Here is a 71,745-nt window from a genome sequence, read left to right as displayed (position 1 = left end):
ATTAAGATTAAGTGTGTTTTTTCTTTTAAATCCGTTATTAAATCTTGAAAAAATAAATAAATTTGATGTGTACACATTTGTTTGGTTTCCGCGCCGCAGGACAGGTGCTCTTACCGGCCAGGTGAAGTTGAGCGGCAGACGCAGCCTGGCGTCCTGCTGGATGCTGAAGGAGTCGGTGCCCAGGACAGGTGTGGTAACGCTACCAAATATACAGTCTCCAGGAGACACAACCGTCTGGAAGTTCTTTAAACAAACCCTGAAATAAGTCCTGCAGCCAGTCATGCTGCAACTAAGTCCATTTGCCAGCAAACCTTTAGTATTCTGAAAGTGATGGAGATCTATCTCGAACACACCCGATCCCAGAACCTAAAAGGATACAAAAAGTAAGCACAACAACATAATGCAACATTTGTTTCTTGAAAAATTATTTCCTAATTTTCAATGATAAAAAAACAAGCTACCTGAGTAAATAATGTTACAACTATTGCGAGGATAGAAGTGAACCCAACGGCCATTCTTTAGAGTTTGATGTGCGTATCCTTAAAAAATGAGTTTGTCCTCCAACAAAAAACGCTCCTATTCCAAGTGGTGATGGCGAAAACGGAGTGATGACAAATAAAGTGATCAGAATAAATATAATCCTTCTTCCAAAGCCTGTAGGACAAGATCCAGCTCCACAACCGTATCCAGAAGAAGAAGTTGGAAAAGACCGAGTTATCCAGTGCTAGAGGTTAGACACATATCAGTAACGTCAATATCCACAAGTGACTCTGTCTGCGGTCTTTACGTTGCCCATCCATCGTGCCGGTCAGATGTTGTTTGAGTTTGCTGTGCTGATGCGAGGCTTGTGTTGCCAACAGTGATGCGAGCATGTGGCGGAGCATCAGCGCACAGTGACTCCCAGTAAAGGATATTTGACGTTCCTCCCGGTTTATATACCGCAGTGTGGTGCAATTACAGACACACTGTCGGTCACTAAACACCGCCCACTCTGCTCTCCACCTTCTTTTTGCTAGTCATCATTCATTATAATTTTGGAGGAGATTGTCTTTGCCTCACCTGGTCCGGAATGAAATGCATTTTTTTTGTGCGCTTTGAAGGCAGCTTGTTCATCAATTAAAACCAAGATTGCAAAAAAAACAAACTAAGGTAAAATAATTTAATATAACATTTACAGCAGGTCAGCCAGATTAGTACATTCGCCGTTGGCTACCAAAGACACAAGCTCCTTCGGTGAACTATGTAGTCTTCAGGGATCACTGATTGTTTGTGCGTCTTTACATGCTCGGATGCCCTGAGTGCCTTTTACGCTTGTGACCTCGCAGTCTTCTCTCTTGTTTCTTGTGTTTATTTTAGATAGAAAGTACTGAGCGGGAGATAACTCCACAGCTGTATGATAATGCATTGTTATTGCAAACACATAACCTCACTCATAAATCATCTGAGGAACCAGTGTTTTACAAAAATCTGGATAATAAATGAGTAAAGATGGGTCCTCTGAAACTTACTTACTGTAGGCTTACATGTTTAACAATTATGCCATTGTTTCTTGGGAATTATTTATTTTATTATCCGTCTCAGATGCACTAAATATACTTTGTTTTCTTTTTATTTATTTTTTAATAATCATTTGGAAAGCTTATTTGAGAATAGACACACATAAACACATGGCGTGCACACTCACATGCAAGCATGCATGCTGTGTTGATTACAGAATGAGAGGAAGAGACGCCATATATTTTACTTTGTTTATTGTGCTTGATAAAAAAAGACCATAAGAAGTGTAAGCACCCAGCTGTTCAGGCACTTTATTTAGCGTCATAACTAATATTGCCCTCAATTGAAAGCAAATTTGTACAAATTAAAGTTGAGATTGTATCCTTCATGAAGCCTAACAATGATTGTTGAAATAACATCCACTAGAGGCAGTTGAAAAAAACATCGTCTTTCATGTGAAAGTACAATTGTTCAGTGAGGGGAAAGAAAAATGTTTAACAGTATATAGAGGTTGCTAAACAAATAAATTCAAACGTATGTTTTTTTTATCACATGCTGGGCTCAAGAATTGTTACTTTTATCACCCCCGCAACAGGCCAACTTGTCTGGGAGGATTTACAGTGGGGGAACAGGATTTAGGAACTGTTCCCTGGCCGTGAAGGTGTCCGGCTGAACAGCTCTCATACTGAGCTGACTTCATCTCCAACCTTTGACTGATAGGTTTGAGGTTCCACTGTTGGGCAGGGACAATAGACTATTGAGTGTAGAGCAGTGTGAGTAAGAGGCAGAGACATCTCCCAGCTCTGCTGCATTGAAATATTAGGCGTTCCCACCATTGACTGAATCACACAGCTCCTGTAAAGGACCCATGTTGGTCAGTGGTACAGTGGTTTCATCCAGTATCCAGTCTAAATCCAGTCTAAATCTAGTACTTAATGCACCTACTGTATGAGGGATCTCTCTAGTTTATGGCTGCTATGGACTCTAGAGCCCCATTAATCTTTTTTGCAAAGACAAGTGTACAGCACACATGAGCCCCTGCCCTCCCTTCGTACACGTCAAAACATTCATACACTTTAATAATAGATGGACTATGGTTACCGTTTCCAAACTGTAGCTTAGGGTACAATTCCTTGTAAAGCTTTGGACTGTGCGAAACAAGCAGTGATGGTCAGTTTGGATCTTCTTAGTGCAGCATGAAGGAAAACATTGGCTTGGATCACATATGGAGAAGCGCCTTTCTAATGATATATATACTAGACTTTCTTAATATTTACATTTTAATCTCCTGGTTTGTATCTATCTTTTACTGTCTATAAATAGACAGAAAACCTGGCCTGAAATAATAAGACATTTTAGCAGTATAGGTTATTTACTCTCAGCCAGTGCAAACAATAATGTAACAGGCTCTTTTCTGCTGTGTTGCTCTAGAATAAACACAGCCTTGGAAACAGACATCGGCCCACCACAGTCACATCTCAGCCTTGTATAGAACATCATTTTTCTTTGTGACAGTGTTTTGTAAAGCTGACTTCTGATTGTTCTATGGCTTTTCAGCTGGCATCAAAACCCTAAAAATAACATTTTGATTGGGAAACAAAGAGGTATGAAAGTGGCTTTGGACTTATTAGGCAGTTGTTATTTTATGAGAAAGTGCCTGATGCAATTGTTTTGTTCTTTGGCAGACTTATGTTTGTTCCCAGGAAAGCTTGCCTTCTTGACAGTATTCATAAATTATACATTTGTACAAGATTACAAGTACAAGTTTGAAATCTCATTACTCAAAATACTAATAATTTAATCCAATCAGGGATGTTCTATTTCTGCTCTCATCAATCTTGGACTTTGTTCAAATATAAGCGACTAACTTAAAACACATCAATCACACTGTTGATACACCGTTATCTCAAATCAGTTAACTTTACTAGACCTTTGCGTGGAAACCTGTTGCCTTAAATGGTTTAAGTTTTTACACAAGGTGAAACTTAACAGGTCAAGTTGTGTTAACACAAAGCGGTATAATGATACAGTAGACAATTCATTACTAAAAGTCATTTGTAAATTCAAGTTTCATGCTGAAATATTAAACATATGGACTAGGCTGTATAGAACTAAACAAGGTTCTTTCTGAATATTTTGTTTCCTTTCTGACAGCCTGATTTTAAAGGAATCTGCCGACTTCTTGGTCACCAAGTCGATACATATACATAGCCTAATAAAGATTCTGCAGGTAACTAGTTCCAACTAGCCACTGCCCCTGAATAGGTGACAAAATAAGCAACATGTTCCTATTTACATGTTGTAACTTGTATAGTCACAGGGTGTACAAATCACAAGGTTACATGAGACATAGGTGGAGTGGGCGGAGTGATTTGCTTGCAGCACCTGAGCAGAGAGTTTTGAGGAGTTTGCTCAGAGTTGGAGTAATAGAGTCAACAACTACCAGATACTAAAAGCGTAGTTTACCATCATGGCTGTTCACTGTATTGTGACAATAAACAGGGGAGACCAGGTAATACCAGGTGATCCCCTGCGGCTACGGTAACTGTTCCATTAGGTTTTTAGTGGACTAACTACTGTTACAGTGGTAACGTTAGTGTGTGTGTCACATGTGACCTTGTTATTTGTACACCCTGTAACTATACAAATCACAACATGTAAATAGGAATATGTTGCCGTTATGTTGTCACTTGTTCGGAGCAGTAGCCAGTTGGAACCAGTTACCCGCAGGACCTTTGCTCGGTTAAGCTAATGCTGGGGATGTCAGACAGAGTTACAGCATGCACAGAGGTGAGAAGGGGATGTATCAACTTGTCTAACTCTGTGGAATACAGTGAATAAGATAAAGTCCCAAAAAGTTGGCATGTTCCTAAGAATAATGTACTTAATACTTTAATTCCAGATAGGGTAACAATGCATTGATTGTAATACCCAATTTACCTAATGACACTATTCACACACTGCTATTAGCCAGGCATCCTTGGCCATAGTGGAATTTGTAATTTTTTGCCCTTCCCATAAAGAAATTTAAGATCTTTAGTTATTTCTGCTTATATGATCTATGTACTGCATACTCAAGCTTATTATTACAAACAACTATTGTAAATTAGTAATGAATTTGGTTTTCAACAAAATCTAAAAGTGTAGTGTAGCGTAGTGACCACTAAAAAGTTGAATTAGAACTAAATCTGGGTTTACAGTGGATTTATTTCCAAAATACATGGAGTTTATATATCGTCCCCCATCAATACAGGAATCAAAGACCTTTTTAATTAAACTGCCCTCTGCTTATGCCAATTTGTATATGCTGCCAATGTTTATTTATTTGTCACATGTGAAAACATTGTGCTTTAAGATTATGTGTTGCTTTACTGTTGATATTGGCATTCATTTTTTCTTCTTCTATTGTGCGCATATTTAGATTCACTCAGACTGGGCTGACCACGTTCTCCTCTTAATCTACCCTGCAGGTTCATTAAGTCGTATGGCCTGATTTGGACCGTCTCTGGCCACTGTTCCAACAGTATCAACAATATGGGCCAGTGTAATAGGAAATTAGCTACAGTGCAAACAGATGGCCCCTTTTACTCCAGAAATCAGCCCTGTTTAATGCAGAGCAGTTTAACACTTCTTTCCAGCACATTTGATCTCTAAGCCCCAATCTGTCCAGCCAATCAATGGGGCTTTTGATGGGCGCTGCCAATGGATCTGAGGCATCCGAGTATATTGCCTTCAGAACAGAAATCACCTGCTGCTGTTGCAATTAGAAAGGCAAGGGGTGGCTTCCTTTTCTCACAGCACCGTTCCACACTGTGTTAATGTACTGTAATACTACCTTCAGATACACAAACACTGTTTCTACATATTTTTGGGAGGTGTTCGTTTTATGCAAACTGTTTGAAATACGTGTGGAGGTTCAAGGTGTAAAGAGAATATCAAGAACAACTTTATGTGCTTCAGCCGAAGATTAAATGTTGACTTTAAGGCGAACACATGACAGTATGTCTGCTGCAGTTATTAGCTTTGACATATAACATATTTTGACAATATGAGGCATGACGTAAATGACTATTATCAAATGTGGACCTTAAAGTTATTTCCGATTTGCATCCTCATCTGCCATAATTAACCATAAAAAACTGTTATGGATGTCAGTTTTCACTCAGTTCAAACCTTCAATTCTTCAGCTGACATTAGGTTGAAGTCAGACAACCTGACATTATGGTTGCTAAGGTCTAAGAAGAGCAGCCACCCTTCTACTATACTGTTGACAAAACATTGCCCGATTAGAAATCTTCTACCCTTACTACACAACCAGCAACACATTTTGGTCACTGACGTCATGTAGTGATGTTGGTGCCACTACCTGAGTACTAGGACTGAAAACATGTAAATGGTAGTATCATGACATCATTTATGCCTGTGTTATCATTTATGGCTCAACAGCACGCGTTTTTACAGTAAAAGCCTTCTGCTCAGGTTAAAGGCATTACAATAAAGTGTGTAAATCGGGTTGGGGGATGATCTGAGACCATGTGTTTAACAGCTGTCTTTGTGCCAGTTTGCCAAGAGTCAGCAGCACGTACCTCCTTCCCACCAAGTACCCTTTCAATACTTGATATTGATCCACAGAGACCAGCTCCACCTTTGACACATGAATTGTTACCAGGGGCGATAGGCACAACCACATCTGTCACTCCAACCGAATAATGACAAATTCCAACGTAAAGAGGTTGGCACTGTCGTAGATGACAGAACACATACATCATATGTCTTACTTGATATCTCCAAATTAATACAATCTAGACACTTACTTTTGTTGTTGTTTAGAAGTAGAGAAAAGCACTGTTTCATCAAGGTCCTCTGACAATTGTAGCCCATCCAAAAGCTTTTTTAATCCATCATGGAATTACAGTGTGATTATATTGTTTTTGTAAATAAATGATTATTTATCAAGATAGTTCCTGAGACCTCTTCTGTATGTTCATAACCCTTCCAGAATCTTTTAAATCTGTCTAGGAAGATGGGGAGTTTTCGTAGAATGTGTGTAGACTATGCATATGGTTCCAGAGCGATGAATCAGAACAACAGATAACAGAATAAAGTCTGAATTCTGAGAATAAAGTAAGAACTCAAATAAACTTTCACCAGTGGTCCTTATCCTCTTCAGTAGATTTCAATACATTTCTGTAAGATTTAATTTCTGTTTAGTCTTATGTTTTGTCTTCATAGTCCCTTAACAATTTATACATTCATGTGACATTGCTGCAGCATCCTGATAGCCCAGGTTCTCAAACTGATGTCTATGACTTGATTCTGCATAACAGGGTTGAGGTTACACAAGCATAATTACACAAGGAGACCAGGTGGATAAAAGACTGGGAAAATGGCAGAGGGTTAAGCAAATGCATTTCCATTTTACAGTGTTTTTCTGTCACTGTCCCCCTGTTGCTGCTGTTTGTGTTTCAGTTAGAAAAAAAATATGTTGAGGACACTCCCAGGTACAAAACATGAAATCCCAAACATGTTTTTGTGTCTTAGCAAGCTCTTGAGTGATTACTAGGCTAATTGTGTGTGTGTGTTTGTGTGAGTGTGTGTGTGTAGCTACTGTAGCCTTGAGGAAATCCTCCCCTGCCAGAGTCAAATCAACATTGCTTTACGCAAGTCAAAACCTCATAGCAGGAAAAGGAAAGAGATAAATTAAGGAGAAGGAAGAGCTGCTGGTGTGAAAGGGGTTGAATAAAAACCGCACCATTTAGAATATTAAGAAGATCAGCCTGAGAGACTATGAACACTCAGGCATCACTAACCCACAATTCATACACTGATCTACCTGTGAGTATAAGGTGTGTACATGTGCATTCCCTTTATGTGCTGCACAGTGGGGTCTCTGTGTTCTCAAGTGGTTTTCGCAGCACAGCTGTTCCCCAGGCAGAGTTTGAAATAGCTTTTATTATTTGTCTTTTATTGAAGTTGCTTGGATGTGTGAATTAGGGGACATTTTCATCAAAGTAATAGCCAATAACAATCTTCAAAGTTGCAAGGATTTTGGCCTTAATGTCACCATAGGGGGAATTTAACATAATCACTGAACACGATCAGCGTGATTAGCATCTGGTGATTTCAACTTGGCATGCCACGCTGTTAGATGCTGTGATTTGGTGTGATAAGAGCCTGTGATTCTGGTTTAATTATCCAAAGACTTAATTATCTGTTATCTGCGTTTTCTTCCTCAACTTCCCGGCCGGGGGCACATGACCTCTACAGTACAGTACACTATAGTATTGTTTATTTATATAGACGGATCAAGATGTATTTTTAGGGGCTTTGTTGTTATTTCCTTCGACGATTTGAAATTCCTATTTGTCCTTTTCCCATTTGCCCTGTGCACAAGCGGTTTCCTAACTTCCGATTTTACAAACAGAGATTCTTGGGACTTTGCTCTGCTGGCGGTGTGTGTGGGAGTGTTGTGTTTTAGAGTAACACATGAGGATGTGTGAAGGTAAGAGTATGTGAGGGCTCTAATGAACTCCATTTGTGTTGTTTTCTGTGCCTGTGCGAGACCTTTTCTTTGCCCTACCAAAAGTCATCAGAATGAAATGTGACCTTTTGTTTGGATTCCATTTAGCTTGCTGAACTGTAGTTGACCTCATAACTGCTCACTGTGTACATACACACAAACCCATCTCCACTCTGCAGGACAAACAACAGATGCAAACCCGTTTGTGTAGAGTGATTGTTCTCCAAGTTAACCTAAAGCCTTCTCATGATATAACCAGCAGTGAACCGCACATATGGAAGATGTATACGTTTCCACGGCCAGTCTGTGTTCCTGTGGCCAATGAGCGAGTGGGCTTCATGCCATGTTTGACATCACTTAGGCCTCTGTCCATGCTTACCCAGCCTCATACTGAGACAACAGGGGCTGACTGGATGTGCTTTGATTAATTCTATCATGGGGAGCCTGGTGGTGGTGAGGAGTCTGGGTGCAGTCTGTTTGTCTAGTAAAAGGCTCATTGAGGATGGATCTTCACTGATGAGATTGTGTCGAAGGGCTTAATGTTTCTAATGATGAATGTGTTCTCACAGAGTCTAACCAGCAGACTGCAGCAGTGATGCATATTTCGGATTTCACACAGGAGGAGCTCTCTCGCTGCCAGACCTAATGGACGTGGAGTGTTGTTCCAAGTTGACCCTGTGAGTCCCAAGTTGCTCCAGTTTGTACCCCTCTGACTTGGCTCTCATAGCCAATTTGCATGCCTCTGTCCAATATCTGACATCTCTCAAGAACTCTGTGCTCTAGATCATACTTCTACCCTGGATGTCATACTTTTAATATTCCCTCATTTCAAAAATGCATTTCACTACGCAAGGCTCACATTTTAAACAACTGATTTCTTCCTTATGAGGAAAAAAGTGTGAAAAATAAATGTTCATGAGGAGTGACTTCTCATCTGTGTCCAATGGCACAGTCACATAATGATGCTAGTCATGCCGCTCCTAGATGCACAAATATGGATTTTTGTTTTTGTTTTCTTCTAAAGCTGGAGTACTTCTAATGGCTTTAGATTAATACTTAACTTTACTATGCATATTAATCTTTCTGTCTTCAGAGTTAATGTTTTCATACACTCCATTATGATTTATTAGTCAGGGTGATGAATAACACTGATAGTATAGGTGCAGACCCAGCACATTTTGTCAATTTGTTTAGATTGCAGCCCTATGCTGTGGGACCAGACCAAAAAACAGCCGAGTGCAATACTGTGATAACAACCATATTACATTACGTTTTAAGTCTATGCATGGAAGGTCCAAATACCATCAAGTCAAAGTAATGTTTTGCAACAAAGGAAATGAAAATGTATCTCAGCAGTGGCTTCCAAGTTGATGCCACTCTGTAGACGCTAGGAATAGTATGCACAGTCTGACAGCCTAAGAGGCTAACAAGCACTCTGCTACATTCAGCTGACATTTCACACAATACTACTCACTGAGCCTTTCATCTGGGTAGTCAGACTCTGCCTTGATACTACAAGGTCAGGTCTGCTAAAGCTTTGGAGGAAAATTTAACATTGAAGTGATCAAGATTTTATTGTGTAGGGTTCCATTTGAAAAGCTTAAGCTAGAAATTGATACTGCTGAGTGCATAATGGACCATGAAGAGTTTATCATGTCATGACTGCTACTTTCAAGGTACTTTTAAATTTTGCTTTTGTTGACTCGTCATTACTTTCCCTGGTTGTGGTAGTGACCAGTGTGCAATTTGTGTCACCCGCTCCGCTAACAGCCGTTACCCTCCGCCCTCCACCTCCCGCCCTCTCACCCTCGCCCCATCCTCGGCCTTACCCCGAGCCTGGGAGCGGAATTCTGGGAACATTTTTCCATGTGAAATGCCGAGGTCCAGTCGAGGGGTGTGACGCCAGTGCATTGTTCCAGCGGCAAAAAAAGGAACCGCTTGTGATGAGGCCAATTCCTGTTGGTCCCAAAAAAACAGGCACTTTCTCACACCGACTTCCTTCCTCATTGGACAGCACAAAACAATCCCAGACCAACCAGCAAAGTAAAAAAGAAAGAAAGAGAATGAAAAAGAACAGTAAGAGAGGTGAGTTTGGATTTGAAAATATATATAAATATATGTATATATTCTCAGTCGGTGCAGGTTGTGTATCTTTAGCTAGAAACACATTGTCTCTGCAATCTCCAGTTTCCACCTGAGCTGCCCCTTTCAAGGTGTAGGTCCTTTATCTGCAGCCACAGACCCCTGCAAAACATGCTTAACCCAATGCATTGCATGCTATCCTAGTGACAGCCAGCTGCTCGTATCTTTACTGCCTGTATGATCACCATCATTTGAGTAAATCTCAAATCACTCTGCTTTTTTTCTCTGCAATTTTTGCATTTGGCTCCAGTGTAAAAACTTGCTACCAAAGTAGAAATTGTACTTTTAGGAAAACATTATGTGGCAGATTAAGAAAACAGAAAAAGAATAAGGAAAGCAAGTGAGGCTTGAGAGATTGATTGAGAGAGCAGGACTCAGGAAGCACCTGCCTGTGCGGAGGGCTGAGCATTCATCTGACCCCGCTCACATCAGGTGGTTTCCTTGTTTACGTTATCTCCCTGCAGCTCCCTGTGGCCTAGCCACTATTGGCTGCCCTGGGCCACTCCTTTTTCCAACTCATTCATTGATCTTAAGAGGGCTTACCAATTCCCTGTTTCTCCTTTCCCACTAGAACGACTGTTAAGAGGAGAAACCTACCTGGAGCTCACTGTCAAACTGAGGGATCGGTTTAATAAACCGTAAATAAATCAAAGCTCTGCTTGACCTCTTACCTCTGTCCTGACAGCACAAACATGGCAGCCTTGAAGACTGCTTTCCTTTTTCTCCTAATGCCTATACTTGAGCTCAGTGAAAACAAATAGGCTCACTCAATTAGACTGACTGATAACCTTGATCCTGCTGTCCGTCCATGTCACCTGTATTGCTCAACCCTTACCCAGCTGGCAAGATTTAAACACTGATCTGCCAGTGGGGGGCTGATGCACCGCTTTCTCGTTGTCCATTATTCCAGAAATCATGTTGAGGCAGCAGCATTTTTTATAGTAAAGATATTGAGTTGTACTGCTGCTGAATGTTTCCTTTTTCCCTGTTGATATAATTACGGTTAAATTGCTGCTTGGCATTCATGGTAATGACTGCAGGTGGGCCAGGCACAGGTGCTGTCTGTAATTATAGTGCACATGATCAAGAAATGATTATCTGGGCTAAATACATGTAATAGACCTCTGCAGATGCGCATCCAAACTGTTTCATCAAACTGTTTTTTTGCACCAAGAAGCACAGCTGAGCATTTTTTGTGTGCAATATAGACAGATTGAGTATAAAATGCACCCGTTTGGGTCCCTGTTTGGTTGCGGGGGTTAATCCCCACTGCCCCATCATGTTGGTGGAGATCTGCTTGTCCTGGTGAGGCTTTAGCTGGTCTGACGTCACAGAGTCCGATGGTCAGCCAGCCAGATGATTGGCTATAGCATCCTTTTTACAGTTCAGTTCGAGGATGTGTACAATATTTCTGTGTGATGCTCAGTTTTGGTAGTGAGCCTAAAGAGAACCCCTCTAGATGGACATTTTTCTCCATAATCAGTTGGCCATCCTTCTCTCTGCATGGCCTTTCAGTGGCCTTGCTTTCCTTACTATCTTGTTATCTCAGCAAGTGTTTCCTGCGAGCTCCTCGCTTTTCTCTGGGACATGTGGTAGAGCTTGCGGCGCGTTACGTCCACGGGGTATTGTTCTCCTGTAATCCGACCATCGTAAATTAGCTGGAAACGATTTGTCAGACATGAGAAAGGGGGAGAGCCAGGAAAGGGAATAAAAACAACAACAAAATCAGGGCCCTGATGTGGCCCCAGCACTGAACATATATGTTAATGGTCTCTGTAATTGCTGCAATTCAGGCTTTTTAAAAAAAAATATATATATATCCAGAACGCTTACCTATCGGCTAAATGGAAGACATTTTCAAATGTTACGCTTTCCTCAGAATGCTTGACGCTATGTCAATTTCATGGCATTGCCTTATTCATCACTTTATGTGACAAGCTGATGTACAGTGAGAGGTTGTATGGACTAAAGTATATGGACTAAATTGTACATTTACTATCTACAAAATGTATCCTGCAATGCAAAGGGAACTACACAAATTTTAGGCCCACTTCAAAGGACATGGTGCTATTTATTCCGCAGACTGATTCCTATGACCATCAACATGACCCTCTTTAATGAGGGAATTCCTGAACATCAGAGGATGTCTCACACACATCCTGGCTCTTAATCAGCCCTCATGCTCTCACCTATATCATCAAGGTTCCACAGCAGTGGTCTATTCTAGGGAGAGTTGACACATCCTTCTACTCCCTAGGTCTCCCGGAAGGAGCATGTGGCCTGTCCATACAGTTAACCACGGGCAGGACGAGTGTTGAATCCTTACAAAATGATCCACGTGACCTCAAACCGCCTCAGTTTGACTCCAGCAGAGACATTTTAAACTACAAAACTGTGCCTTTCTGGCCTCTCTGTGATTGTCTGTCAAGATCTACCCTTAACCATTCCCTCCGGCAATCCTACCGTCAAAACCAATGTTCCCATGGATGGGAATGACCCCCGGGGATGCAGAGATTGACGGTGAGCAGAGAGGGACCAGGAATTAAAGGTCTCTGAAGAGTCAAGACGCTTGTCAGAGGAGGACAAAATAAAAACATGGTGTATAGGTCTACATCATCAGCATGCCCTTAGCTGTGACATGGGAACCCCCCACCCCCACCCCAAACTATGCCTGTAGCCATTCCCCCCTGGACAGTGAGGCCCTGTTTGCAGCTGGGTCGCTGGCAGTTACCTCATGCCAGGCTGAACTATGCTGGGAACCAACTAGCATACAACCTTGCGATCAGACCAATACACACAGAACCTCACACGGCTTTGGATATAAAGCCAAATAAGTAACCGTTTTACAAAATTGCTTTGATAAGGAAATGTTGCAAAGCGAGGGAAAAAGGGAGTCTGGCAGCCATCAGGAGTGTGAAAAATGACTGTGATTCCTTAGGAAAACAACTTCCCCCCACTGTTAAATAACAGTATTCCTGCAAGTGTAGGGGAAATCAGAAGGAAGTTCCTCCCTTATAAGAGAATGGATTGTTCTCCAGTTTTGATTGTTTATGCAAAGCTAAGCATGTTTGCTTTTAATTATGTCACAATGTATGGCAGGAGTGCTTCCAGTTTTGAACAGGAACAAATATTTCATGCCTCATTTGGAATGAGTGTGCATTTGTTTAGCACTGCATCTCTTGATTTCCTTATCAGCAAAAATGAACCCACTGGGATTTGAAAATCACTACAAATAGAAGCTCATCATCAGAACAATTAACATACTGTATTTTGGATTCAGTATTTTTTGGCTCTTCTCTAATTTACTTTTGCTTTCACTGTTACATCTTTTAATTCTGAGAAAATCTTAGTAAGGGTTTGGCTAGCGGTCTACAACACACAATTTAACTTCAATGTCTTCAGTTTGAGTCCCTCTTACATCATGCCTGTCATTCTCTACTGTCAAGTAAAAGCAAAAATGCCATAAAATAACCTTACAATTATGATATTGGTGTGGAATTTGGCCAAGTCCCCATATGTTTCAGCCCAGACAAACCCATCACTTACTAGCAAAGCTGGAATCTCTCCTGCCAGGATTATTTTGTCCCTTCATCAATCTCCTTAAAAATGGTTACCATTGACACCCAGTATTTTACAGGGGGAAATGACAGGATGACAAGCTGGTGATGTTTTGTGTGATGCTGGGTGTGTTTGTTGTAGAAACAATACTCAAAAGGAGCATCACTACTGGTTTGGCTCGGAATTCTTTGGATTCTCAAGTGTGTGAGATGGATGTTTTGTAAGCCTTGGATGTGGTCAAATATGAGAAGCACTGCAGGTGCAAAATCTAGATAGAGAACATCGATGCAAGGATGTTAATTAATATAATCAACAAAGGATTTGGACTTTGTGGGCATCGTGCAATTGAGACAGAGGGATGGTCACAGCCAATGATCTGTGCGTACAACTCTCTGCAAGAAATATTTACCTCAAACAAATTTTCTTGCTCTACAGGCTCTGAGTTAAACAGTCTAATTCAAAGGTCAGGTCAAAATAGCATTAGTGGCATTTCATTTCCAAAGCACAGACAGTTAGTCATGAGAGAATCAGATAAGCATCGGGGCCACTTTCAGGCTGGTTCCTGTTTGTCCTATGGAGCGAGTGACTTCTTATTCTATGCTGCTGCTGGTAAACCTATCAGGGCACAAAGGAGAATAGGACCCTCTGTAGACAACATGTCTCCTCCTCAGACAATAAGGCAGGGGACAATGTGGGAATCCTGCCGGAGGACCCACATAGCCTGCAGAGTATGCTGAATCGAAGGTTACACAAGACTTTAATTCACAGCTTTTAGAAGTTTTAAATTCATTTATACGCTTAGACATACATTTATCGTTATTGTTCATCATAAAAACACCAAAAAGTAAAAGACCGGAGAAAAGGAAACCGCAAAGTCATGTCGCTATTAAATCCCACCTACTAAAAACTCTGGACCCCTGCTGTCGTTTTGCCTGTTGAACAATGACATTTCAACATTGTCTCATTTCCCTTTCTAATCTACACCCATTTCCCCCCATATGGGTGTCATCCCCCGGCGTAACTCATAGAATTGCTGGGGTTGGCTGCTGTCTGACATCACAATACTCATTGTTCTAATGGCTGCTCTGGTTGACAACCTGAGAGTAACGTATGAAAGACTGAGGTATCACTTATAATCTTAGTCGTGAAATATTAGTTAGTTAGTCCCAAAGACAATACATTTGGAGTGCATGTGCACGCTGTGTGGCACTGTGCAGGGCAAAGCAGGGAGGAGCTCTTTTTATGTACCACGTCCTGTCACTGTGGCACACGACTACTGTGTCATGCTTTCCTACAGTCCAGCGTCTCTTTACAGTTGACAGAGCTACCTGTGGCCGAGCCCCCCACCTCTCCTCTCCTCCTTCCTTCTTCAGATTAAAGTAAAACCTGGAAACCATTTTGCTCCTCTTTTTTCTCTGAAGTCCTCATAATGACAGGAAAATGTTCTGGCCCTGTCGCCACAGAGTGCATGTGCTCGATGGGAAACTGTAAGCCTCTGCAAAAATGTATCCTTTTAGGGCTCTGTGAGCTCTGTTACACCCACACTCTGCAACCATAAATTACAAAAGATGAAATAGCATGTGGCTGTTATCTTTATTTACACAATATAAAGCTTTTTTTTCTAAGCAAGGGAGAATAAAAAAAGTAACCTCTGGAGGCTAGAAAGCCCTAACATCTCATGGATGAAGTCAACTTGAACTAGTTCTATAGTTTCATTTTTTTTTTTTAAGAGTTTCGCCATCTTGCTAAATGTTGCTCCATGTGCATTCATGTCAAAGATGGCTCTTTCTCCACAGTGAAAAATAAAATTTCTATGGAGAGATGCCAGTATTATCAGGTTCCTCATGTGCAGACACGCTAAGATTATTTGAAGAGTCATTAATGTTTGTAAAATAAATGAGATTTAAATGTAAGAATATCATGCTGTCAAATTTTTATTTGGCTTTGTTGTCATACAAAGTTGTTGACTCCCATGACTGTACACTTGGCTCTTGTTGAATATGAATAAGCTGTTTATGTGTTGCACCAACTCTGCAAGGGCAATCACTGCCATCCACTTTGAATGTGGCTTGGCATTGGTACAGCAATCAGTGCATGCTTGTTGTTGATGATTAGAGTTTCTACTGCTTATTCAAGGATATGACTCACTCTGTAATCAACCAATAGTCAATCAGGTTCTGGAGGCAAAAAATCCAGCTCCTTATCAGAGAAGGTTACAGAGCAAGTGCAGTGGAATGATGACATGCCTCACAGAAAGAAAATATAATGATCAATGAATTCTAGAGATCAGCAGTAAAATGGTAGTTCATTCAAAAATATGGTTGTTAATTTAGTGTAATAACAATTACCAATGTGTTTTTAAGACACTTCAGATAGGGATCTAGCTGTGGGCGAGTAAAGGACAAAAGGGAGAATTGGAAAGGAACACCCACACCCTATTTCCTCCATAAATTACCAATACATCCATCAGGCAAACATGGTTGCAGCGAAGATCCTCACTAGTAAGAGTAAAGCTTTTGCGGCCAATAGGTTTTACATCTTGTGTTACTGGTATTGTGTCAGCCTAACTGGTTCTCAGGGTCAGCAAGAGGCAGGACAGCAGATAAGGGCTGTAGCACACCTGCCTGAGCAAATTAGCTATTCACCCCATCACATTATGGTTTTACTATCCTGTAAATGATTAGCATACAGTAGACAACTCACTGTAGTAAAAATTGACACTCTTTTCTGTTTCAGTTTGCTTCACAAGCACATCTTCCCTCTCACACCTCCTACATGTGGTTCTGTATGATAGAACAACACTGAACAACAATAACATGTATTGTATTATGAGTGAAATAAAATATAGGCTCGTCTGGCTCTGATGCCATCCGATGGTTGCAATAATTAGCTGCATCACTTCATCCTCATTATACCAGCAGCACCGAAACACTTTCCTCTCATTAGGGCCAAGCCATTGTCTGTCAGCAGTTAGCAACCATTTTGCCTTCCCCATTACAACACAAAGGGAGGGGAGGTAAAACAGTTTACCCACAAATCTCACTCTGTGTGCCCACTGGTTCACTCCACCTATTCAGGCAAGGAAGTAAAGACCATCTGCTCAGTTTATAGAACTCCAGTCTCAAAACAATCAGTAATACACATTCACAGATTCTATTGCCATCAGCCAGCAGATTATTTGGTTAAACACACACCTAAACTCTTTCCAAAACAAATTTAAAAAGAAGGCCAAGGTTGATCATGCCAAGGTTGTGGAAGGCGGTCATTTCTTTGAAGATGAATGTGTGTGTGAGTGACTGTTTGTCTCCTACTGGCGTGAGATGAATGGCATTAACCAAAAGAGAAGTTGGACTGAAAATAAGCTGAAGCATTACAGCCAATGGAGTAACCAATAGTAAAAAAATTAAATAAACAATAGGCAGCTGCTCCCAGGTCCTTCCATAACCAGACATTATATTGATCATAATATATTACTAATGAGCCAATGTGCCACAGCAGCTAAAATCAGTTTTTGAATTGTATAGATAGTTAACAACTCATTGTTTTGTTGTTTTATGGATCTGATCAATCCTGATCCACCACACGCTCCCTTGTATCCTGCCTTTCTCTCTCAGACCGGGGTTAGATTCAGGGATTGTGGGAGTTTTCAATTTACACTGCAGTGGGCATAGTGCTTTAACACCTATGACTTCTTTGGGCACTTTCACACTTTGGCCTGTTCAACGGCACACCATGTGGAGACAAAACAAGCAAACATTAATCTGCACTTTGTATGAATATTCAGATACAGCTGTCTGTGACACGGAGATAGCAGCTGGTGTGCTTGGGCCCCACAGATATCCCAGTGCCATGCCTGGACAGAAGCCGCTGCATCTGGGCCAAGACAGGCCCAGCTTGCTCTGGCAGGCCCATCCAGGCCCAGAATCTCCCCAAATCCCACCAGCGACACCCTCTACACAAGGGTGGTCTATGACTCAATAAACACCTTTAGCAGCCTGCAGCAGATACATGATGACACTTTTAGTATGTCACTACAATGATAATGAAATAGCTGGATAAATGGCTATTACAGTAATTCAAATATCTAAGACTTGCCACCTTAGATTAAACATTTTGTAGATTTTATGTTTAAAAATGGCGACGATTTAAAAGACACCAACAAGTTTTCTTCATCATCATATCAGGCAAAGAGTTCCATAAGTGAAATGCATAATGTTGACAAAGTGGTTTATCACTGAGCCTGCTCTTTACAAAGCAGTTTAAATTTAGTTGGATTTTACTGGAGTGATTCACATAGACACGGTCTTCACTTCAGCCAATCATGGGACAAGGCACAGCACAGTGAATGTGACACCTGACCAACGCTTCTTAAAAAAGGAATAATGGTCACATTTTTCATTATAGCTAAATGTCAAAACCGACTTAGGATGACAATTTCCCTTGTGACATGAACGTAATTTGCCCTTTTTAATTAACCAACTTAATCTCATACTAATCCAATAATATTGCCATAACAAGTAACGCAAGTATGGTTGGAAGACAAAGCCGTCTATGGTAAAAGAGTTTGTGTTTGGTGGGCCTGGCGTTACCGCCTCCCTTGCAGGTTGGCCCTGACAACACAGCGCCACAGTGCCAGGCTGTCAGCGTGCCAGGCTCAGAGAGCAGCTGCCAGGCTAAACCAGCGGGCACTAATTCAGCCACCCACAGGGAGCCCCCTCCATCCCATCTTCTTCAAGCCCTCCCTGTGGTTACAACTACCCCTTCATCTGTGCGTGCACACACAAAAACACCTTACACAATGCAGGCTTTAATTATGACAAACTTGCCAAAAGCTAATCTCCCATCTTTTTTAATAAATGACATTTGTGGCCGAGGGGGTAGCCAATATTTTAATAACTAATTATCAGAATTTCTGGTGAATAAACACCTTGTCCTTTGACCAACAGTGGCCTTTCTTAATCAAGCAAAGCCTGAAAATCTCTTAAAGCCACCCATGCAAGACAACCAAGCCAGTTTCTGCTTAATGCTGTTGCAGAAGATTAATCATAGCTACATGCCCATTTCTAAAATATGTCCAGAGTCAGCATATTTATGGCAATTTTAATACCCTCATTTCATAAAAAATAAAAAATATATTATTTCTGAACATAACAAGCTTGATGGGGTGCTTGCATCATTCATTTGCATGTTCATTGCACAAATCATTAACATCCCATCTCTTCATTCTCCCCAGAACTGGAGTGTGGTCACTGAGCCCTGGGGACTGGGGCCAGTTACGCGGTGGTTGGTTAAGCGACGGCCAAAATGCTCAAAAGCGTTCAAGTGTTCTTCTAATGTGATGAAGATTTCCTGCAGTTAAACCCTGCTGGGTCCGAGGCCTCTCTCCCCTGAGCTAAGCTTATGGTTGAAAGGACAAACCTTTTTCTTGACAAAGAGTGGGAGGATTAAAATATTCTTGTAGTTGAAGAACTACCTGCAACTTGAATGGCTTTATATTCAGCACTGGAGCATGCCATCCAAACTTCTCTCTCTCTCTCTCTCTGTCCAATTCTTTTCTAGTGTTATTATATAACGTATACATAAAATAAGAGAGCGTCTCAACAGGTTTCAGTGTTTCTGCTTTCTTGCTCATCCAGAGAGTGTCTACTACCTCCTTTGTTTCCGGAACAAAGTTGTTGGCCAACCAGCCGACCAACACTGGCATCCGTAGAGCCAAGCTGCTAACGTTTAGTATTGTAGCTTGCTGATGCATGCACAGCGAGACCAGCTCAAGACTGACATTCCTACGGCCCCCTCTCTATGCATCAAACACATTCTAGTCGGCATGCTAACCTGTCACTCATCCTCTATCTGAGCTCATCTGTCCCAGCTGAAGGTCACAATATGGCTGGTTCCTTTGGAGAGGCCCCGTAAGGTCCCGATGCTCCATGCTGCCTGAGTAAACATGGCGCAGCAGTTCATAAAGATGCATATTGTGGGCCTCCATCTGTGTATGTTTGAATGAATGCGTGCATATTGAGGAGTCTTCCTGAGTCGGGTTTCCTGACTGCAGGGATACACGCATACCGTTAGTTAGGCTGGCTGAAATATTGATGTTGTGTTTTGTTCTCATTTTTCTGTACTTGAGGCCATCTGGATAGATCAGCCTTTCTCACGTTAAATATTAATTCGCCCATTGAATATGACCAGGGGAGTATAAAAGAGGGTCATTTTGTGATGCGAGAGGAAAAAAAAGAGGGAGAGGTGGTGGATGGTTGGGGGTGGGTTGAGCAGGATTCAACAATAGGTTTTTCCTAACAGATGGAAGATTGGCTGCAGGGATATAGTTCATTGTCACAGTGGAAGCTGATACCTGATTATTTTCCTCAGCTCACGAACACAAAGGGATTACATGTGGTTACATTAATAATAAAATTAAGATTATTTTGTTGACACGTGTCTTATTTGTTGTGCCACAGTTTTGAACGCCTGAATACGGCCTATCAATATGCCTTTTTGTGCCGCATTACTCTGGATAGACCGATGGATCAAGTTCTTCCAACAAGCCAATAAAAAAAAAATCACTTCTGGCCAATTCTGCCACCTAAAGCAACCATCCAATGAAATGAGGCTTGTAATTAGCTGAGAAATGTCCATGTGGCAGGACGCAATCATGAGTACAAATTTAAAAAGCTCTAAAAACAATCAGATTATTGACAGTTCAGTGGTCCAAACTACTGTGTTCAGCTTTTCCCTACTTTCGGCATCAACTGAGAAATGGACTGTGATCTGAATGTGCACTTACTCTGCCAACTCAACAATGAATCTGCTTAGGAGTGCAAACCAGCTAACAACATGACACTCCTAACAAGGGGTTTTTAAAGGGAGTGGTTTTATTAAATAATTCCCTCCATTCTTAATAATTAACAAAAGCCTATTAATTATGAACAAATCTGTGGCCTAACACTGATTAAGAGGAGGGATGGTTGCCTAGGAGCATTGACCGGTTTTAAAATACCACTTCTACTTTTGCTTGGTAACTGGAGTCCCTGCAGTCTGACAGTAATATGGGAAAGTAAATAAGAAGGAAGGGCATGTGTTTATGGTGCTGTCAGAAGGGCACTGCAAGCCTAGGTAATCAATAATGCAGTCTGCCATGTGTCCAGGTGGCTTAGCTGTGTGTCGATACTTTGTCGTTGAATAACAGTACAGGAATAACACCTGTGAAAAAGCAAAATATCTGTGCTTTCCTGCCAACTCAAAACAGTCCATAGAAAAACCTGTGTCATATTTTAAAGTATTAATCACTGTTTACGGGGGGACCTATTTCCAACAGCAGGCCTCCAGGTTCCCACTGCTCAGTCTAAACAATAATTGGCCTTAAACAGTTGAATTACCATTTTTGGATGCTAAATCAACACAGCTGGACATCCTAAAGTTTGTGTTTATGTCTGTTCACTACCTTTCCGATTTGAGTCTAAAAATAGCTCAACAGCATCCTGCTGTGATGCTGAAGGTGCAGTCATCTTTCCCCTCTGAAGGACACAACACTGTCTGAAGTTTGGGAGCAGGGGGAGTGGGGGAAGGAGGGAGGAAGCAGTGACTACCGTGTGACAAGCACCCTGTTCCTTCCTCCCAAGCCTGAGAAACAGGAAGTGCTGCACATAAGGCATTATTGTGACGGAGAGGAAATGCAAGGTCCTCTAAAATAAGAGCCCCAATCTGGTTGTCAATGACAGTAGCCTGTCCTCAACAGTCCCAAAGAGACACCCCCTCCCCCCTCTCACACACATAACCCCCCTACAAAAAACGTCACCGTTGAGTGACGCAGATAAATAAAACCACATCCCATTCTGTAGTCATACCAAAACTTCAATGTGCGAACAATCCTAAAAAAAATACAGAGCAAGTTAATGCAGTTAAGTCTACTTATAAAGTTGTGGGACGGTATTCACTTTTGTAAGATTTGAGTGTAGTAGTTCAAAGATAACATTAATGGCCACCATTAAGATGGGTTAAACCTTGTGCTCCCTGCTAACCTAACCCACATACAAATTGAGCAACAACAACATTACAAAGGGTTAAAGGAGGCATATGGGTAGAATCCATCCTTCTTGTGTTAAGCAGAAGCTGAGGAGGAGCTGGTTGCTAAGAGAGATGCAAAGCTTTGTATCAGGCTGCCTCCCAGTTAATTAAAATCCTACTTTATCGGTTTCACGCTTTCAATTAGAAAGCTCTGGAAAGGGCCCAAGCCTCTGCCTGAAGATAACCATAGCAATAAGACGTGATTAAAAGGGGGGGGCACTTGCGCTGCAGCAATGTCCTGCTGTTGGGGCCTTGCCTCATTTTGATCCCAAGCACCAACCTCTGATGATCCAGGCAGAAATGGCTATGAAGGCCCTCTCTGCTAAGTCTGCACCACAGCACCTCAAGCAGCAAATTAGATGGATAAGATCTGCTTTTAAAGAACACGGCAGGTGCTGGCCACCTGTGATCCTGTCCATCTGAACTGCAGCAATGACTGAAGTCTTACTGTTTACGCTGTGCCAAGTCTAAAGGGTCAGCTAGCAATGATCCATCAATGCCTGTCACTGCTTTTCACAATTAATTAACTGCAATACAGAAGCCAAGCTGTACCAGATATCAATCACACTTAGCACATGATAGTTTTATGGGCATGTGGAGCTGTTTTTTTGTTGTGGTTTGTGTTATAATTACAATTATTTCTTGTCATGTTCTGCATGATAAAAAATAACCTAATATAAACACAAACATTTTTGAATATCGTACAGATTATCTAGATGTTACAGCTAGGAGAATATCATTTATCATTCAAACCCAATTGAGAAGGTTTAAGAGGCAAAATGCTTATGAAATACGACACAAAAAGGGATAGACAGGCATACGTTTTGTTAGAAATAATATGAATATATTTGATTGAACTGGTATTAAACGCTCAAACAGCATCTCTTTTTCTATATAAAGTCTTGTCACAAACACCTTGCATCAAACAAACCTTCGCACAAAAAAAAATATTTACTGCCATCTACTGGCCAGTTTAGGAAATCACAAACATGGTACCACAAACATCAGTAACACATGTCCTTATATAGCTTTAACACTTCCTTCAGTATCTGAAAGACATGAATGACTGCGTGAGTGATGATGGGACGGATTTGGGTGCGGCTCTGAATTGTTCTCCTGTCATGCCAGAAGTGTCCTTTGGCAGGTCATGAACACTGGGGCCAGGCTCGGACATCCCTTCTTGGGTATGTGTATTGTAGGGGCACAAAGTAGCCACCCCCATCCTAACAGCAGTTATGTCCCCCATGCTCTCTCTGGGGATCTGATCTTGTGATATTTGGAGAAGGAAGCCTCTTCCTATGGCAGGTAGGGCCGGGATGGATGACTGCTCTTTCCCAAAGGGCCTTCCTCTTCCCATTGTGTCCATCAGCACCTCTGTGCGCCCTCTGCCTACACCAAGGGACAGGGGACTGGTAACAGCAGGTTCTTTCGTGAGGTCTGATGCAGTGCCTTGTGGGTCAGGGGAGGCATGGATGTCCACAGACAAAACATTGTTGACTCTTGGAGGGCTCAACGGCAGCTTGTGAAGAAGAGTGTCAACTTGTGAAGGTGATTCAACATTTTCAGGTTCAAAGGATTCTACCTGTGTCTGGCCGTGATTTTCTGTTACAAGTGTGGGCTGGGATGGAGTCTGAGATCGGGGGTTGAAGCGAGCCAGCAGACCTTCCTCTGTGACAGGGTAGTGGTCTGCAGCCCACTTCTGCCGCTCACGACGCGTCTGCTCCAGCTGTCTGAGCTCTCTGGGCAGCTCCAACACACTCTCCTTAAGATGCAAACAGGAAAAACTGTTTGTGGACCAATGAATGTGCTTGAAGGATAATTTCACATACTTTTCAAGTTTGTCTTGAAACAATACAAACAGTGAAGCAGTTTTGGTTGCGGCTATTGTTCCGTCTGTCTGGCTGCGAGGAAAACCCTTCCTAACACAATTTCAATGTAAAAGACGGGGACAAAATCCACAGTCCTCATTTTTTTAAATAAATAAATAAAAACAAGCTATAGCTAATGTGAGACTTTAATAGTCAAATCAATCTATCTATCTATCTCTGTCAAGGAAACCAATATGGGAAGTTTTGTACTAAACAAAAGGACTGGGATTTGACATCCACCTGATTTGACTTACTCAGACTGCTAAAGCCTCAAATTAACTTTAACCAAACTTTGAAATGTAATTTTTTTTTTTTACCCAGAATGAGGACTGCAGATTTTGTTCTCCATCCCTTACATTGGAATCATAGCAGAAAGGGATCTCATGAAAGCCAGTATGGACCGGAAAAACAATTTCAGTGACAAAAAAATCTGTTTCAATGTACATATTGTATTAAAGTAAAATATAAACATATGTGAAAATACCTTTTCAATGAGCTTCAGCAAGGTTTCTTATGAAAGAAATATAAAAAGCAGTTTAAAATCTGAATAATCTTAGTAAGGGAACAATGACACCTATACTGTGAAAGGTAAATGCATAGTATGAAACATACAAGTTGGTTTATCGAATTAATAAAACTAAAATTCTCTGGATTGAATAAAAAAAAGAAGCAGACCAGTACTGCAGCCAATCAGAAGTTTTGCTTTTACTTGATTGGGCATAGAGAGAGAGATTGTGAATGGTGGCTAGCAAGTACACATTTCCAAAATGGAAAAAAATACATTATTTATCCACCAAAGACAACTTGCCTTTTTTGCCCTGGAAATGTGCAATTTGTGAATTACCCACCATGCCGACATGCTCTAATTCACCAGGTTGGAAGTGGCTGCTGTTGAGGTAGGAGTCCACCATGGCCATGTAGTCTGTCATAATAGTATCCAGCAGCACCAGTCTGAGAGGCTGAAGATGGATCACTGACAGAGCCATCACCTTAAGCAGGGGTAGAGGACAGGGGCGCTCGTAACACATCTCCAGTTCTTCCTGTAAAGACACACACCAGTGATTACAGCACATTAGGGGTGGGAAAAAAAAATTAAAAAATCAATGCGGCATAATATTGTGATATTTTCCATGGCAACACTGTATTAATACACAGCCATCAAGGATCGATCAATCTATTTTTATAGATGTGTTGGTCAGTTTGTGTTATGAGATGTGAGATGTGATGTGATGATTTGTGTGATGAGATGTGAGATGTACAAAAAGAGAATAGTATCTTTTTAGATAAAACAGAAAGTTTTCTTTTAGGGACACTTTGAAATTGGGAAAAATTTGAAGTTGGAAAATAGATTTGCAATATATCACAGAATTTTGCTTATGTTAAAAATTGCAATAATATCATATTGTGATATACAGATACTACTACTACATGGTAAATGAAACCATCTTGGATTGGAGAAAGTGTACTGCACCTTGGTGAGCTGTGACATCATCTGAAGGGAAAGAAGCTGTGAGGAGGGCACCTTCAGATGGAGACTCACCACCTCCTGCAGAGTACTGACTCTGTCCGGAAGGAGACCTCCTGTCTCGGAGTAGAAGCACATGACATCTGCCACCTACACACATGCAGAAAGAAAAGCAGGAAATAAGTAATCTCACCTAAACATGCAGGAGAGAATGTAGGCCACTGAACATACCGCATGTACCTGCGTATCAAACACATTGGTTAGCTTTACTCCAAACTGAGCAATCAGACATCCAGCAATGGCTCTGCAGTCATGAATGACCTGTACAAAATGTGCAATCAACACAGATGTGATGTGATGGTAATAATCCTCACTGTGACTGAACTGTATTTATATTGTCTGTTTAGAATACTTACCTTCAGAATGTGTTTATTTTCAAGGATCATGGAAAGACCGTTCTTAAAGGCCCGAGCTCCAAGTATGAGAATGTCAAACAGGTATACCTTTCTTTTAGTGGCAATCTAGATGTATAAAGAGTATGAAGAGATTTTCTTCTTCTTCTTCTTTTCATTCTTGTGATGAAGGAAAAGTAAGGACAGAATGACTCAAAAAAGCAGAAAGGCATAGCGTCTTACCTGCAGCCAACAGAGTCTCCCATGCTTAAATACCTCAACTCCATCAGTGCCCACACCTATCACATGCTGCTTCTTGATGTGCATAACCTGACGAATAGGAGCTCAGAAAGATTATTGAGAGATTTAAAGACAACAGGTTCTCAGTAAATGTGTCCACCATTATATTCTGTCAATATAGATTTGCAAACTGATAAGTAGATTATTCAAAGTGATTCATGCAAAAGGAACTTTAAATCAACTCACAGCAGACCCAAACATCTCCTGAAACTCATCAATGACTACAAAGTTGATGTACTCCTCATCATCTTTATCTTCATCATCACCTGTGAAAAGGGTCCTCTCAATAGTAAGGATTTCCATTTGGAAGACATGAAGTTGAAGCTGGAAGTATACTGAATTTGAGTACGATTAAAGCTTTAGCAAAAACACTTAATTATTATCGTCACACTTACCAAATGTGATTGTCTTCTTGTATGGCTGAAACCTTTCAACGTTCAAATGCTCTTCAAATTGGTGGTCATGAATATTTCTGTGCAAAACATTGCATGTTACAGTCAATGGCTATATTAGGCCAAACACTGTCACCACAGTGACATCATTGTTTATTACTTACCCAATGGTAGCGTTTGCTTCATTGGTAAACTCCACTGTTATTAAATTACACAAAAAGGCTTGTCAGATGTCAAAACCGTTAATTAAAATTCTTGAACTTTCACTTTTTATAGATCACTTGTCATGAATAAACTAACCATTCAGAATCTCATGCCCGAAGAACATTTTTGAGCCAGGACATTTGACGCCATTACTGCCACTAACAACTGAAACAATACACACAAGTTAATATAACGTTAGTTAAGATACAAATATAGACATATTTTCTGTGCCGTATTAGCACATTCCTTCTGACAGACTGTTATCTTAACTATACATAGTGAACGATAAACATTTTACTAACCGTCCGTCAAAATCAGTGTTTTGTTGGGATTGATACGTTGGACGACGCCAAGGTAAGATGAAGTCTTAAGGGTAAGTTTGACACGTTTTCCCTTGAGGGTATTCAGGAACTGAACGTCGTTCAAAACCATTTTGAAGTCATGCAAATTATGAGTTGTTTCAAGATATTACAATAGTGAAGCTGCTAGCTTGTAAAATAAAACAGGCTGTCGACGCTTTTCTATCATGAGCCACAGACTTGACTAGCTAGGCCAGCCACTTGTCATTAAATTTAACATTAGCAAACTAGCTAAATTACGTGTGAGGGCGCCAAAGCAGCGTCAAGACGCGCACATTTTAAAAGGTCAATGCTGCGTTCAAAGCTTCTCGTTAATTTCGGTATCTTCTTCCTCGTCCCTGGCCAACATTATTAAATTAGCAACAACAACAAGAAACAGTATATGCCGGCTAAGGCTATATCTACAGTTTCTACTATTATATACTTGTTCTGCTATACACTCTGCACATTAGTTTTGTGTAAAGCTACAATGTTAATAATTTGAACATGTTTTACTTTGGTGCCTCCCAGTGGACTGAAAACAGAAATTGTGGCAGGAAGCAATGTGGCGTGTCAGGATAAAAATTCAATTTGATTTGATGATAGTAATTTTAAACAGTCATTAAGGTTTATAATATGGATTAATATGACCTGAATTAATGTGATACAAACTGTAGTCAATAAGGTTGTGTTAAGTTAGGCTAGTTCAACAAGCATATAATTAGTGCCTTAACCCTTGTGTTGTCTTCTCAACAAAATTGAAAGATAACACTTTTGTTGATGCTTTTCTTATAAATTTGGGCCTTTTGTTCAACACTTTTTTCAATGTTTGTCACTTTTCTTTACATTTAACACAAGGTGACACTAATTTATTAACTTTAGTTTTAAAGTTATTTTTGGAATTTATGGTCAATAAAAATGATACCTAATGTTTGAGTTAGAAAAGCAGAAATTAGGAAGTATTTAGACTAAAATTAAAGGAATGTATGTTGATGGATAATTACAGACTGGAATATGTCAACTTTTACTCAATACTAAATTTTCTGTCTCCAAATGTTTTAAATTGAATAAGACACCCCAAAATTAATGAAAGAGATTTGTACCTGCCAAAGAGCGTTGTGTGGAATCAATCATGTTATTTTGGGTAGTTACAAAGAACATTGATAAAGGAAAACTGGTCAATTTGACCCGAGGACAACATGAGGGTTAAAGTCAGGGGCATGCTAATGTAAACAAAGTAAAGAAATGGAAAGGAAGGTTTATATATTGATTAAAAAACCTTTTACAGAAGGTAACTCAAATCTGACCTAAGTCATACTTTTCCAAGTTCTGTAGTATGTAGAGTAGAGATGTTCCGATACTGATACCACTTTTGGAAAAGCCGCCGATACCGCCTAAAACTCTGGTATTGGCAAGTACTGGAGTTTATGCACCGATATACTAATACCTAAACCAATTAATTTGGACCTAAAGAAAATTCAAACTTGTTAATAAAAGAAATTTCTATGGCAATGAACGCCACGTTTTTAACCTGAGCCAGGCAGTAGCCTACAACAATTATGGAATCACATCACATCCATACATGGGTATACAGCTGTTAAAACATAATATAGAAACACTAGTGTCGGATCAGTACTTGGCATTGGACGATACGCAAGTTCAGGTATCAGAATCGCAATCAGGAACAAAAAAATGTTTTTGGACCCCCTCTAGTGCAGAGTCTGTGGTGGTGCTACAACAGGAGCAGGTAGAGCTCATACAATAAGTAGGCTACTATACACATGAACACTTTAGCAGCTGAGTGATCTATTTCTATATGCTGCAGCAGCTAATTCTTACTAGCCACCTAAGGTCAATATTGTGGCTGTCTTACAAGACCAATGTGGTAAGTATATACTAAAGGTATCCACCAGGGGGTAGTCACAGCTAAACTGATGAGTTATTTAATGTGTCAGGGCTTTCACTCTTCTGACTTGAGTTGGTTTCTTAGAAATATGACAAATTTCAATCTGATAAAAACACTCAACATAATAACTACAGCCATACATTTTCATCCTCTTTAGAAAGTGATTTGTCTCTGTGCAGTGTGTCAGTGCCCTGTGTTGGCCTACAGTGCATCCCTTACACCCTGAAGAAATAAATCACCCTGCTGCCGGCTGACTACTAATTGGCCATGCTGCATATTTTGAAGCAACATCCATGACCACAGTACCTATGCCTGATTGAGATACCCAATCAGCTTTAAATGAGCTGCATCAGGTGTTCAGAGGCAACACATGTGATCATTTTAGAAAATGCAAATGAAGATAATACTTTGAAGATGATGCATGCAGATTATTTTAAAATAAAAGTTGAAAAGTTACGAGAATAATACCAATAGTAGCATACCTGCAAACAACAACCCAAAACTATGTCTTGTTACTTCCTAAGAAACATTTCTTTTATGACATGAGGTCATTCAGAGTGCATATTAAACCGATTTAGAAATATTGTCCACCCAAATGTATCATATAATGTCAGAAGCAGAGCTGCAGTGAGATAAGTTTAACAGGATTGGAAAATTCAATCAAGCCCCTCCTATAGTAGAGGCACATGTCATTTCATTTTTCCTTATCAGTGTGTGTTTGTTGTTGGTCTAAGGTTGGGTGAAGACTCACAAGGAGACATGGGTCACAAAAAGCACAATCGACAAAAGGTAGGCTACTGTATACTGCTTTACTCCTTCCTTAAAAAAATCACATAAAACATAGCAAGTATTATTCATTTAAATGTTATTTAAAATCAGATTTAGATGTACCTTTAGCCACATGGGGGCATGCTTAAGGCACAACTGACTGTTCTGATAACAGCATTGGCACAGAAAAGGGTGCATACAAGCTCTCTTATCAGAAGTAGCCAGCTGCTAATGCAAAAAACACATAAACTCAAAGTACTGCTAGTCTGTGGACAGCATGCAGGGAGCCACCTCATCAAATGGAGGATGCTATGGGATGCGAGAGGGTTGGTGCTGACTCAGATTTAATCACAGACTGTGTGCACCTTATTCTATTTGTGCTATGGTGTGTGTTAGTTCTCCTAAGGTCAGGTAAAGTCAAGTGAGAAAGGGTAAACGCAAAGCTCCAAAGCTAATTTAACAACATTCCTTTTAGCTTAAACTGGGCTTTTTTACTATCTAAGAAAAGCTGTGATTAATACTTTTCCAATTACATCCTGTACGTAAGTTTTTTTTTACACTGCTAATTCTTGTGTGTTTGCGTACCATTCCTTCTTTGAAGATAGTATTTAAGTTATCGTAATATTTAAATATTACGAATAAACCATAATCACATGTTAAATCAATATTTCAATGGCCCTTGGGTATCACATCCAATGTTAACAAACTCACTGTGTTGTTATTCATTGGCATAATTACATGAATCCCTTCTCAGATGGCTCTGTTTGCCACCCAGATCAGTGTGACCCTCCTAAAGTAGTTAAACTACCTCCGGAAACATCCTCTCTGGACCACCTACAGTACACTACAATAACATTATCCCCCCATATAAGCCTTAACGCAACCTACAACCATTGTTATCTTTAGTGGCAGGTCCACCCTTTTCCTGCTCTGCAGTCTGAACAAACACAAAGGTTTTAATAAACTTCAAGAGGGATCACATCCCACAGATTTTCCAAAATGTCAACAACCCACATGAGACTGGTTTTGTGTGAACCTAATGAGATTTAGTTTGCTGAATATGATTTGATGTGGAACAACAGAACCATGTAGTTGGAAAACTGAAATCTATGATCAAATTAGTTTTTTATTTGAAATTACATTTTTCAAATGAGTGACATGAGTAAAATGTATTCACTGCTTCTCATTTTGTTGGCTCCTCCACCGATAGAGATACTTCACCGACTAGATTAATTCTGTAATTAAAGTTCTAGAGTAAAAACCTGTACGAACTGGACTTTTGACGCAAGTAGTAACGCCTTGTGGAGTACAGAGCGCAGTATGTGTGAGTGACAAGCCCGGCACCACAGCCGCCCACTCACAGACAAGCTGGGTGACTCTTGATTGTGTAACGTTCATTGACGAGACAGCACAATGCTGCTGAGACCGCGGAGGCGCACTGAGCCGAGCAGAGCAATGACATGCTCCCATCGAGGAGAACACAGATGGATAGCCTAGTTCAGCCGCTCGTCGCCCAGTACCTCGCTATGGGATGCCAATCAAAAGAAAACAACCCGAACGAAAGCGTAACGTCGGAAGAAAAGGGAAAGGACGATGCGTAAGTCAGATAATCTTTTCGTGGTTTTCACTTTGGAATTTCTGGTGTGGCTTTGGCGAAAAATGGGCGTATATGATCAACAGTAACTTGATTATTTTAGTTACAGAAGTCTTTATTTGTCCTAAAACGATGCGTAAAACTGAATTGATGCCACCCAAGTATTTTACGCACAGGTTCTTATTAAATATGAATTGTTACTTTCTGACCTTCTGCGCTTAAACGGCAGATGTGGTGATCAAATTCCTTCTTGTTTACTGGTCACTCAACAGTTGAAACTGGATGTCCGCAATCAACCGGTATTTCCTGAAATTAAAAGGAAGGAAATGAGAACAATGAAGTAAAGTAAAATTACATGGGGAGGAGGAATTCAAGTTAAACAATGGCTTCAATTCCTCATGACAATTACACAGATCGTTTATATGTAATATTCGTTCGGACTCATAAGAATATGGTTTGAAACACGTGTACATACACATAACAAACATCCTCATTGGCAAAAAGAGAAAGGCACACTAAATTACAACAAGCCCTCCTGTCTCTGGCCCTCCTCCTCACTCTTCTTGTGTTGGGGTTTCTCCAGGAGAGTGACTCCAGGATGCAGCTCCAGGTCTAGAGTTTCTCCGCCAGGCCGTCCTCACAGGTTCCACAAACCCAGCCCGGCCCAAACCATCCCCAGTAAACCCATGATGTCCCTGGGTCCCCTCACCAAAGGAGGGAGCTGGGAGGAGCTCATCCAGGCCTGTCTGCAAGCCTTTGGTAAGTCCATGCTGACCTTTGGCACTTGATATTGACTTGGTGGAATACTGCAGTGAAGTGTACAGTAGGACAGTTTTTTGTGGTCCATGTTTGTTGTGTAACACTGATATTCTTCTAGTTAAGTTTATGTTTGACTCATATTTTACAGCAGCACTTGTCCTTTTTATTGAGAAACAATAAGATAACGAGCCTCAGTTTATGTGAGATCACATGCTGTTGTAGTTTCCACTAAGACTGTGTTTTTTCCTACCACTTTTCCTGGTATTTTTGCTGCAGTCCTCCAAACATGTTTATGCAGGCCTCTAAAGAAAAGTGGGGAAGCTTTGCATTTGAAAGTAAAATGGATTCTGTTAGCACAGCTGGATTTATTTTGTGTTTGATGTAGAATTTTATGTTTTGAAGATGAAATCAGTCAATACTTATGCTTGTCAGTCAGATTTTGTTTTTTTGACTTTTTTGGGGGTGATTTCAAAATGTTAAGAAAAACAGTATTTGATGCATGTATTATAATTTCTTATGTTTCTGCATTTGTAACCTGCACTGTATTCGTTGAATAATGTATTAATATCAATATTACACTGTACGCACACTGTATAGAAGGTTTTTTTAATGAACAAAGAACAGCAGTGATTGAGTAGGCTGTATTTGGATCATTCGAGCAATGATCATTGGCTTCATCAAGTTGTCTGGAGTGCTCTCAAAGTTATGGTGATTGCGTCTCTGAAGAGACAAGCTTTTAAACATCCGTTGCCTGGTTACACAAATGGAGCAAGAGCAATGGCGAGGCGTTACAATGGGCTGCACATAAACTGACATCCCATAACTACATTTATCTGTGGAGAGGTAAAACCGGCCATTAATGACTGATGATTTCAGATTCACCAAGGTAACAGAATTATTCAGAAGGAAAAGAGCTAGAAACCCTGTTGTACAGTATCATAGCACATAACACTCGCTTTGAACAAGTGATTTCAGTGTCGCTCACTATGCAAAATGTGAGATTCGCACACACATGCTCAAGATGGTATCTCACTGAGTGCAGTGTGTTATTATGACTGGGGTTTTCCTTGCTTCTCTTGATAAAATGGAACATAGTCCTGCTCCTCCTGGCCCACATCACAGGTGAACCCCTAAGGTCCACAAGTCCTGCCACCTTTTCAAATGTGAGAGTGCACGTAAGAGCTATTTGAAGGATTACCCAATGGTAGCTTCAAGCCCGGCTGAGCCGAAAGGTCAGCTCCCCTAACAGTGGTCTTCAGATGCTGACCAGCCTTTGAAATGGAGAGCACTATGAGGTGTGGATCAATGGCTGTTGACATCATTACTCTTTCCAGATTACACTGCACGCTTCGAACATGCCCAATGTCGACCTATACATATTTTACATTTGTATTTATACAGGTTGTCATTTAAAAAATATATAATTTTATAAATTATGTAAGACATCAAACAATACAGTGAGAACTTTTGTATTGGACTGAAAGAGAGCCCTCGACCTCTAAAGCCATGGTTCCCAACCTTCTTTGTCAGACGTACCCCCACAGAACTCCTTGATCAACACCCCCCATCATGTTCCAAATGTGATTTTATATTGAACTATTAATTCATGTTTAAATGTTAAATCAATTTTTCAACAATTTATTTATTACTTTTAGTAATTTCAATCACTCATTGATTTATTTCTAGCTTTTTAAATCATATTAAATCCATTATTTTAAGCTTTTAGCTAACTTATTTGCACGCTTGCTAACTAGTTTGCACTTACTCTTCATGAAGTGGTGCCCAGGTGTTATAGCTATAGGTGTTATAACATATGTATATGTAGATATGTTTTTAAATTAAATCACAAACTTTTATTTTATAAAATATTAAAAGTACCCCTTACTAGAAATCACTGCTCTTAAGTTTAAATTCAAACATAGTTCATAAAGTTAAGGTCCTGATTTTTATGGTGAGGTTGCATCTGATTCCTTTGATACAACCAGTCTGATAGGTTCTTTCAAAACAAGGAAAAGTGACTCGCAGGTTTGGAGCGGCTGATAAATGTCTAAGATAAACTCAAAAGTGTGCCATGTGCTGCGTGCCCTTGGCTGTGTTTGTTACCATACAGTATCATACAGCTTTCCTATTTTTCCAGTCAGGAACAGACAGTCCAGAGAGGATTTCCTCCTGCAATTAACCCTGCACAGGGAGGGTTAGTGGTAGGAAAGTTGTGAAAAGAAAGATGGGGCAATTGTTTACCTGATGGAGAGTCATGACTTCCTGTTGTGCATTTGCCATAGACTGACATAGACAGACCCTGGCCGATACACACCTGATTGTTACCAGAGTGTGAAATAAAACACGTGTAAGTTGATCATTTTAGTAAAACATGCTTGCTGACTCCAAAGGTAGAGAAAAAGAAGTGGGTATTGCTTTATATAGACATGTCTTCACTGCATCAATGCGCTACCAGCCATGCTATTTTAAAAGCTAGATATTCTTTCACTTCTCTTCTCTTTTACTCTTATTGACTTAACTGGTGAGGTAATTGATATTCACTGGGTTTAGCGGGTAATGCCTGTGTGTTACAAACAGAAACACACCTCACGCAGGATATGAGGGCTGGATTAGTCAGCTGCAGCTGGAGTGGTGAGTTGCTTACAGATAAAGATTAGAAAACATGTTGCCATGGCGTCTGAGTTAGTTCCAAGGTGATATGATTTAAAAGTGGGTCCACAGACGCCTGATGTCCTTGATGGTGTCAAGGTACTGGTAAAGCCTCAAAGGGAAACAAGCCTTCAGAACTCACAAAGCTTTATTTTTCTTCACACTGTCAGAACAATGTGAAAATGTAAACAGCCTAAATTGTCCCATGATATATCAAATAATATTTTTAAAGATGCAATCAAATGCTCTTCCTCGTTATGTCAACCCATTAATTCACTGCACATAGCAGCGGTTTTAAGTTTTGCAGACGATAAGTGGCGTGTTGCTTTGCTTAGGTTGGCAGGAAAAAGTAGTTTCTGTAATTATAGGTCAGACCTGGCATTGTGATGTTATGTAATATGTTGTACACATGTACGCCCCTTTATTTTTTTTTCTTTAAAGTGACAAAGGGGGCTTCTCACTCCCTGGGTCTCAAGATGTCAGCGTAGCATCAGACAACCAAGATAAGAAAAGGTGGTCTGGTCACAAAGGGAGGAAGTGAGATATACACAAGGAAAAAGGAAGCAAAAAGGTAGTGAGACAAGCAAGCCACAGAGTTTCACACAATCAGAGGAAGCCACTGCAGTTTTAATGTAAACAGTCACAGGAAAATATGGCTTTAAAACTGAGAAAATGATCATGGGTAAAAAAAAAAGGGATAGCCTACTAGACAGTAATATAGCAACACAGATTCCATAGTAAGGGCACTAGAGCTGCTTATTGAATAATATATTATTCATATCTAAATAATAACCATTTGAAGTGGTCTTATTTTTCTTAAACTAGAGCTATTGGATTCCACCAGGCACAGCTGATCGCGGCCACTCTAGACAATGCTTGTGTTGCCATTAGCATTTCAGAAGGGTCTCGTTCTACTTAGCTACTAATACGTATCTAGTCTATTTTTGACCGAGCATTTCTCCTCATCAATCAATCAACAAGCAATGCTGCTCCTCTGCTCTTTTCTAATTACACGCAGAGCTGTCTGTCGCACAGTTTCATTGCACTTGACAGATTTTTGGTTGCATGGACCCTGCAAATTTGGATTAATCTGCATCTGAAAATAGTCCCAAATGAAAGCACTATTTTTAATCCTGTTTGAGTTTGACAAAAACTAGAGTGGTCAGCTTTTTTATTTTTGCCTTTTTATGGGTCCACGCGTTCGACAGCCTTGCCCGGAGGCATAACTTTTTCGGGGTTGTCCATCCGTCTGTCCCACTTTCGTATATGCATTATCTCAGGAATGCCTGGAGATCGTTTCTGTTCTTGGACTCAAGGATGAACTGATTAGACTAGGGTGGTCAAAAGTCAAGGTTGGACTAATGTAATGCTCTCTATGTTGGTCTGAAAGTTTTTTGTTTTTAAGGCTTTAAATTGTTTGGCCCCAGAGTATTTTTCTGAAATTTAAACTTTGCGGGAGCACAACCGGTCATTGTGGTTTTTAAATCAGCAAGTTTTAGAAGTCTCAAGGTCGAGGTTAAAACAATGGGGGGGATCAGGCTTTTGCAGTTGCTGTCCCGCGACTCTGGAACAAGTTACCCCTGATATTCACTCTATTGCAGATGTAGCTCTTTTTAGGTCTAAACTCAAAACTTGTCTGTTTAGTCTGGCTTTTAATACGTTGCAGTGTTGTGACAATTTCATTTTTCTGTTTCTATGTAACCTTTTCTGATTTCACTGTTTTCTATGTTCACTCTTTCTATTGTATGATACGTGTTTTCACTCTTGTTTTTTTATGTTAAGCACTTTGTATACCTGCTGGTTGCTGTAAAGTGCTATATATATATATATATATATACACACACATTTTGATTGATTGATTGATTGAAAAGTCAAGTCACTGTGACCTCACAAAATTCATTTTTGGACATATTACAAATTCCTATGCTATAATGAAAAACTAAAAAAATAAAACCCTTTTCTGGCTATATTCAACCCCATTACTCAGGGGATATTGTGTCCATATTTCACATGTGACAGATTTCACATTTGGTCAGCTACTGAATTGGTGACACTAATCTTAGGTGCCCACCTTGAAACTGGGAGAATTAGAAAGATCTTTTGGGCTGCCGGGTTGAAGATGTTTGTGAAACATCTACGCTTTGCCCAAAATCTTTTAAAAAATTCCTTCCTTTGTGGGAGGCATACAACTGTAATAGTAGCAGTAATTTTAATTTGAAAATGAGTCTATATCTTTGACCGGTTTGTTTGAAGTCAAACATATACGTGTAGTGTCAGACACCACTGATTCGGGTTTGATAAATGTTACCAGATGCCACACAACTGAAACCTTATGTCACCTCAGATGCAACTTGACATGTTATCTTGCAATAAGCATTGTTTTCTTTACTTTGTAGCAATGAAAGTCAATTCAAGTGTGTGCATTTTGTCTTGCAGACTCAGATGGTGGTGTTTGTGGGAGCACCCACTTGTTGAACATCACCCTGACCATGCACCGTATCCACATCTCCTCCAGTGATCTGCTGGACAAACTCACCGCTCTATATCCTTCAACAGTCCGTCATAAGACTATGGCCGCTTTCTCAACACAGACAGATAAAGCAAACAATGCACTGGTCAATTTTGAAAACCAAATGTAACGTGGGATCAGATCACTGGCTCTGTTGTGTGCTGCTTTCCTTTGGTTGTCAACAGCAACGGGGAAATCAAGCTTGTACTTGGCTTTCAATGCAGCCTGTAGCTGTTAGTGTAAAGCGTGATAGGCAAGTGGCAACTCATGTTTACTCCTGCTGTCAGTTTTTGTAGACCTTTTAGATCTAGGTTTGTGTAAATCCCCTCCACAATGGGCCCTGTATCCAATGCAGCAGTCTATTACCATTGTGTCTTTGGTTTCAAAAGCATGTTTTTTGTAGAGTCGTGTGACTGAAGGGCCTGTAATTTAGGATTCCATTCAGGAAACAGCAGTGGCGTCACAAAGCCTCTCATAGGAGCCTACTGGCCCCGGTGAGCAGCCTTGGTGTTTCAGGTGTTAATTACATCTGCCTCTTTCACATACAGGTCCTCTTCAACTGTATATAAACACAGACCCTCTCTTGCTTAAAGAGCCTCCTGCTCACACAAACCCACGTCAGAGCACGCAATGCCAAATGCCCCTCTGTTTTTTTTAACCCTCTCGTTCGGAACCCAAAACCCAAAAGGATAAATCAAAAAAAATTCAGTGTGGGGTTAGGATCAGGGATGAGACACAGGGGCCGTTAACAGCCTTCATCACAGTCTGGCCTTGGGATTGCGTGGGTTGTTCTTCTGCTCCCATGACGCAATTAGCCTTTTATGTGCATCACTTCAAGCTGATTTCTGCTAATTGAGAGCTATAGTCTGTTTATAAGAGCGGCTTAAGGATGCACTTTTGCGTGTTCTGTATATAATACTGATAGGGCAGTGTTTTTGTGGTCAACGTGCAAAATGGAAGACGGAGTGACCATATGGATGAATAATATTCTTATGAGCTGACATCAAAACATCTTTAGAGTTAACACAAAACAATGCACATTCATCAACAGTTGTTCTACAGTATATGAGGCATTGATTGTCTGTTGTGTTTGTACATTTTGTTATTCACTTACTTCAGTATGCCAGAATGATTCATTCAGTGATGCTCACCAATCGCCTCCTCCCACATTACCAAATGCCACTTCTGTTTGCCTTTTACTTTAGTTGCTGTAGTTTTTTATTAATGAGTTGTTTGTATGAAAGATATCGTGCAGTCGAAGTACACATATGTTCCTTGTTTACTGAAAACATATCTGTCCCTAACTGTGTCGACAATAAGCAGATTTGCCAACAAGGTATTTTCGCCTGAACAAAAGTGTCTTGATGTGAATCTAATCTTGAACTTACTGACAATAAAACCACACTTTGCTCAGGTGAATTAGCACGATCAGTCAACATCAGCTCCTTAACCAAAGCCCTTACATTTAAAACGGCGCTGGACAATGAGCAGCCAACAGAGTGCCAGAGGATATGCTACCTTATCAGGTCAGTTTAACACACTGATGCATTGTAAGAGTCTAACTTTAATTGTATGTTCTGTATCAGTCTCATGCTATCCTCTGGACCTCCAGGCATTGGATCCAGGAATTCTGGATGATGTTTCGGTTGCACCACAGCTTGTCCGACAGCCTGGACCAGTTCCGGGAGATGATCAGTGAGCAGGGACAGGAGCATCTTTGCTCTCTCCTAGAGACCAAATGGGTGTAAGTGTTAATCTCTGACCAGCTGGCAACTGAGACATTAGGCCTACACGACACTCACACGTTGTTTGTTCAGTGATGGAAATTACTGAAATCAGTCCCAATCAAGAATGCAGACTGTGAACAGTATAACTTTGAGACTGCAAATGTAGCTTAAAAGCATTCTACAATTGACTACTTGGGCTGCAGCTAACAATTAATGTTATTATCAGTTTATCTGTCCGCTATTTCTCAATTAATCAGAAATTCAAAAGTTCATGTCAGAAAATTTCCATCAGTTTCCCAGAGTCCAAGGCGATGTCTTCAAATGTCTTGTTTTGTCTGACCAGCAGCCCAAAACCCAAAGACATTCATCATAAACTTTAAAAACAGCTAATATTCACATTTGAGACGTTTGAACCGCTGAATTGGTTAAGAAATTAAAACAATTATCTAATGTGCCAATTAATTTTCTACAAATTGGCTAATAATTCCAGCCCTCATCATATCCAACACAACACAACAACAAAGATGTTATTTTTCACTTTATGAAGCAATTCTGTCAGTTAACCTTTGCGGATTGTAAATCGTGTTATGTTCAATTGTGTGTTCAAGTAATGAACGGGACTGGTCGTGGAAGGCAAGCCAGAAGATCAAAGCTAACAGCAGTAAAAAAAGGAAGGTTTCTCTTCTTTTTGATCACCTGGAGCCCATCGAGCTGGCAGAGCATCTTACCTTCCTGGAATTCAAGTCTTTCTGCCGGATATCAGTGAGTGTACACACTAAAAGACTTTTCCAGTGTATATAGGTTATCTTTTGCACATGATAATTTGTTTACATGACATGCATCTCTGTGAACTGAAAACCATTAGGTATTTCCTCACCACAGGAAATGCCTCGCTGTTTCCATTCTGCAATTTATGCTCCTCTCTCTGCTCTCTGTGCCAGTTTGTAGACTATCAGAACTACATTCGAAGCTGCTGCATGAAGGACATCCCCGTGATGGAGCGTTCCATTGCACTGTGTAATGGTATCTCCCAGTGGGTTCAGCTGATGGTGCTGAGCCGGCCGACCGCTCAGCTGAGAGCTGAGGTTTTCACCAAGTTTATCCATGTGGCGCAGGTAGTGGTTTAATCAACCCCTCCTCACTACTGCTCTTACACTTTCTGTTCCTAATTTAGTTGGAAAAAAATGATGAATGAAAACTGGTTTTGACACATTTCCTCTTTGCTTGCATAAATGTGCTATTGTTCAAACACCTTATCTAACTAATGGCAATCTATTGTCACACTCTGAACAGCACAATAGATGCAACATAATTTACAGTTGCATAATGCATACTCATCAAAAGCTGTTAATAGATTCTCAAGAGCTCCCCTGCCGGCTTTTAGTGTAACCAAAGATTTTACCAATACACAAATCTTAACTGTAGCATGCTAATGGAGTCATCAAGTGGAACACAGAGGAGTTTGTGAAACAGGAAAAGAGAGAAGTGAGTGTAGTTGCTGATCAGACCTTGCATGCTAAAACCAATCCAATGTGAAGCTGCATGCAGCCTGCTGAGAAGCGATGCGCTGGCTTCAGGGAGGTGTTAGGCAGGCTTGTACTCTGATGGACCTCTTGCACTGTTACACTAATGCAACAGTATGCTGCTGCTCACTGCTGTCAACCTAAAAGAAAACCAAGGGTGTGGAAACGAATTTCACACCATTATGCTCTAGTGCCAGCACGAATTAGAGATCTAAAAAGAGAGGGAAAAGCACTTCCAAAAAAGAGTGAGATATCAGAAAGCAAGAAGAAAAAACGGACAATTTAAGTGGGTTATGTAACTGCAGTGTTTTGGATTATATAACGAAGGCTACCTGGAACAAGTTTAAGTACGTGCATGTTTACATGTGTGTGCATGGGTGCACTGATATGTGCTTTTTGTGTGCGTCCACCAGTGTCTACATCTTATGCACAATTACAACACACTAATGGCAGTGGTGGGAGGGCTTTGTCACAGCTCGATTTCCAGGCTGAAGGACACCACCTCCCTTGTACCCAGTGAGGTCACCAAGGTAAATGACACCTATCATCATAAGAGCCAGCTGATGATGGAGCAAAACCAAAACATCCTATATAAAAAAATTCTATTCACTCCCTAGGTACTGAACGAGATGACAGACTTGCTGTCCTCTTGCAGAAACTATGACAACTATAGACAAGCTTACAACAGGTGCACAGGCTTTAAAATCCCCATCATGGGGGTCCACCTCAAAGATCTGATTTCGGTTAATGAGGCCATGTCAGACTATGTGGAGGACAACAAGGTGAATGTTCAGAAGCTTCAAGCACTCTACAGCCACATTAATGAGCTGATCCAGCTCCAGCAAATCCCTCCAAAGCTGGATGCTAACAAGGACCTGGTCCATCTGCTGACGGTAGTGCAACTTTACTTTAGATTCTTTTCAAATTTTTATGCAGCTTCTGCTTCATGTTATTCACTAGATTGTATTGAACTAAAGCCAGATGCAAATGAGCGTGTTACAGCATGTGGATTGTCCGCGCTTCTGTGGGTGTGATGAGAGCGATCTATGAGTGTGTGGGTGACGAACTGAGTGTGAATGAGAGTGAGTTCAGATTGATATATTGTTATCTGTGTGTGGTGCTTTAAATGTACTTGAGCGACAGAATGCCCATGAAGAGATAATAGTTACCCTGAGACCTAATATTTCCCTCTTCAAAACATGTTTCAATGTGAAAGACAGATAGATAGACAGAGAGGTCTTACACTTTCTGTTTCCCTCCCATGTTTTGAAATGTATTTTCTCCCTCCCTACAGCTGTCCTTGGACCTTTACTACACTGAGGATGAGATCTATGAACTGTCATACACCAGAGAACCCAAGAACTGTAAAGCACTTGTGAGTGAAAGAAGCACAGACAAGACAGACAAGTTAACAACTGTTTTCTGGTCTAGAGTCAGATAAATCTATGCTAAATATAAAGCTACAGCCGGTTAGCTTAGCTTAAAGAATGTCAACTTGCCAGTCAACTAGCTAAGACAAATATAAGTATTAAAGCAAAAGCTAAGTAATACTCAAAGGAATAGTTTGACATTTGGGGAAATACAGTTTTTCTCTTTCTTGTCGAGAGTTGGATAAGAAGAATGATACCGCTTTCATGTCTGTATGCTAAATGTGAAGCTACAGCCAGCAGCGGGTTAGCTTGGAAACGGGGAAAAAGCTAGTCTGCCTCTATCCACAGGTAACAAAATCCCCCTACCAGCTCTCTAAAGCTGACTTATTAACATTAAATATTTCTAGGATGGACCTTTGGACAGAACCAGGCTAGGTATGTCCCCTGTTATGCTACACTAAGCTAACCGACTGCTTGCTCCAGCTACATATTTACAAGCAATAGAGAGGTATCAATCTTCTCATCTAAGTTTGCAGTATAGCAAAGAAGCATATTTCCTAAAATGTCAAAATACATTAATGTCCTACGCATAAAAAAAAAGAAATTTGGCCAGCATTGCTTCTGCAAGCTGTTCATACATTGAATGTTATAGTTAGTTTAACAGAATTGCTTAGATAAGATTTTACACTAATTATCTAATTCATTTTCTATCAGCCAGCCACGCCATCTAGACCTCCAGTTGTTGTGGACTGGGCACCAGGAGTGGCTCCAAAACCCGACCCCCGAACTATCAGCAAACATGTGCAGAGAATGGTGGACGTAAGTGTTTCATTTGTAGCCTTCACTCAGTAATGCCTTTATATAACCCTAATTATTTATTGTAACTATTCTTCTGGATGCTGTCACTTTGACAGCCTGCTATTATCAACTATTGTGCACTAATAGTCAAGCAACAATGGTGTTTCCTTTTTGTCTTTCACAGTCTGTGTTTAAGAACTACGATCACGATGAGAACGGCTTCATTTCTCAAGTGGAATTTGAGAAAATCGCTACTAGCTTTCCATTTTCCTTCTGTGTCATGGACAAAGAGAAGTGAGTTTGTTTGACAGGTCACACACATAGGTCACACACATGCTCTGAGCTTATTTGTGACTTCAGCGGAGAGGAAGAAAAAGTGGTATTTGTGGTGATGAGTGTAGCAACAGGAAGCATAAAATAGCTGCAGAACAAACCATAACCTCACCATTTAACTGTTGTATTTGTCATGCAAGGCCAGTGGTGCATGACAATCCAAAGAGGAGCTTGTGATTCCTCATTTAGACCTAAACATGAAAACCACTATAGTTGATGGTACTGTTTTTCCATTACACAATCACAAAGTGGTATGGTGTTTAACACGTGTGGCAGAAGAGGGTGCAGTCATAAATAAATCAGGTCAGAAATAACTAAACAGAGTATGAAGGTATGATCTGAAAATGTCTGTCAAAGTGTTTATACCCCTTTCACTATTCTGTGTCATTATCAGCCCGATTTCCTCTATTAAATGATGCTGTGTATGTGCTGTGGTTGTCCAGGAAAGGCCTCATCAGCAGAGAGGAGATCACAGCCTATTTCATGCGGGCCAGTGTTATCTGCTCCAAACTGGGTCTTGGCTTTGTCCACAACTTCCAGGAGACCACTTACATGAAACCTACCTTCTGTGACAACTGCTCAGGATTTGTAAGTCATCACATAAAGTTAATGTATTATAAAATATATTAACTGCTTTTCTGCTATGTTATAAACATTCTCCAACAATATATAATCCTTTTAGTTTTGCTTTTGCTTCAGTGGTGTGAAAACAATTTTTTTTTTTTTTCATATTCTTCTTCACAGTTGTGGGGTGTCATCAAGCAAGGCTACAGATGCAAAGGTGATTATTGCACTCTTAAGCAACGTAAGCCTGGCTATTTTTGGCCAAATGTCAGCCAGTATCATACTTAAGGAGAGGTACACACGGTGTCTTGTGGGGATCAGGTAAAGTGAAGCTGTCTTAGGACAGTGTTGTGTGGTTTTCTTTGTTGCATACAGCTAGTTGAACCTTGCAGCACATGAAAAAAAGATAGTCTGCTGCCAGAACCACAGTTTTCCCCCTCCCCCGTTCCTCAAAAGATCTGAGAGCTATTTGTTTGCCTGACACTAAGCATGCAAAGGTCTGAAAGTTACATTTGCAGTAGAGTGTAGAGACCGACGCTAGTTCTTGTTCTTACATGTTGTGCATTCTTTTCACTGGCTCAGACTGCGGAATGAATTGCCACAGGCTGTGCAAGGACCAGGTGGCATTTGAGTGCAAGAAGAACGCCAAAGTGATCAACGCCAATGACAGTCCGACACTAAGCTCCACGCCTGTCACCATGGGTACCTCAGAGGGTGGGTTTGGGCAGAGGGGTTCATTATTGGCATAAACGATACCATTGAGAGACACAAACACACATACATACATACACACACACCTGTAGTATTAAGACAACAATAATATGGGCGTAACATGGCAGCAATCAGAAAGTCCTTATGACAGGTGCCATCTGGTGGCAGATACTTTTTATGGCACATCAAGTATGCAGTGCTATTTCCTGTAATCACTGCCTACCACACTGTACAGAAAACAAGACAAGTCTGAATTTACATGATTTCGCTTTAGTTTGCAGCAGCTTAAATAAGACAAGTCTAGAGCACAGGGTATGTTCTCAGGGGGATTTCCCTCCAGCTGTTAAGAACGGTTTCACTTACAGTAAATCTGAAGCTGAACCCACCTGTCATGAGAAATCTACTATATTCAGAACTTTCGATTTTACTTAGTATGGATTGACACATCTTGAAAACATGGGGGCTACATTGACTCAGCCCCTCTTCAAATGAGTCTTTGTGACATGCTATTTTGTCATATGGTTTATTTACTTGCATACTGAATTGAGTATTTTTGTTTTATTTTTTAATTTGTATTTTTTAGATCAGAAGACATGTTAGAAGACATGTTTGTGATACAAAGTGGAGACAATCTTAACAATCTGCATTTTCCATTTGTCTTATTTGAAATAATCACTGGTAATGCCCAACTCTCCAGGTTCAGAAGAATGTCCTTTCCCATACCCGCCAGATGACAGCAAAGACTGGAGCCCAGTCATCTCCTATTCAATGTCTCAGAGAGTCCACTGTGGCACCCAGACAGAAGGACCCCAACTTTCCTCTGCAGCCCCCGAGTCCAGCCGCCTTCAGCCTTCTCTGCTGGTCCCAGCAGCCCCCACCCTTACCTCATGTCCCAGCCCAATGCCACAGAGAAAACAGCGGCACTGTGCCAAGTGGGAAAACAGAGCTTCTGTTGCGCAAAAGCCTAAAGAGTTAGAAGAGGAGAACAAACCCAACCATGAATCTCTAGAATCAGTGAGTGTGAAAATAAATTATTCTTTCTAACAAAAGCACAGTATTTAAATGTACCACAGTTGCTGTACATGACAAATATTTTCCATCTTTCCCAGGACAACCAGATGCTCCAGAGAGCCAATGAGACACTACGTAGGAAGCTGAAGGAGGCAGAGCGGGAGGTGGAGATGCTAAAGACACTGCTCAAAAGGCACGCTCTCCACCCTGTGGAGGAGGACTCCTCCTCATAGACACATACACACACTGGACCTCCTCTACGGAGGTGGTGCTGCCCCCCTATGGTGACATGTATATATCTGGATCCAATGTTTAAGTTATTGGTCATGAACAGTGCAATTATTTTACCAGTTTAACAACCTAGGCAATTTGGTATAAAGCGGGATACAGTGCACCAAGCCAGTGAAGGTGTTTTAATGCTAATGGTACACTGGCGATAAAAAAAAAAAACGATCAGTATGTCACAAATAATGAGGTTAAGGACATGTTTTTAGGTGTGTACAGATTTTTTGAAACCACCTACAGTACATACAGAAATTACAGTAAAAAAATAATGTAGTTTTACAGTGGTGCTCATACATTTAGGAACGCATGTTAAAGTTGACTTAAAAGAGGAATACAAAAAAAACATCTTTTGATAAATAACTGTTCTTCCTTAAAATACATGAGGCATAAGTATACACACCCCTGTGTTAAATCCCCATAGAGGCAGGCAGGTTTTTATTTTTAAAGGCCAGTTATTTCATGGATCCAGGAGACTATGCATCCTGATAACGTTCCGTTGGCCTTTGGAATCATCACATACCATTCACCATACCTAGAGACTGGCATAGGGTACTTTTCACAAAAACATTTAACGCAAATCAAACCTGCTATTAGGCTAACTGAAATAAAAACATGCCAATCTCTAGGAATGGTGTCCTAAAAGGTTAGATTTTTCCAATTTATTTTAAGTCAAATTTAGCATGAGTTCATGAACTTATGACCACCATTGGATATGAAGAAGTTTCAGGTGAGTAGAAGATATTGTTCAGTTAGCAGAATAATTAAAATTGTTGCAATGCACATTACTCACTTTTTTCAGTGAACCCTAAAGAATGGTTGGAGTTAGAATGACTTTCCCAATGTTAAAAAGGTAAGCAGAAACAAAATATTGAATGAAGGCAGTATTTTAGAGTGGACATAGGGCAAAATGTGTTTGATCCATTGTTGATCAATAATGAGACTAGATATTTATGTTAAACATAAAATGGAAATCAGAGGAAAACAAGAATTATGTATATCACAGGTGCGTCATTATTATTATTGTTGTTATTATTATTATTATTATTATTATTATTATTAATAAAGGGGCTGTACTCAAAATACTGAAAAGAACCAAGGCTGGAATTGCCTTTACACGGCCCTAATGGACTGCTCCCCAACATGTGAAATACCCAAACCGGTGACGAAAACAAAGAACATAGAAGCTCAAATTCCAACACAAACAGAGGCAGTGTGACTTTTCTCTGCTTAAGGCGCCATTACTCCACTATATCTTTACATAGCTAATATTTGTTTGCTGCTATATAAACGTTCTGAATGTCAAGTGCAGCCCCTTTAAACATGAGCAGCAGAATGATAGTTGGAGGCCTTAGCTCTACAAAACTGTTGCACTGCATCATTGTCCCTGTTCATATAAATGCAAAAGATGTCAGTGCTTCTGTTCTTATGTTGTCTCAAACACTACACAGTTCCTATAGAGAACGACAGACATGAACATTTTGTACAGCATACTGGTACTTTCAGTGAATTATTTATGCTTGTGTGTTGGCATCATGTTAATACTTTTTTATTTTCATTGTGCAGCCATGTTTTTGCCTTGTGGTCCGTTGTAGCAGTGTTGTACTGTAAGTCAAGATATATGTGTTTGTAATGTGTGTAAATATAAAGTATACACAGTGCTATCATTAGGTAAAAATTCATCCCTCCTCTCAGTATTGTTCTTACGGTTATAATAAATACTGCATTATATTTAAAATCATTACTTGTGTTACTCAGTTTGACCACCGAGGGTCACTAAAGCCTCATAATATTTCTTTAGCCGCTTCTTGCACTTGATTATTATTGACTTTTTTCAAACTCTCTGGGACCTGTAAGTGTTTCACTCTAGTAAGCTATATGTGTGTTTACCTCAGACACTCTCTGTCAAATTAAAGCACAAAAAAATATCTATTCTTCACTTTCTCAACTTTAAAATCTTAATCTTTGGGACTTTAAAGATGAGTAAATCTTTGGTAGTTTAAATATGAATACATTGTTCTGAATATGTCTGACTATGTGAGACATAAGTCTTTGAAAACAGGCTGTGTCACCCTGTTGTCTGGAGACTGTGCCAATCTGGCCTGTCCCTTGGGCTTTGCTACTGGTAATGAATTCCACATAACGTTGCCCTGTATATAATGAGAGGGCGACTGTCTACTGTTGGAGAAGCACAGATTCCTACCAAGTACCTAATCCTTCAGCTTTTTAATGCAATACTCATGCATAACAGGTGATATTTACACTGGTGCTGTGATTCAGTATGTTCATTTCTATGGATGTAATTCAATCTCAGATAAAGAAAGCCATTTGACTTTCATTACATTGTGCTTCTTTACTTCTAGCAGCTACAATGACTTGTTGCCTTGCATCGACTTGGCAGTGAGCAGAGAACCAGTGAAAAAAGGATCATCTCTGAGGCATAGCAGCTGCTCCCAAACCAGTTCTTGGTGACAGCTAATTTACTTCTTTTTGAATGTGACACACTGCTGCAAGGGAGTAACACCTCAAGTCCACCAGGCTCTATGCACACTAATGCTGAATAATTTCCAATATCATGGCTGGCTGAGAGAAAGTGACAGAGGGACCATGTGTTAAACTCGAGGGACAATGCCCTAAGCCAAGGCGGCCTTTCTTTTTCTCATCAAGGCTGTAAAACAAGCTTGATAGAAGAAATATATGTACCCTGATGTATTGCAGCAGTCATCATAAAGATAAATATATCAGTCTATAATCCATTTACAAGCCTAACAAAGAATGTAAACATAATTAATTGTGATGCATTTAAGCCTGTAGGAGATTGCGAGACATATGTGGACTAACAGTCTGATGCAGTGCATAACTCAGCTCTTCATATATTAAGAGCAAAATATGACACTTTGAAAGTCTGCCTCATTACAATGGGCAGACAGAGATGATTTATCACCCAGACATCAGTGTACTTGGGGGATTTGGGCCATTGTGAGATACCCATAAGTTAACTAAATCGGCTAAGTCTAATGAACACACTCCAAAACTAATTAGAGGAAGATGTGGAACATCTCATTATGTACCCCTGATAGCAGAGTGTGCAACACAGGGAACACAATGAGAACACAACACATTAAACACATGCTTATTTCAAACACGAGGACGAGCCATCACAATGCCTGTAGGACACAGCAACACCACTGCTGAACTCCACTAATTCCCTTGATTATTAAACTGGGATCATTAAGTTCTAATAATGGCCAAAGGACCCTTGTGGGAGACCAGAGAGAGAATCTGGTGAAGGGAAATGAGAAAAAGACACATTTTGTGGAAATTTTCCGGAGGTGGCATGAAAACTGTGAAGCCATGGTGAAATTTTTAATTAACCTTGATGATAGCGGAGGAGTGTAACAAAAGAAAGGCTGTAGTTTGCCAAGGGAAACATCATTGCTCAGCTCAGCTTGGCCTTTAACAACCATGTCGTTTTTGCTTCATAATACAGACTTAATCCATATATCAGCTCCTGGTAAATGCAGAATACAGAGAAAAGAGGCAACGCCTGAAACTGATACGAGGGTAAGGAATTTGTGGGCAACATTATTGACTGCGAAAGTACCCACAAAGAAACATCACTTGACATCTATGGCTCTGAATTCATCAGAATAAGGCTGTGTGCACCCCACAAAGCAATCTAGGGGTCCAGAATTGTATATCCTGTAAATATCCAATGAAGTGGTGGCTTCACATTATTTCTCTTGCTGGCATGCCAAACAATAAGACTTCAATTCTTGCATTAATGGCTCCCCATTGGCTTTGGCACAGGCATATATTTTGGCTGGATACAAAGAAAGCTTACTTAATAACAAACAATGTTTTGTGAATGCTGCCAGGGTTAGACTTTGTGTTCCTGTGAATTGTTAGTACGATATGAATAATACACATCAGGAGAGAGGAAACAGGATACAGCTTTGAGTTACATATTGTTTAGGTAATGTGAGATTTATCTTAATATGCAATTCACAAGTGCAGCAGTCAGGATAATTCATGATTGATTTTCACTCTGTTATTGATCTTCAAGGTGTACTTTGGTAAAAAGCGATGGCGGAATCAATTAAAAAAAAAATAACAGCCCTAAATGTTGCAAATGCACATTATTAAGACAGACTGCATGAAAGACAGACAGACTGGAAGGATGAGAGAAACAATGAAAAAATGGAGAGTAAAGAGCTGAGAGTAAAGCAGATGCTGCAGTTCTGGAGCAACCGGAGTGCCTTTGACAATCAGCAGAACCCTGACATTGCCAAGATCAAGGAAAGTGAAGAAAAATCATTGCAGCAGGAGGAACAGATATAAGGCGAGGAAGGGAGGGATAGTAGGAGGAGAGTGAGTTAACCCCCAGTGAGAATCCTGATGGTGAGTAACAGAGCAAATCAAGTGCTTATCTGAACGGTCTGTATCTGAACCCTCTCTAAACTCAACATCTTCTGTTTCGAGGGAGCAGTGAGACACAGCTGGAGTCCTCCACAGGTTGTTGCTTACAGCAACACAAAAATAGAATGTGCAGTACAGATCAGTGAAATCAGAACTTGCCATGGTGGACAGCTTGTTTTGTCTTGTGTGTGTATGTTTTGCAGGAACCTCAATAAAGATTTAAAACTATGAAAACTATTTAATATTATTTAAAACATTAAAACCAGTGGTACTCAAAGGCTTTTCATTATTTGGTCTTTAAGTGCAGTTATTCTTACTTCTTATATAAGAACTGTAGAAAACATAATGCTACAGACTAGAATTAGAATTACTTGAAATCCAATATTCACTCTCCTATTAGGTCAGTTTTGGTGTCTACTGTCTCCTGAGAGAGGTACCTGGCTCTTTCTGTTTAACTAAGACACCACAACTGCACAAAGTGCAACTTGCACAACATTTACATACAATATTTATGTTATCTACGGCTTTACCAATAATAGTTAAACAGTTGTACATTTGTATTTTTAGTCCCAACTTGTATATATTTTAAATAATTTGTATTCTGTTATTTCATGTATATTCTGTATGTGTGCTGTGTGTCTGATATTTTGCTGCTGCAAACACAAAATTCCCCATTTGTTTTTGGGATTAATAAAAATCTATCTATCTACAGTATTGAAACTAGTGTCTGTCCGTGGTGTGGTGCTGAGCAGGTATAGTGGATGTTTTTCCCAGTGAAGTTACAGCTAAACTATAAAATGGAAATCACTATAAACCCGAATTCAGAAACCTAAAGCCAGATTCCGGTGATCATTCTCTGTAGGCTCATCACTACGAGCAACACATTGTCACATTGTTTTCATGTTGGCAGTATTACTATAGGTTTGGCCAGGGTTAAGCTGCGCCTTAAAAAACAGTCCTCTGTTTGTGTTCTTCTATGGTGCCATAGTCGGAACTGGCGTTTATGTACAGGCTAAATTATGTGTATGAGAATGTGTCTGTGTTGTAGATTTGTATTGTTTTGTTTTTGTAATGGCTTGGCTTTAAGATGTTCTCTATCACTTATTGCCAAATCATACAAGGTAGAATAAAACAGAGGACATCAACTTTAAATTAATTTCTATTCTCCTATTCTTCTTCTTCTGGCAGGACTTTGTTTCCTTCAGGCAAGACCTCTGCAGCTGCAGCACCTCCTTTACATAGACAGTACTGTATATTTGCAGAGTGTATCTCCAAACAGTCATAGTTTGCTCCAATATGTGTGTGTATTACAGTAGGAGGTGATTCACTGTGGATTTCACAGAAGTAGACAGAAAATGAAATCTGAGGACAAATGTAATAACCGGCACAGTGTTTTTTATATTAACACATTGGGCATAGTGTGGTAGCACACAAAATGGATCATCTGCAACAACTGCTGCATATCCACAGAATGCCCCCCTGTAAAAAGTGAAAATACAAATTAGATGTAACACTATGCTATTAGAAAAAGGATACAAACTGGCAGTGAGCTGCGTATCTTATTCTGGTGGATCTCCCTGATGGATTAGTTCTTTAATTAGGCCCTAGTTTGAAGTGTGCCAATATTTCCAGGCTTTTGATTTAACATTTTGACCCATGAAACCCACTGAGCTTGTGAAATTCACTCCAGCACATGGTGCGTTAATTCTACAATCACATCGAATAATGCTCCAATTTCCGGGCTTTTGGAACACAATCACTGTGCTGGAGTTGTGATAATTAGTTAAATGAAGCTTCAGTTTGCCTCAGCAGTTCAGCCATGTATAATGATAAGTTGTTCTTTGCAGCAACACAAAGAGAGAACTAGACTGTCCATTTAGTCCCACCATCATTCACACCTCTCCATCACGGCTGAATGAAGAAGCCTCGGGGCTTTAATGAAGGCCAGCAGACTGTTAAAGAGTCTGCTAGTTGCTGTCGGTCCACCACCCTCAGTTGCTTCCTCCAATGACCCTGGACATAAGAACATGTCCACGTGTCCAGCCTGGAGGGTACATTGACATATATACTTGGCAAATCATAACGACACAAGACCATTGATATCACTTACTGCTCAGCGGCGATACATCACTTAAAGGTCACAAGTAGAAATGGTTCCATCATTCCTTCTTAACGCCGACTCTATATTCTCTTTGAAGGTCATCTGATCTCAGGCCAAAAAAAAAAGTTTAAAAGAGAAGCCGTATGGTCACTGCATGATTTCAATTTGTTATTTTAATCCAGCTCCATTTCTGTTAAAGAACATTTATTTCTGATGTACTGACAGTGTGTTACATTCTCCCACTAAGATATTTAATATTTTATAAATATAAGCAAAATATTTATCTAACTACTGTTTAAGAGATCACAGGACAATGTAGCCTATCTTGACAAGTTAAAGGGATAGTTCCAAATTTAGAGAAATACACTACTTTGCTTTCTTGCCAAGAAGTAGGTAGAGAGGTATCTTAACTTAGCATAAAGACTGGGAAACTTAACACAAACTCAATTTACAAACACCTCTATAACTCATTACATGTTATATCCATAGAAGTGGACCAACAGATCCCGTTGTTCTGGACGGAGACCAGTGAAGGAAAATAGAAGCACTTTTTCGGTGTTGACTAGGCGTTAGTGCACAGCAATCATTCCCATCTTGCAGAGACGGAGAGCGTAGGTATATACGTTAGGAGATAACATAGGCATAGGCTAATTTTTGCTAACTAACATGCTAGTTAACATAGTTAACAGTAATTAAAGCTAAACAGCTAATGGAAGCCCAAACTGTTTGCATGCTTCTCCTGAAAATACAGTGATTTGCGATGGTAAGTCTTGGTTTTAATGCAATCATTGGCCTATTTTTACAAAAATGTCTGGTGCGGGGCCATAACGTGAGGTACAAGGTAATGAAGCCTTTTATACATTGTCGTGTTACTTTAGAAATAAACAATTTACAAATAGAGTCTTGACACGCTTCCGATGTAAAGTTAATTACTGTCAAAGTGTCCTGCACTGATGGAAAAGCTGCTATGTAATGATTGGCAGTCAACGTGATGCTAACGGCGGGTGATGGCTTCGTAGCATTGAAATGGCGCCATTTGAGCTACGCTTAGAGAGGAGAGGCTTACCCCCTTGGTTATATCTGGCTTAATATACAAAAAAGTAGTATACACTTAATATACAAAATTCTCCTTTCTTCTGATTTTCCTATCGTGACTGCTTTGAATCAACAACACTCATGACACTAGTTGTACCTATCTAACCACCAACCATTATTTTTCACTGCAGGCTAATCATTTAGGATAACCTTGCTGATCCCTGGAGTCAGTAGTGTGATTGACGTAAGTTAATTTAGGTCAACTTGAGAGACGTTTAACACATTATACACAACTCTCCATCATCTGTGAGCAGCCAACAGAGAGCGGCCTACTGTGCTTCCCTCCTTGCAGGTGTCCCTGGAGAGTGACCATTGCACTGTAGCCACTTTCCAGGATAATAAGAAGTGAAAGATGGCCGTTGGTTTTTTTCAATATTTAAAATAAGAGTAGATTTGATCAACAGAAGAAAAAAACAACAACATACTGTCGATGTAAAATTGCTGCAGCAAGGTAATGACCACATGAGTCAGGGGGCAAGGTCTAATGTTTCAATCGACCCACAAGGTACAGATGTACAGCCGATTACTGACCATCCTCATGCTTCACCAACTGCATCAGAGGAGGAAGCCCGCAGATAATGCGAGTAGACAGCTCCGACCTGTGTAGCCACAGCTCTTCATTTATAGATTCCACCGCCTGGTAACCTCTCTCCAGGCATTTTAGAAAGCCTCAAACTCACGTCCCCAGTGGAATTAGCGTGTGGTGCGAAATGCTGCACAAATGTAGGGAAAGACCATGTTGACTCCTGAAGTTGTGAGTATTTTGATGAGCATAGATATGAGGAAAAAAGAGCACACTTCTCCCCCCACTTGTACATTTTCAAACTGCAGTACTTTTTGTTGTTGCCTGGTGAAATATTTCTAACCTCCTGCACAAAACTATATCTCAGATAACATCTTTGAAATTGAGCGCTGTGAGCAGTGTTGCAATTACTTGCAAGAGTTCCTTGCACTTATAAGTCGAGTGGGAAGTGGACAGGGAGAGAAGAAACAACAGAAATAATGAGCAAAAACAGGGTCACAATGCAGCTGCCACAGTTCAGAGCATCATTTGAAAAGTTCTGTAGCCAACACTGAATAGTCACTTTCAAACTACTGTACATGCAGTATATCATTCGCTCAGAGTTCTCATATCTAGATGAGATATATGGATATAGAATCAACTTTTTAAGACAGTATGCAACTAATTATGAACCTATAGTTATCAACTACCCTTTTAAGAATACCAGGATTTGAAAGAAAAAAAAAAAAAAACTAATAATAGGTACAATCTTACTGTAAATAGATAGCACAGGTATGTGTCATCTCTTATTGTGGTTCTGAGATCAGGTGTTGTGTGTTGTGTGCAAACACACATACAGAGAAAATAATATTTGTGAACATTAAGCCACGCATATCTGTCATACCTACTGTGGTAAAAGTTGCAAATTGTGTTGATATTTTTTCACCCATGTATTTGTCCATCCTGTTTTACCAACGCAAATGACAATTTGTGGAGAAAAAAAAAATCTAACACTTTCAAGGAAAATGTGTCTCTTTCTTACACGGCTGTCTCCGTGATTTCCTGTTTCACACATAATTGCCTGCCAACGTAACTTGGCAAGCACGCCTGCAGTTACAGGAACCTTTACATGGAACAGGGTTTAATTTTAACATTCACACTCCCACTCAAATGCTGTATGTATGCACACGTACATACATCGTACATACCACACAATGCCCAGAGAGCAGTGTCCAGCACAGCCCCGACTGGGAGCTATATATGAAGGAGACAGGATATTACTCCTCGCTTTCAAACGGTGTAATATCATGTTTGGCAATGATATTCAAAACAGGAAACATGACTATGCACAACATTCCTATTTTTTTCTTTAGGTTTTTGTTTGTCTTTTAAAGTGTCGTTAATGGCTACAAGTGAACGATTTCTTTCTGCCATTGACCGACATATTTTGGCTTGTTTTTCCAGCCTTGTAAGAAAAAACTAACTGCGTGTTTGTTGAATCTCTGAAGAAGGAGGCTTGAAGTCCAATGGAGAATTAACAAAAGGTTAAATGAAACAGCATGATGAAGATTATATGACAAAGACAATAAGACACAAAACATAATAACACTGCAGATGACAGAGGACTTGATCCATATTTCTCCCTGATAAAAGTCACATGAGATCAGTCCTGAAAATGTCTAAATCACACACATTTATTTCCTAGAATAGTGGGTGGTTCCTCAAGTGAAAACTCTCCTTATTGGTCAAATGAGACCACACCCGGCCACAGAATCCAAGTCAGTGTCACCTATTTTCAAACTACCTGAAAACACATTATATGTTCCAATCAAGTCTGGCCCAGCAGGGGCGGCTCCCAAATCCTGGGACAGCAATTATCTTTTCTGTGGGAACAATGAGCTTCCTCATGTATTCTAAATGATAGATATGGCTTAATCAATTCTTTAGAGACGGAGAAAGAGAGGGGGAAGGTGCAGAGACAATAGGGCCGGTCTTGACCTTATCACAGAGACAAAGAATGAGAAATAGAATGCATATTATCCTAACCTGGTTGCATCATACATAAACAGAAATACATTATTTTCAAAACATTGTTTTTAACTTTTTAAAACTCAACACCCCTCTGCTGTGGGCCTAAGAGATTGCAATTTAAGCATATCTATTACTATTAGGAGTATACATATGTCAGGGATGTTTAAATTAAATAAACTTCAGCTGGAGTCTGATTCAATACGACAACACTGTTGACCGTACCAGTGATCTTTCTATTCCACATTCTTCCTGGAGCCTAATACCAGTTTTCCTTGGCTGCCAACTAGGACACATGTTAGTGCAAATTAAACTGAGATGTCAGAGTTTCAATCTCCACCTCCAAAAAGTGCCGCTTCTTAGCCGGATTACGTCTGGCCATGTCGTAAATAGGGGCGAGGCCTCAAACCAAGATACAGTGATATTTAAATGACAATCGTTTTCAGACAATTCATAAATCCCACGTGAAGCCTGTTGTAAAAGGATTTTTGCGCTCATATCAGTGCTGGTTTCTACGTTAAGTTGATAAATGAGGGCCATTGTGTCTAAAGATAATATTTTTATAGATCCCCCGCATAATCTTTGGTAAATTAGCTGTACTAACCCAGATAACCAGGTTTTACTTCTACAGGTTCACCTTCTTCTTCCTCTATCTCATGACTGGTATCCATGGTCGCTTAGGTGTCACATCAATTCTCATCCCTTATACAGAGTACCACACACACAACTTGTAGGAGGAAAGGAAGCTGCTCTATTTGTCATGCTGATGGTTTCAGTTATGTAATGTTTAATTTACGCTAATCTTTTTATAGCACATGCAGTGTAAATACAGCACCAGGCAATGTTATGTTGACTGTTCAAGTCACTTATTAAGATTTCCGTACAGAAATGTAGTCATGGGCTCAATTTTCTAAAGCCTGAATACAGAGCCAAGGAGGCGATGCAGATAAGTTTTCTCTCAGACTATTTAAATTACAATATGCTGAAATATCATAATGGGACTTTTTCCCAAATAATGCCCAAACTTCCCTGATTCCCATGATCAAAGAGGCATAAAACAGCAGCAATAGCTAAAAAAAGCACCAAAAGAACATCCAAACAAGACAAATTGATATTCTAAACCTGGGCAGTCTCATGTCTATTCAATTTCAGTCCTTGGAGTAAGTCAACAAAAAACATCAGTTTCTTATAAACCTTTTTTAATTTGTATCTTGCAAAGTGGAAATCTAACTTTGTTACTGACCGTTTTCGGTGTGTCACAGTAAAATAGCTTGTCCACCTCTGACTCAATGTCAAGTGAGAAATAGGTCATTATGAAATGAATGTGAGATTAAAAAGGACCTGATTAAATCTCCATCCGAGCCATCACTCAACATAATGAGCACTTTAATAAAATATGGATATGCCAATAAAATATGCATAGTTCCAGCACTCCCCAATGTTAAACTGACTCAACTTCAGTGTCCAGCATCTCTGGAGTCACAATTCGTTTGTCATCAACCTTATACATCGGTTTAGTGGCTGCATCGGCCAATATCATGTGCTTGTCTTCATTAATGTGCTTAAATGTTTAGTTTAACATTCCCGCCAAATAGGAGGAAAAAATAGCAAACAGCAACACATAATCTGTAGTCTAATATGCTATGATTGGGGTTGTGATGTTTTCATTACATCTTGCAGATCCTCCGGTTCTCTCTGGATGTCAAAAACAAACAACTAAGACAACAACAGTGGCTTTGACAATTCCATCCTTGAACTCATAAAAAAAAAACAAATACTGAATTTCGGGTAAATTATAAATGCACAATTCATCTATTATTCAGCTTAACATACGAAAGCAATGTCAATGTTGTCAAGTATCATCCATAGTCAGATCTCCTCATGGAGCAACATGACATCATGACTTTGCGTAAACATACAGTACATGCTGACCTTCTTAAGCCAAGTTGGGTTTTGATTTGCACGCACTCTGAGCTATGCGTGTGTATGTCCATGCTGTATACAGTGAATGCAAACATACAAGCCACTTGCCGTGTTTTTGCTACTTGCTTTGTTATCGCAAGAAGAAAGCAATGGGTTTGCCATTTCATACTACTCTCTACAGCGTAAATTCACACACTATCCCAAGGTAATGTAAGTCAGGGGACGTCGTGAATAAACACGCTAAAAAGTGAGTATGCGTCTTGATAACACGCCAATAATGGCATAAGAAATATCGTGTCATACATATGCCATTTCATGAGATCAGTCTGCATGGAGAGGCTTTCATTTGGATAATGGACACATTTTCATCATTCACCACCTGTTTTACAGCCTGTTTCACTAAATCTTTATTCTATTATGTTAGAGAGCATGGGAATATTGCTGTCATGAAATAAGAGAATATCAAGACCATGTTAGAAAAGTAATATGAGCTACTACTTTTCAGAAGGGTCAATTTATTGCAGCAGACAGCTGTCCAGGGACAGGTGGCCAAACCAACATGGCAGAGTAGACTGTCATTTAAAGAGCCTTGGACCAGAGTGAGCAGTTACAGAAATTCATCTTTCTTCATCTCAGATCCTGATGATTACTCCTCTCCCAGGGGTTAAACATGTGAGCATTGATTCTCTTTTAAGCCAGTCCAAGTAAACACATCCTGCAGAGCAGTTGTGAGGGGCCATTGACACAGAAAACGATTGTGTGGCAGAGCATCATAGATTTTTGCCATAATGTAATTATGTCCTGATTGGTCCTTCACTGTGGAAAGACTTGCATCTCCTGTTTCCATTATAGGCTTTTAAAAATGAGAGGCAGGATAGCACACACACACACACACACACACACACAAGTAGTCTTCATGACCTTTGGACACCCACAGGAATCAGAGGGACTCTTGTATTGTTTATTAAGCACAACATCAGCCACTGTGGCAGGGTGCACTGAAAATAGCTTTTTAAATAAGGACACAGCCGGCAGCCTGCCAAAGCTCAGATAATAAACCCACCTGAAATTACAGCTCAGAGAAGAACATTAAAGAGGAACATTAGAGAACATGTGGCTATTGATTCAAATAAGGAGAAGCAGAAGAGGAGTTTTATGGTGCATACATAATGCAACTTCCTGAATTGAAATAACTAATTTTACAATTTTTGTTTCTGTAGAATATGGTTTTCAAACATATTAGACTGCAGAGGAATGTGCGATCTACTACAATCGTTTTTACTACTACAATCTTGTAATCAGCATTTTTGTTTTATTGTTCATAAATTACCAACATGATTTTGGGGACCATCCTTATTTTCACAGCAGCTAAATGCACAAAGGCATTAGACTCGTAAATAAAAACCACAATCTTTGTGCCTGCACTGCAATACATGGATGTAATAACCGCCACGGGAAGTAGCTGTGAACACAACACTGAAATATAAAGTTGCTGGGTCTAATATGTTAGCTAACATCTGCCTACCATGCAACAGACGGAGCAGTATTAGTATTCATTTGGAGTCACGTGTCTCCACTTCTTAAATCCAAGTCAAAACTTCTGGACTTTTCTGCATCAACTCCTGAGGGAAATATGTCAGACTATTTAGCTGCTCTACTATGTTCACCAACTAGTCACTAACTGAATCTGCTGTTTGGTGCTTGACAGGTAGCATTAAATGGGTTTTATATCTTTTCTGCTGAAAACAGCTGCAGCACAAAATGACTACCAAAACAATTAGCCGAAAGACATTAAAACGTTCTCTAGTGCTGTAGGAAACTGCAAAGAAGAATTATGGGTTTGTCACTGACTCTTTTTTACTTTACACGTAGTAATATGATTAATTGTACTTATAAATATATTGACTGTAGGCGCTTGGGGAAAATATTTATATAGTGGAATACAGTGATGAACCCTTCAACAGGCTCTTGTTTATGGGTGCAAATCAGTGGTTTCGAGGTGCTAGGGAGTACCTGTGACAGGTGCAGACTCCAGGTAACTGACATGATGCAAAGAGACAAGGCAATGAGTCACCCCGGCCCTCAGCGAGATCCCTTCCCTAACCTGCAGCAGCTCGTATACGATTAACTATTTATGACCCTTCCCAAGCAGTCCAACAACCACAGACCGAAGGGGAAATCTGACTTTGTCTGTGCTCTGTTTTGCTCAGAAGCATATTGAAGACATACTGCTAAATCCTCTGCTGTTTAATAGATGCCTTAATAGGTTAAATGGAAAATCCTAAGGCAGAGAGCTCTACCATATGCAAGCTGGTCCCATGACACATCAGGGATGGCAGCTCTGGCAGGGTTGGGCACATTTAATTGTTAATTCTTCTTTTTGGACTAATGGGATAGACTGTGAGTAAAACCATATCCCTGTGAGTCGTACAGCAGACTGTCATGCCTGGCTGACGCATCACTTGCTACACCTGCACACACTCACCACAGGATTAACGTGTGTTCATTACCACTAATAATGTTTGAAATGGTAATCCTCTGAGGTAGTATTTCTTTAAAAGCAATCCCCTTAATGAGGGACACAGTGTCAAATCAATAATACAAACAATGTACACGGCTAGATTTTATTTATTTTTTTACACAGCTACGACTTCTTGCACAGCATCCCTACATTAGAGGGAATCCATCATATTAATGATCCAGAGGCCACTTCATTATTCACAGAGAGCAGCTCGGCTGTCCAAATAAATTATCATTGGTGTTCCATTAATGGAAGTTTTCAAATCTTGCCACGGAGGATGCCATTAATCTGCACATAACGTTCCTCTAGAGTGGAACGATCTGTGAAGATGAGAAGCTCCCCACTGTCCTCGCCCATGTTCCTACTGTGGAAGAAAATCCAGTTGGGATTGACGTTAACTACTGCAGCTCCAGACTGGCTCGTCTCCAGAGTTGTACACTTTGCATTTTCTACACACTGCTAAAGAGATATATATATATTTATAGGTGAAGGGTAGAGCTATAAAAGGGGTACTTCTGTCTGAATCGGGGGATGACAAACTCTGACCTCTCCCCTCCTGATGGAGCACTTCCAGCTAATTCGACACATATTGCATTTGTGTGTTAGATAATTGCAAAGCCAAAAAGCCTCTGCCGGCCCCTCGGTGCTCCGCCCCACATCCATTCCCCCTGCACCGGCACACAGACGTGGGCCAACTTCCAGACACATACTGTTAATATTCTGATTGGACATTTGTAGAAGAACCTTGAAAAGTCACATACTGTGCAACTTTCTAACACTTTAATGAAATTGCTTCTCATAATGTTGGCATTCACCAACTATTATGTTTTTCATTATGACATCCTACTGTAGGAGTAAAACTCGTTTTCATTTTCTCTGGATGTAAAAAGGGCAATAAATCCATTCCCTTTAATGGTATACAGAACTTTAGACCTTAACAAATAACTAAGGGGGAAGTTCTGAAATACGGCTCTCTAAATTTAATTCTGAGGGAGCCTGATAGCAAACAAAGTGTCCAGTTTATTTGCAGTGCCTTGAAGGCGTTCAGCTGGATCTGTTATTTATTTCCTCACCTACCTACTATCTTATTAATCACCAACTTGAATGTATTCTCTCTGCCCATAACAAGACATGACCCTGTCATCCACTTCCTGGCCAGCTCATTGTAACCTGAGTCGAGTTGAGAATACGAGTCAGTATTTAGCTGTGGCTTTTTATGAGTTTTTAATTCAAGGCCTTCATACCTCCAGGTCTGAAAGGAGCTCCAGCCTCTGTTGCTGCCAACATCCATATGCTGAACCTCCTCCTGCTCTTGCACCTGAACCTGGCGCTGCAGGGATTGAAGCCCCACTGATTTCTGCAAACTGAACTCTTTGGCCAAATGAATGAAACACCTGATGTCTGCGAACACCAGCAGCAGAAAAATATAAGAATCGGTTGACAACTTTTGATATGAAAAGAATGAAACAGATGTGGATTAAACTGGGCTGTATCCACACAAACGTGTCTAAACTACACTGCAAATGTGAATTTTCAAGTATTCAGACCGATTTAATTGTGTATTCTTTGCTCTTTTTCATCGGTCCCATGGGTTGTTTCAGTGGTCAGAGGTGCTCTATTGGTATATGCTTCGTTAAAGTGTTTAATCAAACAGGAAATAATGCACAGGACGGCCATGCGGGAAAAGCTGCTTAAATCTCCACTTTCCTTGCCTTAAAAGCCGGCTAGGCCAGATCAAATTAAGTGGTTTGATACTTTCTCTGCCAATCGGCTTAGGGTGATTAATTCCCTAAAGTATTTAAATGATTAAAGCTGGTTAATGGGCCTCAGGAAAGTTCATGGTGTCAAGCATTGGCTGTGATATCAAACAGTGGTGGAGGAAAGTACAATAAGTAAAAAGTTGGTAAAAACATCTTCTGCTTTAGTGTTGCTCTTTGTTAATCAACAGCACATGAATACCTGCAGCACTAATCATCTTTTGTTTCTTGAAATAACAACACTCGGAGGAGAAAATGCTTGACAAATTGTGCATCTGCTATGTAGTGACACAGTGCCTAAATATAGAGTGGAAAATGGAGCAGCAGAAAGGAGCACAGTGAGGACCATAAATATTCACAGTCCATCTACAGAAGGCTAGCAGAAGCCTAGTCCGAGGAGATATCCTCTCTTTTCACTAATTATCCATAATGTGACACCACTGAGTTATACTGGTTTAACCCATATACTGCCACTTTTTTTTAGATTTGGATGTTATGCACATGTTCCTGTGCCATTTTAACACAGATCTTCATTAAAATGTTACTCTGTCACCTGCTGTGAAGGCTGAAGGAGAGAGGAAGAATGAATAATAATGGATAAACAGTTAGAGATTGTGGCCCCCTCCTCACCCCCTCTTCTAATATACTCAGCTCCTGAGGGAGAGGTATCCATCACGAAGATGGTTGGGCTGTTATGCCACGTTGCCTTGTGCATGTGAACACAAGGTGACTCTGGGAGAGAAGCAGCTCATGTATGCCCAGTCTTATAAATGCAGCTCCATGTGTCCCCCATAAAATGTCCATCAGCACCTTAATGCATCTCCCTGTGAAAGTGACAGAGCCTGGGCTTGCACATTATTAACTCCAGACATTTTTATGAGCCTGTGGAACAGAGTGCTCCTTCTGAATAATATATGTGTCCAGTGTTCAGTGGCTATATATCAGTCTTTTAGTTTTTGGCTTAGCATTACAGCCTCTGATAAGCACAGGTTTTAGTGTTTAGTCTAAACCACAGACAATGTCCCTGAAAATACTGTAGTTATGTCATTATTATCCTCCAGCGAGATCAAAATAAATAAGGCTCATAGTTTCGCTGTTTGGAATCTATTATGTCACCCATTTGCTTGCATGGAAAATACATCCATATTAATGTTATGTAAACAGTGTTTACAATGATAAATTGTGGCATGGAATCATAAGCAGCTTAGCAGAGTGGGGTTAAAGGCACAACCAAATTGGCAGGCTCATGATAAATGCATGGGATTTGTCTAAAATATTAATCAAATATAAATGTGCAATGAATTTAATATTTGCTTACTCCTGAGCTATGTTTAGAAACACATTCAGAGCCGTGCACACTGCAGGGACCATGGCCAAAAGAAATGAAGGTAAATTGGCACATAAAGAATAGAAGCAGAATTATTTGAAGAAGGGGAATCTTAAAATGCATGAGCGTTTTATTAAAATGTTCTTTGAAGATTTCGTGTTATGTGTTTTCTACATTTAGTGGGTGTTCTCAGTGGGGGAGAATAACACTTAAACAGCTTACAATTAAGTTGGGCAAGTAATACAAGCAATGCAATTACTCCAGGACACTAATGTAATGACTCTGCAAAGTGGGAATGCTGGCTCTTGTGATCTAAAATATATTTCAGTGGCTATCAACCTGTTTCTAAACGGCACCTTTGGGGGGGCTGTCTAGCCAGCACATGAGACACTGAGCTGGAGGAAAACGCCCAGGCAAGGCAAGTAGAGTTTGAGATTTCAAATCCGTGGTCGCTGTTAGAGTTTACAGCGCGCCTCACACAGCCAATTTGTTGGCTGAGGCTGCTGCCGGAGTTGTTTTGGAGCCTGAGCTCAGCGTGATACCGTGCGTAAAATCGCAGCAGCGGTGCCATGGCAGCAGAGCTCAGCGAGCAAAGTCCATTGTCACACACACGGGATAACTTCCTTTTAAAAGGAGGTCATATGTTGCGCTACGATGGCAGTTTCCCAAAACTGATGATGTGAAGCCGAAACGTGGGTCCGTCCGTCTTCATCGACTCAGTTGCGCGGAGAAACGATGCTGAGCAAAGCTGCGGGAGGATTTTCCATTACAGGTAAGAGGATTTTCGGAGGTGTTTAGCTACTAGTGTAGTAGAAAATATTCTTCGCCTACTTCAAAGTAGATATGAGATCTCTTTATAATACAAAAGAGCAAAAACAGTCTAGAAATATGAAGATTTCCGTCATGATCAGCTATAAAATATTAAAATATGGTATTTGCAATTTTATGAACGGGTAGAAAAGGTGTGATTTCATCAAAATAATAACATTTTCTGTGGGGATTTTTGTAAGAGAAATTCATATAGATAAATGATTACACTGTAAAAACAAAAACAGAGGTAAGAGAAGAGACAGTATGATCATTAATAATTGTGGAGTCTAAGGACACACTCACATGTGCTAAGTGCAAATCTTCATAGAGAGAGAGATAAATTATTAGTGGATGTGGGATGTGGTTTTTTGTTGTCTAATGTAGTGTGTAATGGAATTCCCTGTTATCTGGAGAGTAGCTCACCTCAGAATCATTCTGAGAATGGCAACCGCAGGGCACAGTGTTAAAGACACTGAGTCTTGGGTGTGTGGGCTCAGATTCAGCCACTGGCCCACATTGTTTAGGCACTGAAACCTATAGGGACTCATGATCCGGATATGATCTTTTTCTCAGGGTCACAAGGCCAAAAGTCTGCTGCACATCTACATGTCTTCTCTGGGGGCCAGTTTTTCATTGCATATGTAGAAAATGAAAACAAATGCAATATCAGCATGATAGGGTTTCTTATTAACCGTTTTTTGTTGAGACTGTGTCAGAGGCTTTGACATCAGTCTTGAGGATAATGTTTCACTAGATGGGATTTCATTTTTGGGTGTTAATGTTATTTTGCACAGCCCAGGTTGTTTGTGTCCAGGTCTGTACAAGTCACTCGCCTCCCAAACCTCATAAATCAAGCCCTGCCATGCCTCTTTATTAACTAATGTTTGAAAAAACCTCAACAATTTATTGTGTTTTACCACCCAGTGTCTCATTTGTCACTACAGCACTTTCAACAAAAAAAAGCATGAAATGACTCTGATTTGCTACTCTCTACTAATTCCAAAATCTGACGCAGTTGCCTCTGTGGCTTTTTATGATTTCCTCATAACACAAAAGATTATTTTGATGGATGAGGTCTTTGTTGGCCATAGGGGACTGAACCATTGTAACTACTTAGTTAAATCTGGATATGCTCACACTCACACTGCCTCTAATGGCGAACGTGTTTCCCTAGTGACGGCCTGTTCTGACAGTTTTACTGTGTTGGTGTTTTTTTACACAAACCAGTCGTTTTTACCTTATCTTCCACTCATTTGAAAATATCCAGGGTAACAGAGAGGCCATTTCACAGACAAAGTAATCAGTATGCGGTGCAAAATATAGCAGAGCCCTGCACACCATTTTAAAGATAGGCAGCTGTGATATAGGAAGACATGTTTTTATGAATCTGAGGGTGTGAGATGCAACAGTTGAACATACAGCAGATGGTGATTTTATGGCCCAGACTGGTGAGAGCTTGTGAGAGGAATGCTGATTGCCAAGCAAGATGAAATATTTCCTGCACTGAATTCACGTCCTACATTATAACATTACTATAAACCCAATGTTGGATCTGAGCTACTGGATGGATTAACTGCATTTTCCCAAGAATCTACCATCATTTAAACAAACTGCTTGTCATGTATTGCTTTTAAAGTTTGTATAAATCACATTTAATTGCAACTGTACTTATTTCCAGCTACCAGACTGCCAAATCCTTTTTGGACTTCATCCTGTGAGCCACTAGACATTTGAACTTGCCAGCATGGAAAGCCTCAGTGAGCTCCAGAACCCCTTGTTAGACAAAAGCAACAGACAAAAGGTGCACAACGATTACCAGGGTTACCAGGTTGACTACTCGAGTCAGCCTTACCAGGACAGTCTGATTGGCTACTACTACACTGGGACTGGGACTAATGGCAAGCATAAGACTCAACAGTTCCTGGACGCCACATCCCTTCATCTGGCTGTGGAGGCTTTCTACAGGCCCAACTTTATGCTGTACAAGGACGACGTGAGCCTTCACAGCAAGGACTCCAAGAGTGAGAGCTTTGAGACAACTTTCACAGAGAGTAAGGACACTGTGTTGGATGGAGCTTCCACAGAAAACCCTCAGGACAGCGTACAAGGAGAGAAGGATGCAAAGATTCAGACGGTGTCCTATGATGTGGAAGAGGAGCAGGGTCCCGAGTATGAGGTCAGAGGTCACGCCAAAAAACAAACATGTTTTCTGTATATGGCAATCTCCAGTGCTTTAGTGGCTTTTTATTTAGGGATGTAGGTGCCTGATATACTGGGTCCATACTGCAGCCTGATGCATGATTATACAAGTTTCTCACTCTTGCTATATCCAATAAGGCAATAATCACTGTAACTATACTGCTTAAAGGGCACATTGAAAGAGCCATTTGGCAGTGTTTGACAGAGTTATTAGCATATTGAGTTGCTATACGAAATTAAAGGCGTTACAAGACTTACCCGTAACGGTGAGGGCTATCTTTCAGCAGAAAGTGAGTCATGTGTTGCTTATCATTTCAGTTACCATTCTAATAGACTGCCAGTGTGATTCATGCTTATTTCTCTTCTCTAAATGGTCCATCTGCTGGAGTCTTTCATATCTAATGCAGGGTAATTGTGCACTTTTTTCCTAATTACATTCTAAGAAAATCATCTCAAGTTTATCTATCCAGGCTATTGTTCTTTTAGGACTATAACTACACTCTCTGAAGAACAGCGTGACAACAAAAGAGAAGTTTTTTTCAGAAGTGGTCGAATCTAATTTCATCCAGGGACAATTGTGAGGTACCCAGGGCTCTGAGCTGGCAGAGGAAGAAGTACAGCACCAAAACTGGGTTGATGATCGGGCAAGCTCTTGTCACTTGAAGGCCTGGCAGATAGATAGAGACACAGTAGCGAATGCCCTTAATGCCATAAGTAATGCTGTGGTCTGAGGGTATTAAGCGGGACTCTGCTGATGCATGGCTGTTGGAGCAGGTGAGGCTGGAGCCAAAGTTATTCCATGTCAATTCAAAAGAGCAAATTAATCTGATGAACAGTTCTCAGATGAAAGTTGGGTTTCCAGCTGGAATATGAGACGTTTTGCTCAGCACCTGCGTTTCTTTACTTCCCCTTCCTGCCCGTCTTAATGTGTGTGCGCTTCATGAAAACAGACACAAACAGCGTCAGATGCGTGTTGATGCAAAGAAGTCAAATTAAACTTTTAGAGGACTTTCACAGCTCACTCAATTTCTGCTGCAGTTTTCCATCATAATACAACCAGTTTTTGTGAGCATCAGTGGCAGGCTGTGTATTTTACACCTAGGCCTTCAGTACTATCCTACAGCAATTAAACCGCCTTTCAATAACCTCACCATGACACTAAAGTATTATAATGATTTAATGCAAGGCACAACACCTAGAGTAGAATACACTATTGCAGAGACCTGAATACAATGTAACTAAAGCCATCACTTTCACGCAACATAACATATAGGCCTAGTCCAAATGAATGTAGGTAATTATCAAAGAAACAAAAACAAACCCATGACAACCGGTCACATTTATTCATACGACAACCAGAAAGCGATCAACAACACAACTTAAACAATTAGGAATCAATAGGCTTCCCCACAAATTCCAGCCAAGCTGCTGGGGCTCAACAACAAATTCCACCACGCACACAACAAGGGCACAGCGGCCCCTGCCCCTGTTCAAATCTCTAACACCAGCAGCAAAAAATCTAAAACAAGCCGTAAATTGCATGAAAATCCATTAACCTTACCAAAGCTGCACATCATTTGAAAAAAGTGTACATCCCCTTGCTTGCTTTTTATAAACTTTACATCTAAAAACTAATACTAACTAACTGCTCCGAAAAATGCCGACGTAGGTAGCTGGGTCAGCTGGGAGGCTCTGGTCTGTCAAATAATACATCCAACAGGGTAAACTCAAAGTTGGATTGGCAAAATAAAAATGACAATTGACAGCATCTTCTCTATTCGCTTAAACAGCAGGGGGAGTCACTCGGAAGATTTTTTTTGTCCAAGAGACAGCACAGGGTAACATCTGATTACATAAACCCGAGGGAGAGAGCAGCAATGAAATCATGGTAATAGACTCGTGGGAACGTGCTTCGTAAAATACATGTGAAATAAATGAATTTATAAATATGTAGGCTATATATATATAAAAAATTATAAATATATAATTGTCGGATGGCCCACCCCTGGTCAGCATGCGTTTATTCCAGCAACAGAAAAACCGGTATTGTAACTTCACAATAGTAATTCTACAACTATTTTCTATCAGCAGAAGACAAGTGTGTGACAGAGAAAAATAAATTGCAGGTAACAATGTAACAAGATTGCGTGGGTGATGCCACTGTAATTGCCACAAGTAACAAGGTGCAGGGGGTCCGCGTGTGCCCCACTGTGGAGTCGACTGTCCCCTTCAGACTCTAACCAGGCCTCAGAGAGCGCTGTGACAGTGTTGTTAAAGGCACTGTGCCTCTGCAGAGCCCCATCAGCTCTCCTGGCATGAGACCAGACTGGGAGTGTGTCCCCAGCAGGCCAGACTCAATGTCAGGCAGGATGTCAGTAGGTCTGAATGCACCAGTCACTCAGAACTGTTATCAGGTCTTGCTATAAAAAAAATAAAAGAAGATTACTGCTGTTTGTACCCACCGGTTTATTCATGTGAAGTCAAATTATGTGGTTATGACCAGCTGCTCTTTTGATGGATCATAGCCAGCTGTCCAGGTGGACAGTGTTCATAAAGCAGATAACAGGGAGCTCTATAATCTTTTCTTGGCAAAGGTAGCTGTCCGAACCTGTTTGGATAGTATAGCACTTCCACCACTTCCCTCTAACATCTAAAGATAGTTTTGATGCAGAAGTAATGATTAGATCCTTTGGTTTGGTCAATGTAGATCAGCATTCTCAGAAGCTAAAACAATTGTGCACAAGCTTAAAAATGTGGTCTGAAGCACACATAGTATAGCTCCTTTCTTCTTTGCCTGCCTGTTCTTTAATTACCTCTAAAAATGGCTGGTTCAGTTCCTGCCTTACATATTGATTTTTATTTTGTGCCTTCCTTTTACCCACTTTAATTGATTCCTGCAGGCAGCAAGACTAACAAATGAAACCTGCTCCTTATGGAGGCTATTTATTTAGACAAACATCCACTCCGTCCCTGGGACAGCTGACAGAAGTAAGGTAACGTCCTCTTGAAAGGTCACCCATGCAGTCAGATTGCCATCCTCGCTGCAGGCGCAGTGTGCCGATGTAGTCTGAGTGGCGTTCAAAACTATTACCATTAACCCACGCTGCCCTTGTGGCCCTGAGTTTGAGAATGGAGGCGCAGTACAGGAGGCTGTTGTAAGAATCCGGGTATATTGAAGAGAGATGGTGGAGGTCTCTCATGCTGTAGAAGCAATTGAGCACATAAATTACACTGTCTTCTTGCTGTTTACCCTGTCACCTCGCAATGATGGAACAATCCGTTAATCCTGTGTTATCTGCAAGGCCGCTCACGGGTGTTGACAGAGGCACCAAATCCTTTATGGCTGGCTGAGCACATCCTGTTCTGGGTGGCAGTGGTGGTACTAAGGCAGATACACTAAACTTGGGGGGGGGCTTGTCTACAAGCATTCATGTAAAAAAAGTGCATCATCATCATCCTCTCCTTTTCTTACATTTAACTATCCTTCATTAACCCGCTGTCTTCCAGAGTGACAGCTCCAGTGACAGTGAGAGCGAGGACAACTTCCTCGTGCTGCCCCCCCGGGATTATCTGGGCTTAGCCATCTTCTCCATGCTTTGCTGCTTCTGGCCCTTGGGCATCGTTGCCTTTTACTACTCTCACAAGGTAAAGGAGACTGGAGACCTCAAGCCTGTCATTAAGTCTGATTACACTGCATTCCATTTAAGGTCAGCGAGCACAAGCACTCAGACAAGTGCTACTGTAGCCAATTTTCCACCCTGTGACCCTCCTCGCAGTTATTTCAGATGATTTACTATGTAAATTCAGCAGGTTTGGACCACTTGTCAGTGAGTCCACTTTAGGAAACCATTAACATTGAGGTTTTGGTCCACAGTATGTTCTGTGTGCGCATGTGCACTGTGATAACATTATTTTAAGTTGTTGCATCCATCCTATAGCTGAGACCTTGGTCTAATGTCAGTTAGACATCTTTCAGGTCGGAAAAGATTGTGCTCACGTCCAGCAACCTCAAGCAAAGCACAGCATATCTTAATGGTTTTGCGAAATCTTCCACAGTAATTGCAGAGACAATACCGTAGCAGAAAATAATGTGTCAGAAGAAAAAAATAAAGGCCAGGCTCATTTCTTTGATAGAAAACCAAAACACCCAAACAACACATTTGTCACTGTCAGAGGCATAATGACCTAATTGCCATGGTAACTAATGGCTACCCAAGAGCATTTCTTGATTTCTCTCCTTTAACTGTGGCTTAACACCTACTCATATACTCAGTGCTGATGAGTAACACACCAGCTCATTTCATTCTCTGCTTTGTTTTGTCAGACAGGCAAGGCCATCGCTAAGGGAGACTTCTCCAGAGCAGGAATGAGCTCCAGAAGAGCTTTATTCCTGGCTGCTCTTTCCATCACCATTGGAACAGGGATGTATGTGGGGGTGGTTGTGGCCCTCATCGCCTACCTGTCCAAGCCTGGACACGTATAGCACTACGTGTAGGGGGGGGGGGGGTTGCCTGTGCTGTTGCGCTATGAAAGAAGCAATATGGAGAGAAAAGACTAAACCAGAAAGACAGAGAGAAAAGAAGAAGGAAAAAACAAGATGTGTGGATGGAGTATTACTTGAACTGGCAGGACTGCATATTGATCCGGACTGAATCTTTATTTCTGGGAAACAAAACTCAAAAGGCATTTCACCACCACAAAAGGAAGAAAAGACAGTGCTGGGAAGAATGTCTACTCTTCCACAGCGACTGTGCTGTACTAATATGTGAGAAAAAAAACAGTGAAGTAAAAAACAGTTAAGAACTACCTACATTTTAGTCACATTAGTAATTTACAGCAATTTTATTTTACTTTCAAAGTAGACGTTTTTTCTGCCAATACAATTGCAGATTGTGTATTGTCCACTTTGTATATGCGTTTCTGGGAGAAATGGACCCTTTAGAAAGATAACTAAATTGTACACAAAGTTGCTGAGCAGTGGTCAAGAGGGTTATCTGTGTTTATTGTGTACTGTTAATCTAGTCAATAAATACATTTGGCATGAATAATAAAACATCCTCTGCCAAGTCTCTTATCCTGTTATTCATAGTCTCTTTGAGCATCCACATTTATACTTATAACATCCAGTTTATTACACAATAGCCCTAAGTCTGGAACATGATGGCTAAGGCTGATGACAGGGTAAATGATCTCAACTTAAAGGCTGGCGGGGTACATCACCATACCACAAAGGTTGTGAACCAGTGAACACGACATGGATTGTGTGGTTAGAGAAGCCTGTCAGAGTGTATTGTCGACCACGGCGCGTTATATTGGCAATTTGCTATTGCCGGCACAAGCCTCCACTGTAACTGGCTCTTCATCGTCTTTTGGCATCACTCACTGTCTAGCCCTGATGCGACTTTACCTGCCAAAGTGCTTGTGAGTGTCAGGAACAATGCCCGCTCTCTAAAGGCAGGATGTCAGAACAAATTGAGAGCAGCACTTTATTCCCATCCAGGACTTGGAAGGACCATGATGCAAGTCCCTTTCTCTTGCCACACCTGCCATCCAATCAAAACAGTGGCCTCCAGAGCCATCCTAAACACCTCATCGTCCTTCAGGTTTAACTTGCAGACAGCATTGGTCACATACTGAGCTCAAGAAGCAGAGGAGCAAACACAACTACACCTATTATACACCTTGTCAATCATGGCGGGGTAAACAAGTTTTACAGGAAAGCTTGCCTGACCTCCCATGTTTTTCTGCTTAGTCTTTCGCAGCTTTTCTTCATGCAAGTCTCTAACGCATGAAATGTGGCTAGATAGGGAAGACGGGGG

The 71,745-nt window shown here is 40.5% G+C and overlaps 4 protein-coding genes across 7 annotated transcripts in view; 2 read left to right on the top strand and 2 right to left on the bottom strand.

The window, feature by feature from the left end:
* The window catches only part of LOC117935870 (delta-like protein 4), a 6,366-nt gene extending 5,452 nt beyond the window's left edge, over positions 1 to 914 (bottom strand). The window contains exons 1-2 of the mRNA XM_034858451.1: positions 462 to 914; positions 115 to 366 (exon numbers count right to left, since the gene is read on the bottom strand). Of these exons, the coding sequence (XP_034714342.1) occupies positions 115 to 366; positions 462 to 515 (306 nt within the window). The 5' untranslated portion in view covers positions 516 to 914. The remainder of the gene's footprint in view (positions 1 to 114; positions 367 to 461) is intronic.
* A 21,757-nt stretch (positions 915 to 22,671) lies between these two features.
* exd1 (exonuclease 3'-5' domain containing 1) lies at positions 22,672 to 28,958 on the bottom strand. Of its 3 annotated transcripts, none has more exons than XM_034857545.1 (11): positions 28,866 to 28,958; positions 26,499 to 26,567; positions 26,363 to 26,396; positions 26,202 to 26,278; positions 25,993 to 26,072; positions 25,750 to 25,836; positions 25,531 to 25,635; positions 25,355 to 25,435; positions 25,121 to 25,264; positions 24,498 to 24,689; positions 22,672 to 23,543 (listed from the first exon to the last, which is right to left on the bottom strand). In XM_034857545.1, the coding sequence occupies exons 2-11, from the start codon at positions 26,524 to 26,526 to the stop codon at positions 22,824 to 22,826; spliced, it is 1,548 nt and encodes a 515-aa protein (XP_034713436.1). In that variant the 5' UTR covers positions 26,527 to 26,567; positions 28,866 to 28,958; the 3' UTR covers positions 22,672 to 22,823. The 3 variants fall into 3 exon arrangements, with proteins under 3 accessions (XP_034713436.1, XP_034713435.1, XP_034713434.1); XM_034857544.1 differs by lacking the exon at positions 28,866 to 28,958 and adding an exon at positions 26,705 to 27,269 and having other exon boundaries at positions 25,993 to 26,060; XM_034857543.1 differs by lacking the exon at positions 28,866 to 28,958 and adding an exon at positions 26,705 to 27,266.
* Positions 28,959 to 30,627: 1,669 nt separating this feature from the next.
* Positions 30,628 to 45,390, top strand: LOC117935395 (RAS guanyl-releasing protein 1-like). 2 transcript variants are annotated; one of them, XM_034857541.1, is made up of 17 exons: positions 30,628 to 31,011; positions 31,592 to 31,767; positions 36,853 to 36,958; positions 38,389 to 38,451; positions 38,538 to 38,669; positions 39,261 to 39,414; positions 39,594 to 39,767; positions 40,589 to 40,705; positions 40,793 to 41,068; positions 41,470 to 41,550; positions 42,260 to 42,364; positions 42,528 to 42,637; positions 43,120 to 43,264; positions 43,421 to 43,457; positions 43,823 to 43,942; positions 44,649 to 44,965; positions 45,061 to 45,390. In XM_034857541.1, exons 1-17 carry the CDS (start codon positions 30,875 to 30,877, stop codon positions 45,193 to 45,195), a joined length of 2,385 nt encoding a protein of 794 aa, XP_034713432.1. In that variant the 5' UTR covers positions 30,628 to 30,874; the 3' UTR covers positions 45,196 to 45,390. The 2 variants fall into 2 exon arrangements, with proteins under 2 accessions (XP_034713432.1, XP_034713430.1); XM_034857539.1 differs by having other exon boundaries at positions 30,629 to 31,011; positions 43,823 to 43,954.
* Positions 45,391 to 63,286: 17,896 nt separating this feature from the next.
* On the top strand, positions 63,287 to 70,998 carry LOC117935396 (synapse differentiation-inducing gene protein 1-like). Its single transcript, XM_034857542.1, has 4 exons — positions 63,287 to 63,689; positions 65,406 to 65,903; positions 69,434 to 69,571; positions 70,251 to 70,998. The coding sequence occupies exons 2-4, from the start codon at positions 65,472 to 65,474 to the stop codon at positions 70,407 to 70,409; spliced, it is 729 nt and encodes a 242-aa protein (XP_034713433.1). The 5' UTR covers positions 63,287 to 63,689; positions 65,406 to 65,471; the 3' UTR covers positions 70,410 to 70,998.
* The last annotated feature ends 747 nt before the right edge of the window (positions 70,999 to 71,745 follow it).

Source organism: Etheostoma cragini, chromosome 20, assembly GCF_013103735.1.
Source record: "Etheostoma cragini isolate CJK2018 chromosome 20, CSU_Ecrag_1.0, whole genome shotgun sequence".
Taxonomy (NCBI): Eukaryota; Metazoa; Chordata; class Actinopteri; order Perciformes; family Percidae; genus Etheostoma; species Etheostoma cragini.
The sequence above is the reverse complement of the archived record's forward strand: the minus strand, read 5'-3'. Positions and strand labels throughout refer to the sequence as shown.

Bases quoted from the DNA above. Each gene is read 5' to 3' on its own strand.
- exd1 (XM_034857543.1), bottom strand. From the start codon at position 26,834: ATGGTTTTGAACGACGTTCAGTTCCTGAATACCCTCAAGGGAAAACGT. The intron at 25,265-25,354 runs GTACATGCGGTA...GCATGTGTGTAG, and splicing joins CCAATGTGTTTGATACGCAG to GTGGCAGATGTCATGTGCTT. The intron at 24,690-25,120 runs GTGCAGTACACT...GTGTCTTTACAG, and splicing joins TGATGTCACAGCTCACCAAG to GAAGAACTGGAGATGTGTTA.
- LOC117935395 (XM_034857539.1), top strand. From the start codon at position 30,875: ATGCTCCCATCGAGGAGAACACAGATGGATAGCCTAGTTCAGCCGCTC. The intron at 41,069-41,469 runs GTAGTGCAACTT...CCCTCCCTACAG, and splicing joins ACCTGGTCCATCTGCTGACG to CTGTCCTTGGACCTTTACTA. The intron at 43,458-43,822 runs GTGATTATTGCA...TCACTGGCTCAG, and splicing joins GCAAGGCTACAGATGCAAAG to ACTGCGGAATGAATTGCCAC.
- LOC117935396 (XM_034857542.1), top strand. From the start codon at position 65,472: ATGGAAAGCCTCAGTGAGCTCCAGAACCCCTTGTTAGACAAAAGCAAC. The intron at 65,904-69,433 runs GTCAGAGGTCAC...GCTGTCTTCCAG, and splicing joins AGCAGGGTCCCGAGTATGAG to AGTGACAGCTCCAGTGACAG. The intron at 69,572-70,250 runs GTAAAGGAGACT...TTGTTTTGTCAG, and splicing joins CCTTTTACTACTCTCACAAG to ACAGGCAAGGCCATCGCTAA.